Source organism: Muscardinus avellanarius (assembly GCF_963383645.1).
Source record: "Muscardinus avellanarius genome assembly, chromosome: 1".
Lineage (NCBI taxonomy): Eukaryota > Metazoa > Chordata > Mammalia > Rodentia > Gliridae > Muscardinus > Muscardinus avellanarius.
This window is the reverse complement of record NC_137786.1, coordinates 238,445,870-238,507,156: the sequence shown is the minus strand read 5'-3', so window position 1 is coordinate 238,507,156 and position 61,287 is coordinate 238,445,870. Positions and strand designations below refer to the sequence as shown.

At 45.2% G+C, this 61,287-nt stretch overlaps 3 protein-coding genes across 5 annotated transcripts; 1 reads left to right on the top strand and 2 right to left on the bottom strand.

Annotated features, from left to right (window-relative positions):
• Window positions 1-856: 856 nt before the first annotated feature.
• LOC308269098 (uncharacterized protein) lies at window positions 857-41,261 on the top strand (the record flags this gene model as incomplete). Of its 3 annotated transcripts, none has more annotated exons than XM_080704254.1 (2): window positions 857-1,145; window positions 40,717-41,261. In XM_080704254.1, the coding sequence occupies 2 exons, from the start codon at window positions 857-859 to the stop codon at window positions 41,259-41,261; spliced, it is 834 nt and encodes a 277-aa protein (XP_080560380.1). The 3 variants fall into 3 exon arrangements, with proteins under 3 accessions (XP_080560380.1, XP_080560381.1, XP_080560382.1); XM_080704255.1 differs by lacking the exon at window positions 857-1,145 and adding an exon at window positions 7,368-7,437 and having other exon boundaries at window positions 40,564-41,261; XM_080704256.1 differs by lacking the exon at window positions 857-1,145 and having other exon boundaries at window positions 40,539-40,882; window positions 41,027-41,261.
• Window positions 12,444-15,823, bottom strand: LOC308272589 (uncharacterized protein; the record flags this gene model as incomplete). The annotated part of the gene is given in 5 exon segments (XM_080709452.1): window positions 12,444-12,485; window positions 12,559-12,731; window positions 14,438-14,546; window positions 15,179-15,253; window positions 15,257-15,823. Coding segments are annotated over 5 exon segments (966 nt in total).
• LOC308269149 (uncharacterized protein) lies at window positions 38,255-38,968 on the bottom strand (the record flags this gene model as incomplete). Its single annotated transcript, XM_080704354.1, has 1 exon — window positions 38,255-38,968. One exon carries the CDS (start codon window positions 38,966-38,968, stop codon window positions 38,255-38,257), a length of 714 nt encoding a protein of 237 aa, XP_080560480.1.
• Window positions 41,262-61,287: the final 20,026 nt, after the last annotated feature.

Genomic DNA, 61,287 nt, shown 5'->3' with positions numbered 1-61,287 from the left:
CAGGAGGACTCCCGGAAGGCTAAAGCCCGAGGACCAGCTCAGGACCAAGGACCGTCCTGCACCTGCCACCCCGCTTGCTCCTGCCTCCCTTCTGGGCTGGGCTTCCTGCCCCTTCTCTGCACTGTGTGCCTCTCAGGTCCTACCACTGTCCACCAGGTTCCTCTCCTAGAGATGGGCATGGATTTCAAAGTGGGAGGCAGAGCTGCCCACATTCCCCAGGGCCTTCAGGGACGCCCCCTCTGCCATCAGAGGGACATCAGCACAGGAGGGTTCAGGAACGGAGAGAAGGGGCCCAGGCTCCCTGGTGCCTGTGCTGAGCATCTGGCTGCCACTGCCCTTGTTGAGGCAGGAAGACAGCACACCTGGGAGCAGCAGAGCCAGGCAGAGGTGGCGCTGTCCTGGGCAAGGAGAGCTTCAGAACAGGCCAGGACCACCTGCCAGGGCACCCAGCACACGGTGGGGGGGATCCCCACGCCAGGAGCCCAGGGCATCGCACATGAATTAACTCAGGTACTCCTCATGCATCCTGTCAGGCTGGTGCTGTGAGTTTTCATTCTGCAAAGGCCAGGAGACCAAGGCAAGGAAGCTGTTTTTCCTTCCAATATGAATATCACAAGGAAATGATTTCATGAGGAAAGCCCACACACTCACTACCAAAAACATCAACACAACCAAAGAAAAGCAATCACACATGTCTGCCGAGGACAGTGTAAACAGGAACTGGGAAGCAGGCATGTGCCCAGCCTCTCACAGCCTGGGCAGGTATAAAAAGGCCCCATCCCAGAAGGCTGCACACCGCACACCTCCCTCTCTACCTGCTCCGCTATCTGACCCACCCACCTCGACCGCCAGAACCATGGGCTGCTGTGGCTGCTCTGGAGGCTGTGGCTCCAGCTGTGGGGGCTGCGGCTCCAGCTGTGGGGGCTGTGGCTCCAGCTGTGGGGGCTGCGGCTCGAGCTGTGGGGGCTGTGGCTCCAGCTGCTGTGTGCCTGTGTGCTGCTGCAAGCCCGTGTGCTGCTGTGTGCCGGCCTGTTGCTGCTCCAGCTGTGGCTCCTGTGGGGGCTCCAAGGGGGGCTGTGGCTCCTGTGGGGGCTGCAAGGGGGGCTGTGGCTCCTGTGGGGGCTCCAAGGGGGGCTGTGGCTCCTGTGGGAGCTGCAAGGGGGGCTGTGGCTCCTGTGGGGGCTGCAAGGGGGGCTGTGGCTCCTGTGGGGGCTCCAAGGGGGGCTGTGGCTCCTGTGGAGGCTGTAAGTCCAGCTGCTGCCAGTCCAGCTGTTGCAAGCCCTGCTGCGGCCAGTCCAGCTGCTGCAAGCCCTGCTGCTGCCAGTCCAGCTGCTGCAAGCCCTGCTGCTCCTCAGGCTGTGGGTCATCCTGCTGCCAGTCCAGCTGCTGCAAGCCCTGCTGCTGCCAGTCCAGCTGCTGCAAGCCCTGCTGCTGCCAGTCCAGCTGCTGCAAGCCCTGCTGCGGCCAGTCCAGCTGCTGTGCCCCCGTGTGCTGCCAGTGCAAGATCTGAGGCTGTGCCGCACTCTCAGGTAACCCTGCCCTTTGGGGTTTCTGAGGCTGCACCTAGTGTCCTGGGCTGCATCGCATCTCCATGAAGCTCTAATCTCATCTGTCTCCAGAACACTCTTTCCTCAGCCTCCTGAGCTGGGTGTCCATCAGGTGGCTGCGGAGGAGGGCACGATCTTCTCTCCCAGCACCCCTAATGAGAAGCTGCGCCCCAGCCCCACTCTGAAGACTGTGGTCCTCAGTCTTTCTGTGTAGACCCGCAGCCCCTGTAGAGCCCCAGCTCCTGAGCCCTGGATCCCTTCTGCCATGGCCTCCCAGGCGCCTCCAGGTCTTCGGGGACCCATTAACCCTTCACACCAGCTTTCTTTTCTCTCTGCATACTTTGCCCAAATGGGGCCCTGTGTGATCTTTAAATAAACGCCTTCCCTCCGCACACAATTTAGTTCTCGTGGTGAAAATTTTTCCGCTCCTAGTGGCCGCCATCTCTGTCTGTACCTGGTTTGCTGAGACAGATGGGGATCCACACTGCAGGACGGCAATACGAAGACATACCATATTCATGGATTGGAATATTCAATGTAGTAAAAATGTCAATTCTCAGATGAATGTGGTGGTACATGCCTGTAATTCCCGTACTTGAGAGACTGAGACAGGAGGATTGCAGGTTTGGCCAGCCTCAGCTACTTAGTGAGACCATATTTAAAAATAAATAATAAAAACCTAGGCCTGGGGGTGTATTTTGCAGGTGGAATGCTTCTGGGTTCAATCTCTAGTACTGAAAAAATTCAATTCTCTGAAATTATGAATCTATAAATATTTTTTATCAAAATATCAGCAGGATTCACTGTAGTTATAGAGCCTGATTCTAAAATTTACAGAGAAAGATAAGTGAACTAGACGAGCCAATGCAATTTTGCAAAAGAAGGTAATAAGAGGAGAAACACTGTCTATTTACGATGTACAAAAGCAAGACAGTGTGGTATTGGCAGAGGAAAGACACAGGTCAATGAACAGAACAGGGAGCCCACAAGCACACCCACACAAGTACAGCTCACTGGATTTTGTCAAAGGCACAAAATCAGTTTAATTGTAGAAGGACATCTCTTCAACAAGTAGTTGGAACAACTGGACATTTTAGGGGAGAAAAAAGATCTTGACCAAACTTCATATTGGTTATAAGTCAGAACAGATCATGAAACATATAACTTTAAACATTTAGAAGAAAACACACAATAAAAATATTAAGATTAAGGGTACATGAGGAGTTCTTATACATGGCACAAGTGACATATAAGAAAAAAACATCAATAGGACTTCATAAAAATTAAAGAGTATTGCTCTGAGAGCAATCTTATTAAATGGGTGGTGGAATATGCATGTATTAGGGGAAAATTACCCACATATGGGACAGATAACGTGAATCCCAAATAGAGAGAACTCACTAACAGTAAGAAAATGTTCCAAAAAGAACATGGACAAAAGACATAGAAAGCCAATTCACAGGGGACGACAGTGAACAGCAAGTGAGCCCAAGGATGGCATTCAGCACCAAAGACCAACTGGAAACAGAAAAACAAGTGATCAGTGAGGTACCACAGCACATCTTCTAGATTGTCTAACATGAAAAACCTGAAAACACCACGTGCTGGCAGGGATGGGCCGCACACCAGACAGGCCACCAACCAACGGGTCTGTCCACATGGCCCAGCCTCTGGGAAAAGTGTGGCTGTGTCCTGTGAAGCCGAACAAACACTTTGTAGAGGACCCAGCAATCATTCTGACTATCCTAGCAAGTAACCTTGTGTGGACCTGGAAATAGGCTCACTAAGGTTCCACCTGCTTTGCTCAGCTCACCCAAAGTTGGAGCTGGTCTCCATGTGCCCCACAGAGCAGGGGACCAGGAGCCACGAGGAGTCTGGCTTCCTCTGGATGTTTATGCACTCAGCTTTGAGGATCACCTCTCACTTTTCCTCTGCACCCAAGTCTGATCAATCTCAAAAAAGCCTGACTGCTCCCTCCTAGGGTGCGAGCAAGAGCTTCAACCACCTTTGGGACCTTGTGCCGCCCCAAAGCCCCGGCCCCAGCAGGCTCCTCTGCAGGCTCTGTCCATCCATTACGTGAGCCACACGGCTCCCTCCAGGAGGCAGCACTGGGAGCAGGCAAACCGCCCACTCTTGGTGCCTGTGGCCTCGTCGGCCTGACGTCAGCTGTCTGAGATGGTGCACGTGTGACCCCAAGACTCATGTACTGGGGGCTCAGTCCACAGCTGTGGGGACAAAGGCTTAGGAGGCGGGTCCAGAAGAAGGAAGAGATCTCACACTAGTCTCAGGAACTGATCAGCTCCTGAAAGACTGGGTTCTCATCAGGAGCTTGACTCCTCCTCTGGGTCCTTCTTCCTCACACACCCTCATTCCTAACACACATTCCAGCCATAGTGGTACAATCCATCACGCAGCCCTCCCCGAGTCAAGCAGATGCCAGCTCCATGCTCTTGGATACCCCAGGACTGTGAAATAAACACATCTCTCTTCTTTGTAAAGTTAACCAGTCTTGGATGTTTTGTTACACAATAGAAAACAGATCGATACAGCATCCAGATTAAACCTCCAGTGGTCGTCCATCCTGTCTCTGTGGTGGGGGATGAACACAATGTGCCATGTGTCCATACTGGACACCATTCAGCAATGAAAGTGGGTGATCTGTGGATGCACATTGTTACCTAGACAGAGGAAGGGCTCATGTGCTGGAAGCTTTATCCTCAGTCAAGAGCTGGAGGAATGTTAAGAATTAGGGTCTAAGCTGGGCATGGTAGTGCAGTCCTATGATCTCAGTACTTGGGAGCCTGAGACAGGAGACAAGGTATCCTTTTCAATGAATGGTGCTGGAGGAACTGGCCATCCACCTGGAGAAAAATGGAACTAAATTCTTCTCTCTCACCCTGCACAGAAATCAACAGGAGTTGGTCAAAGACCCGGAAGTTACCCCAGAGTCTATGAAGCTTTTGGAGGAGGGCATAGGTTCAACACTCCAACATATAGGCACAGGTAGAAGCCACTTTAATAAGACCCCTAAAGCTCATGTAATTAAAACAAGAATCGATAAGTGAGATGGCATCAAAATAAAACATTTCCTCTCATCAAAGGAAACCATCCAGAGTCTGAAGAGAGCTGGGTGTGGTGGTGCATGCTTGCAATCTGAGCATGTGGGAGGCTGAGAAGGAGGATCGTGGTTCACAGACATCCTCAACTACTTAGCAAAGCTCTTTGCAACTCAGTGAAACCCTGTTTATAAGTAAAGAATAGAAAATAGGGTTGAGGATGTAGCTCAGAGGTTGAATGCCCCTGGGTTCCAGCCCCAGTAACACACACACACACACACACACACACACACACACACACACACACACGATTCTAAAGAGAAAGCCTGTGGAATGGGAGAAGTTCTTTACCCGCTATCCCTCTAACAGATCTGATATCTAGAATATACAAAGAACTTAAAAACTTTACAGTAGAAAAGCAAAGAACTCAATCAAGAAATGGGCAACTGAATTGAACAGGCTTTTCACAGAAGAGGAGATACAAATGGCCAAGAAAAGCATAGAAGATGTTCAGCATCATTAGCCATCAGGGAGATGCTAATCAAACTACACTGAGATTCCATGACCCCCAAGCAGAGTGGCAATCATAACAAGGTCATGTAACAATGAGTGCTGGCAAGACTGCAGGGAAATAGGCACTCTTCTACATTGTTGGTGGGATTGCAAACTAGTAACATAGTCCAGTCACTGTGGACATGAGTGTGGAGAGTCCTTGGAAAACTGGAATTGGATCCACCATTAGAACCCGCCACACCACTCTTGGGTGTCTTTCCAAAGGGGTAGAAGCCAGAGAACTACAGTAAGATATACACACCCGTGGTCATAGCAGCACAATTCACAATAGCCAAACTATGGAACACAATGGAATTCTACTCAGCAATAAAGGAAAATAAAATTACATCATTTGCAATACAATGGAAGGACATGGAGAACATTATGTTAGGTGCGATTAGAAAATTACTAAGAGTGGAGCCGGGCGTGGTGTCTCACGCTTGTCATCCCAGCATTCTGGAGGCTGAGAGCAAAGGATCACAGTTCGTGGACAGCCTCAGCTACTTAGTGAGGCTCTTTGCAACTCAGTGACACCCAGTTTCAAAATAAAGAATAAAAAAATAGGGCTGAGGGTGTAGCACAAAGGTAGAATGCCCTTGGATTCCATCCCCAGTACTGCAAAAGCAACAACAAAAAAATTACAAAGAGTGAATGGTTGTATGTTTTCTTTAATATGTGCAGGACAGGGAGTAATCAAGATACAAGAGAGATTCCAGACAATGAGGAGAAACCTCAGGGGAGCCAGGGAGGAACATAAGGGCAGGGGTGGAGGAGGACTTGGTTCATAAATACAAACACTACCACAGACTGTGTGTACACGTGAATATATACCACCCTCAATTTGGGTACTCCATGAGGAGGTGGGGCACCAGGAGCGTGTGCATGTGTCACTGTCAACATGATTTACATCATGATGTGAGACTATAATGCACTAAAAAAGCACACAAAATAAAAGAAAAAGAAAAAGAAAGAGGCCCAGCCTAGTAGGAGATCGTAGGGGCATGCCCCTCAGAGCAGACAAGGGTCATTCTCTTGGACACCTCTTAGTTCCCAGAAGACGGTTGTTATAATAGGGCAGGTCCAGCCCCTCTGGTCTCTGGTTTGCTGTGTCCTCATGTACTCCCTCCCACCATGATTGGGCATCTGGGGCCTCAGCAGAGCCAGACACTGTGCTGTTTAAACCTTAGTCACCCAATGGGAGCTGAAACAACCTTTCTCTTTATATTCTTACAACCTCATGTATTTGATTGAGGTCACAGAAAACTAACTGACTACATGGGCAGCAAAAAGAATCCGGTTTTCAATGTCTGGATGTTCCTATCCTAAAGGGAGAGACCAGGGTGGAGAGCTCTTAGAAAACTGGGAATAGATCCAACATACGGATCCTCTAAGATGGCAAACTGTGGGTGTACCTGTTCTTCTGAGTTTAGGGGCAGTCCTTGATATAGTTCTGTATGAAATGTGTCATCTGTGCAACTTAGAAATAGATCGTGGTATCTCTGAATGAGCACTAGGTCGTGCAGAGCTGTGGTATGTGAGCCCCAGATGAGAACCCGTGTGTTAAACATACCTAAAACCAATGTCACTGCTTTGAGGGGGAGGTTGTAAACGGTGAGATAATTGTGGGTCTGGTGGAGAGGACTACTAAGCAATTCAGGTAATTTCTTTGGCTGGGCATTATGAAGGTCAAAGAGGAAGATCTGGGAGAAGGGCCAGGACAGAGGGCAGGACTGGTCTTCTTACCATGTGGACCATCAGTGGATGCTTCAACTGCAGAGAACATTCAGCCATGACGCCCAAATGCACACCTGCCATCCATGCCAGGATATGGACTTGTCAGGCTTTTGGACAAACAAAAACATTGGTCCTCCCTTGACACCTCCAGGAAGGAGTGAGAGTTTGGACAGGGAAGAATATAGAAAGATGCCCTCATTCCCAGGGTGCCCAGGGCCAAGGGCAGGCAGGTACAGGAGGTTTCAGAGGAAGCAGTGCTTGAGAAGGAAGTGTGTCACAACGTGGAGGGATGTTTGTGTTATTTTAAATGACATGGAGCTTCCTTGGGGAAAGCACAGAAATAGACAGGAGGAAGGGGCCTCATGCCCATCAGCACCCCTGGACAGATATATAAAGGGTCCTAGCACCAAAGGCTTCACACACGCACACCTCCCTCTCCACCTCATCCTCAGACCCATCCAACTCAAACACCAGAACCATGGGCTGCTGTGGCTGCTCTGGAGGCTGTGGCTCTAGCTGTGCGGGCTGTGGCTCCAGCTGTGGGGGCTGTGGCACCAGCTGTGGGAGCTGTGGCTCCAGCTGCTGTGTGCCTGTGTGCTGCTGCAAGCCCGTGTGCTGCTGTGTGCCAGCCTGCTGCTGCTCCAGCGGTGGCTCCTGTGGGGGCTCCTGTGGGGTCTGTAAGCAAACCTGCTGTCAGTCCAGCTGCCTCAAACCTTGTTGCTGCCAGTACAGCTGCTGTGTCCCTGTGTGCTGCCAGTCCAGCTGCTGCAAGCCCTGCTGCTCCTCAGGCTGTGGGTCATCCTGCTGCCAGTCCAGCTGCTGCAAGCCCTGCTGCTCCTCAGGTTGTGGGTCATCCTGCTGCCAGTCCAGCTGCTGCAAGCCCTGCTGCTCCTCAGGCTGTGGGTCATCCTGCTGCCAGTCCAGCTGCTGCAAGCCCTGCTGCTGCCAGTCCAGCTGCTGTGTCCCTGTGTGTTGCCAGTCCAGCTGCTGCAAGCCCTGCTGCTCCTCAGCTTGTGGGTCGTCTAGTTGCCAGACCAGCTGCTGCAAGCCCTGCTGTTGCTAGTCCAGCTGCTGCAAGCCCTCCAGGCCAAGGAGGACCCAGGTGTCCAGTGTAGAAGAAGGACCCAGTTCACCTGTGGTGAGTCCTCTGTCCTCTGCCCAGTGAACCCCGCCTGTCTTCCCTCTGAGGCCCTGGCCTTTGGGGCTCTGGCTTCTCCTGGGCCCTCGTCAAGCTGAGGTGCAGCAGACAGTGGAGCCCCCAGAGCCGGAGAGCCCTGAGCTGCAATTGCTGTGCCCACCCAGAGCTGGCCCTGCCCAGCACAGTCCCCTTGACCTCTCTCACCCTGCTCTCCCTGGTTCTCTATTGAGGTCTCACCTGTTCCCTTCACATCCTTAAATAAACACCTTCCCTCATCCTCTGCGCTTCTCCAGGTTGCTCTTTATTCCAGTGTCTGATCACAAACCCCTTCCTTCCTGCCTCGTCCTCCTTCAGGGACTTGTGCCGGCTCCCCTCACAGTGTGTCCTTCTGCCCAGTGTCTCTACACTAAATCTATGGAGAATTCTGGGCAGTTCAAGGCCACTGCTCCTTAGCAGTCGCTACTCCTCTCATGGGTGAGGACAGAGTTGGCCTCCCTCTGTCCTGCAGGCCTGAGGATGCTCCTGGGGGAGTCAACCCTCTGGGCTTCCTGGCCCAGATCCCTGTGTAAGCTTGCCTTGAAAGACATTGGGATGCCGGCCATGGTGGCGCACGCTTGTAATCTCCGCACTTGAGAGGCAGAGACAGGAGAATCACGCAGGTTTAAAGCTAGCCATGATGGCTTAAAACACCCTGTTTCCAAAAATAAATTTAAAAAATAGGTCTGGGACTGTAGCCTGGAGGTAGAAGGGCTTCCAGGAACCCTAGTACCACCAAAACCAATAACCAAAAAAAAAAAAAACCCAACAAAACAACAACAACAACAACAACAACAAAAAGACATTGGCAGGCTCCAATACTGGCCTCGGAGGCCCCAGCAGTGGCCTTGCCTCATGGTAAGCTCTGATCCCGGTCTTGCTGGCCCCGGCACCAGCGTAACCCCTCCGCAGGCTCCGATCCTGGCCTCAAAGTCCCCAGCACTGGCCTTGCCTCACGGCAGGCTCTGATCCCGGCCTCGGAGGCTCCAGCACCGGCCCTGCCTCACAGCAGGCTCCAATCCCAGCTTTGCTCTATCCGTTTCCGGCCTCACCCCTCAGCAGGCTCCTATCCGAGCACCCTCTTCACCCAACCACATGTCCCACGTTCTCGAGGGTGCGTGGTGGTAGCATTCTGCCTCTGAGGTTATTATTTCAAAGTTTCCAGGTGTAATGCATCAGATCTCTGCCTCCCCTGAGTACTGGGCACTGCCATTGCCACTGTAAGTGAGGCCAGCATCGGAAACTGCTGTGAGACAAGGCCAGTGCTGGGGCCTCCGAGGCCAGGATAAGAGCCTGCCGAGGGGTTAGGCCGATGCCGGGGCCAGCGAGGCCAGGATCGGAGCCTGCCATGAGACAAGGCTGGTACTGGGGCCTCCGAGGCCCAAATCAGAGCCTGCGGAGGGGTTAGGCCGGTGCCGGGGCCAGCTGCCGTCATTGGAGCCTTCCGTGAGGCAAGGCCGCTACTGAGGCCTCCGAGGCTGGTATCGGAGCCTGCCTTGAGGCTAGGCCGGTGCTGGGGCCAGCAAGGCCAGGATTGGAGGCAGCTGAGGGGTTAAGCCGGTATCAGGGCCAGCGAGACCAGAATCGGGGCCTGCCATGAGGCAAGGCCGCTGCTTGAGCCAGCAAGGTCTGGATCAGTCCACCGGGTAGCCAGGCCACTACCAGGGCCATCAAGAGTGGGATCGGTACTTGCAACGCAGCATACACAGAGAAATATCGCAGAAAATAAAAATCAGATGCTTCCCCTAATCAGCAAAAACCAGAAGGAGAGGGGCAACAGGAAGAGGTCGAGCTATAGAATGGGCCCTATAGTGAAGCAATTAAGGTGACCCATCAGAGGGTATTGAATAGGGGAGGATGGAGCCTCTTTAAAAAGCAGGAGGTACATAAACAAATGTATCAAAGTTAATCACCAAACAAGTGTGGGATTGAGGAGGGGGAGGGAATGGGATGGGGGCTGGATGAGGGCTAATTGGATGATGTGTGCTTGTATATCCTCTCAAGTCTTGTATTCCAATGTGATATATGATTACAATGCAACAATAATAAATAAATAAATAAATATATAAATAAAAAGACATTGGCATATGAGGGCACTTTCTGCTTTTATATTTTTCCTGTGGCCTTCCATTGCCAACAGGTAGTTAGACCAAATTGATAAAAATCAAAGGAATACACATTTTTGTTCTCCAGTGACGCTAGCCCATTCAATATCTGAAATCTCCTGGTACTTCATGTAATGGTTTGTATTTAGAATGTCTCCCCATCCTCATGGAGACAGGTAGCCATGTTGGAAGCCATGTTGGAAGCCAGGCTTGTTTGCTAAGGAGGGCTTCTGGAGGTGTGACCTTGGGGATTCTTAAGGTTGCTTCTCCTCCCACTCTTTCCCCTATTTCCAGCCTCCACACCTTGAGAGCAGAGCCTTGCCCTCTCCCTTTCACTCTTTCCTGTTGCCACGCCCTGAGCTCTGCAGGCCTGGTCTAACAAAGAATGAAGCCCTGAAATACTCAAAACAGATAAATAAATGAGCAAGTCAGTCTTCCTTCCTCTAAGTTTTGTGGTCAGGCGTTTGGATTATAGCAGTGAGTGTGCTGACCGAGGCTCTATTTGTTGCCTTGACAGTGAGTGCATGTTTCCATCCGCAAAGGGACCGCTGATGATGGGCTGGGGGAAGGCGAAGGAAGTCCCTGTGACACGTAGCAGCAGACCAGAGCAGGTATGTCAGAGAGCGTTCCCACAGCTGTGACCCAAAGCACTTGACAACCGCATGTTAGAGGAGGAGGATTAATTTGTTCACCATCCTGGAGATTTCAGGGATTCAGTCCACGTTAGTGAAATCTGCAGAGCTCAGGACGTGGACGCAGGGAGCAAATAGAGAGAGAACGCAAGCAGAGGGACTCTGCTTTAACGTCATGGAGGCGGGAAGGAGGGAGACAGACAGACAGACAGACAGACAGACAGGGAGCCCAAAGCCGCATTCCTCCAGTCATACTGCCTATATTACCAACTAATAAACCTATGAATCCATTAATGATTGGACCCATTAATGGATTCATCCATGGAGAAGATTAGAACCCTCATAATTGAGTCATTTAAACTCTGAACATTTTTGCATTAATACATGAGCTCTTCCAAAGGACATTCTATATGCAAAACATAGCATCTTGTGTCCAGGCGTGTACCTTGTTCTTCCTCCTCTCCTCCTCCTCCTCTATCATCATCTTTAAATTTTTAGTTCTGGAGCCAGGCATGTTGGCACATGCTTGTAATCCCTGACAGAGGAGGCTGGGAGGGGAGCATCACAGGTTTGAGGACAGCCTCAGCAAGTAGTGAGCCTCTCATCAATCTAGAGAGACACTGTTTCCAAATAAAAATAAAATAGGGCTGGGGCTATAGCTCAGAGGTCGAGGATCTCTGGGTTCAATTCCCAGTACTCAAAGAAAAAGGAAAAAAATTTTTGAGTTCTAAGGATGAGGCCCCAGCCCTGTGCTTGCTGAATAAGCCCATCCCAGGCTCGACTTGTCATCTCTGCTTTGGATACTAGGTTCCAGTTGCTACTGAGAATGTGAGTGAAATAAAAGTTACAAGCAATTTTTTTCCACAGTGGGAGGCCAGAGATCTAAAGTCAGCACGCTGTCCATAGGTATGTCCTCAGGGGCTCTGTGGGGAGCTGTCCTCCACCTCTACCCTTGGACCACCAGACCCCCACGGCCCCCTTCTTTCTTTATTTTTTACTGAGATTGAGCCCGGGGGCCTTCTACACGCAGTCTATACCCCCACCCTGTGGCAGTGTTGGAGGTGGGGCTGGCCGTGACCGCAGCAGTGGATAAACCCATTCTAATGGTGTCTCTGGGTGGTGGCGGGATGGTGGGTGCAGCCTGGGGATTACACATGGCTCCTCCTCACCCGCTCTGGCCCTGCTTCAGGACTTGGTGACGTGAGCGCCAAGCCGTGCTCTCTCCCTGGCTCTGCTCCCTGCACTAGACCCACGCCCTGGCCTCACAGGGACTGAACCCCAACATCTCCATAGAAAACTGGAGCTAATAAATCTCCCTTCTCTATTTTATGTGTTCAGGCCTTTTTAGAATAACTGTGAAAATGTTAATACACGCACGTATAAACACGCTTTAGATATACATACTTATATAGGCAATACTACATATACGTACAGTATATGCACACATGTGTGGACGCTACATACAAACTATATACATGCACACATATACATGAACATTATGTGTATATACACTCAGGAACACTATGATATATATATATATATATATATATATATATATATATATGCTACATAGAACCACACAGTACACGTGTATACACATGCACTTCACACACACACCCCTCAGATGTACAAAGGTCACACACTCACACACAGAGCTGCTGTTGCTGCTGCTGCAGGGAGCTCACCTACACAGGTCTGGGGCTGGCTAAGGGTACCCCTGGGGCATCCTGTCGTCTGACGCAGGGCCCTGAGGCCCACAGACAGGCAGGCGGCAGTCAGGAGGGTGAAGGGCAGAGAGCAGAGGCTGAGCCACAGGTGGGAGGTGAAGCCCAGCAGGAGCAACTGAGCCGTGTCCACTCCTGCCACCTGGACCTCGGTGACGAGGGAGTCCTGCAGCAGCAGGCCCTGGTTGCTGGAGCTGGACGCGCACACTTGTTCAGGGGTCAGAGAAGTTGGCTGAGCCCAGCTGCTGTCTCAGAGCAGCAGGGGCACTGATACTTCTGTGGTAAAGTGTAGAGACCCCGTGAGAGCAGGCGCGGCCAGCAGAGACACACACAGGCCCTGGTGAAGATGCCTGCCCTGTGCTGCCTTCGTGCGCAGTCCAGGCTGGGTGTCCAGAGGACGTCCAACCTCGGCCTAACTGCCTGAAGCTGTGAACACCACTGTCTCTGGCCAAAGAATGCATCTTTCCTTATTTGCAAAAAGGTATTGCTAGGTGTGGCAGCACCTGTCTATAATTCTAAGATTGGGAGGCTGAGACAGGAGGGTTACATGCACGAGGCCAGCTTCAGCAACTTACAAAGGCTCTGTTTTATATTTAAAATATTAAAAGGGCTGGGAGTATATAGATTGAACATAGAATATCCCAGAGTTCAATTCTCAGTAAAAAAAAAAGGGGGGGGGCGTGGGGGTATTCACTGATATAACTAAGGATCTCGAGATGTCCTCTGGAAGAGCTCATGTACTAATAAAAAATGTGTGGTGGGAGGGGGGAAGAGAAAATGGAGGTGGGGGGAGAGGGAACCAAGTATAGTTTACATGTATACCATTTATGTTCAATAAAAAATTTGTTTAAAAAAAGGTGAAGAAGTGAAATGACTCAATTATGAAGGCTCTAAACTTCTTAATGGATAAATCCACTCATGGGACTAAGCGTCTAATGGATTAATAGATTTAATAGTTGTAAGGTAGGTAGGTAAAGTGTGACAAAAGAAATGTGGCCTTGGGTCTTTCTTTCTGTCTCTGTCTCTGTCTCTGTCTCTGTCTCTCTCTCTCTCTCTCTCTCTCTCTCTCTCTCTCTCTGCTTTCTGCCTCCATGATATGAGAGCAGATTCCCTCTGCTCACGTTCTCTCTCTGCTCCCTGCTGCCATGTCCTGATCTCTGCAGATTTCACCCAGCCTAACTTGGACTGGATCCCAGAAATCTCCAGAACTGTGAGCAAATAAATCTTCCTTCCTCCAACAGTACTTGGTTGCCAAGCACTTTGGGTCGCAGCTGTGAGGATGCTGTGAAAGACCAGCTCTCTGGTCTGGCTGACACGTGTCACATGGAACTCCTGCCCTCCCATGAGCCGCCCATCAGCGCTCCCCATGCTGACCTACGCTTGCACTCACGGACAATCAGCGAATGGCGTGTCGAGGTCAACACTCTCCTCTGGAATCCAAAACACCTGAGCACAAAACCTCGAGGAAGAGACATTTACTTGCTCACAGTTTAGGAGATTTCAGAGCTCATTCCATGTCAGGCCAGGACTGCAGAGCTCAGGCATCGTGTCGGGAAGGAGAGATGTAGAGAGCAAAGGCTCTGCCCTCACGTGGTGAGGGATAAGGGGGAGGAGCAGGGAAGAACCTTAATAATTCCCAAGGCCAACCCCAGGAGCCCTCCTCAGCCACCAAGCCTGGCTTCAACATGGCTGCCTGCTTCCATGAGGGATAGAGGGGCATTCTAATACAAACCTTTACATGAGATAGCAGGAGCCTTCAGACACTGAATGAGCTGGTATGACTGGGAAACAAAAATGTGTCTTCCTTTGACTTTTATCAACTTGATTTTAACACCACTGGTGGCAATGGCACACCACAGAGAAGAACACAGAAAGGGCCTCCCATGCCTTCTGTCTCCTCCCAGCAAGCTTACAAAGGGATCCGGGCAGGACGCAGAGGGTGGACTCCGCCTTGTGCATCCTCAGGCCTCCGGGACGGAGTGAGGCCAACTCTGTCCTCACCTTCATGAGGAGCAGCGATCCCTAAGGAACAGTGACCCAGCATTGCCCAGATTCTCCACTCCACGGCTGCCTGGCATTGATTCTGCCTTGATTCTGACTCTGAAGCTGTACACAGACCTCTGCATCTGCCTCAGATGGAGACTGTGCAAGGGCCCAACCCTGAAGCAGGTGCTACGTAGACCCTGCCTCCCTGGCCCAGCCTGCCCCACGGGGGCCTGCAGGTTAGTGCAGAGACACTGGGCAGAAGGACACACTGTGAGGGGAGCCAGCACAAGTCCCTGAAGGAGGTCAAGGCAGGAAGGAAGGGGTTTGTAATCAGACACTGGAATAAAGAGCAACCTGGAGAAGTGCAGAGGGTGGATGGAAGGTGTTTATTTAAGGATGTGAAGGGAACAGGTGAGACCTCAATAGAGAACCAGGGAGAGCAGGGTGAGAGAGGCCAAGGGGCTGTGCTGGGCAGGGCCAGCTCTGGGTGGGCACAGCAATTGCAGCTCAGGGCTCCCCGGCTCTGGGGGCTCCACTGTCTGCTGCACCTCAGCTTGACGAGGGTCCAGGAGAAGCCAGAGCCCCGAAGTCCAGGGCCTCAGAGGCCGGGGAGGGAGGAGTAAAGGGAGGACAGGCGGGGTTCACTGGGCAGAGGACAGAGGACTCACCACAGGTGAACTGGGTCCTTCTTCTACACTGGACACCTGGGTCCTCCTTGGCCTGGAGGGCTTGCAGCAGCTGGACTAGCAACAGCAGGGCTTGCAGCAGCTGGACTGGCAACTAGACGACCCACAAGCTGAGGAGCAGCAGGGCTTGCAGCAGCTGGACTGGCAGCAAACGGGGACACAGCAGCTGGTCTGGCAGCAGGATGACCCACAGCCTGAGGAACAGCAGGGCTTGCAGCTGCTGGACTGGCAACACACGGGGACACAGCAGCAGGGCTTGCAGCAGCTGGACTGGCAGCAAGATGACCCACAGCCTGAGGAACAGCAGGGCTTGCAGCAGCTGGACTGGCAGCAGGATGACCCACAGCCTGAGGAGCAGCAGGGCTTGCAGCAGCTGGACTGGCAACAGCAGGGTTTGCAGCAGCTGGACTGGCAGCAGATTGGCTTACAGCCCCCACAGCATCCCCCACAGGAGCCACCGCTGGAGCAGCAGCAGGCCGGCACACAGCAGCACACGGGCTTGCAGCAGCACACAGGCACACAGCAGCTGGAGCCACAGCCCCCACAGCTGGAGCCACAGCCCCCACAGCTGGAACCGCAGCCCCCACAGCTGGAGCCACAGCCTCCGGAGCAGCCACAGCAGCCCATGGTTCTGGTGTTTGAGGTGGATGGGTCTGAGGATCAGGTGGAGAGGGAGGTGTGCGTGGTGCAGTTTGGTGCTAGGACCCTTTATATACCTGTCCAGGGGTGCTGACGGGCACGAGGCCCCTTCCTCCTGTCTATTTCTGTGCTTTCCCCAGGGAAGCTCCATGTCATTTAAAATAACACAAATATCCCTCCACGTTGTGACACACTTCCTTCTCAAGCACTGCTTCCTCTGAAACCTCCTGTACCTGCCTGCCCTTGGCCCTGGGCACCCTGGGAATGAGGGCATCTTTCTATATTCTTCCCTGTCCAAACTCTCAGTACTTCCTGGAGGGGTCAAAGGAGGACCAATGTTTTTGTTTGTCCCGAAGCCTGACAAGTCCATATTCTGGCATGGATGGCAGGTGTGCATTTGGGCGTCATGGCTGAATGTTCTCTGCAGTTGAAGCATCCACTGATGATCCACATGGTAAGAAGACCAGTCCTGCCCTCTGTCCTGGCCCTTCTTCCAGATCTTCCTCTTTGACCTTCATAATGCCCAGCCAAAGAAATTACCTGAATTGCTTAGTAGTCCTCTCCACCAGACCCACAATTATCTCACCGTTTACAACCTCCCCCTCAAAGCAGTGACATTGGTTTTAGGATGTTTCACACACGGGTTCTCATCTGGGGCACGCAGACCACACCTCTGCACGACCTTGTGCTCATTCAGAGATACCACGATCTATTTCTAAGTTGCAAAGATGACACATTTCATACAGAACTATATCAAGGACTTCCCCTAAGCTCAGAAGAACAGGTGCACCCACAGTTTGCCATCTTAGAGGATCCGTATGTTGGATCTATTCTCAGTTTTCTAAGAACTCTCCACCCTGGTCTCTCCCTTTAGGATCAGAACATCCAGACATTGAAAACTGGATTCTTTTTGCTGCCCATGTAGTCAGTTAGTTTTCTGTGACCTCAATCAAATACGTGAGGTTGTAAGAATATAAAGAGAAGAGGTTGTTTCAGCTCCCATTGGGGGACTAAGGTTTAAACAGCACAGTGTCTGGCTCTGCTGAGGCCCCAGATGCCCAATCATGGTGGGAGGGAGTACATGAGGACACAGCAAACCAGAGACCAGAGGGGCTGGACCTGCCCTATTATAACAACCGTCTTCTGGGAACTAAGAGGTGTCCAAGAGAATGACCCTTGTCTGCTCTGAGGGGCATGCCCCTACGATCTCCTACTAGGCTGGGCCTCTTTCTTTTTCTTTTTCTTTTATTTTGTGTGCTTTTTTAGTGCATTATAGACTCACATCATGATGTAAATCATGTTGACAGTGACACATGCACACGCTCCTGGTGCCCCACCTCCTCATGGAGTACCCAAATTGAGGGTGGTATATATTCACGTGTACACACAGTCTGTGGTAGTGTTTGTATTTATGAACCTAAGTCCTCCTCCACCCCTGCCCTTATGTTCCTCCCTGGCTTCCCTGAGGGTTCTCCTCATCATCTGGAGCCTCTCCTTACCCTGATTACTCCCTCTCCTGCATATGTTAAAGAAAACATATGACCATTTACTCTCTTTAATTAGCTAATCTCAGGTAACATAATGTCCTTCAATTATCTTGCAAATGATGTAATTTCATTTTTCTTTATGGTGTGTAGAATTCCATTGTGTGTGTTCCCAATAATTTTTAAAAATTTTTCTTATTAGTGCATTGTATTCAGACATCATAAGGGGTAAAAAAAAAAAAACTTGTGTGTATGTCCATGTACACATCACCAATTTAGCTCCTACCCAATTCCCACCCCATTCCCTCCCCATCCCTCCTCTCATTGCTTTGCTTAGTGGTTGACTTCGAAATGATTAAGTACATTGTGTGCTTTAGAGAGTTTCCTTCTTCCCCCTCCCATCCCCTCATTGAGGTTGTCTTGTTTGCTCCTCTATAACATTTCCTTTTTCACCTAGAGTTCCTCCTATGACCCCTTTCTCATTAGCTGTCACATATTAGGGAAAGAATTTGATTTCTTATTTTTTGACTGACAAATCTCACTTAGCATAATGTCCCACAGTTTCATCCATTTCCCTGAAAATGATGTAATTGAGTTTTTTTGACGGCTGAGTAAAATTCTGTTGTGTACATATCCCACAGTTTTGTAATCCATTCATCTCTTGATGGACATCTTGGCTGGTTTCATAGTTTGGCTATGGTGAATTGTGCAGCTATGAACATAGATACACATGCATTAGTTTGGTAGTTTGGTTTCCTACCTTTTGGGTAGATACCAACAGTGGTATTGCTGGATCAAATGGTAGATTTGTTCCCATTCTTCTGAGGATTCTCCACACTGTTTTCCAAAGTGGTTGCACTAATTTGCAATCCCACCAACAATGTCTTAGAGTTCCCACTTCTCCACATCCTCGCCAGCATCTGTTGTTGTTTGTGTTTTGAATGATTGCCATTCTAGTTGGAGTTAGGTAGAATCTCAGGATAGTTTTGATTCTCATCTCTCTGATTGCCAATGATGTTGAGCATTTCTTCATGCATTTATTGGCCATTTGAATTTCTTCTTTTGTGAAGTGTCTATTTAGTTCACTTGCCCATTTTTATTGGATTATTTGTTTTCTTAGTGTTGAGTTTCTTGAATTCTCTGTATATTCTAGATATGATTCCTCTATCAGATGAGTAGGTGGCAAAAATCTTCTCCCATTCTCGATTGAAGAACTTGACAGTTTCCTTTGCTGAACAGAAGCTCTTCAGTTTCATGCAATCCCACATATTGATTTGCCTTTCAGTTTGTTGTGCCTTCGGGGTCTTGTTGAGAAAGTGTTTATTTGTGCCCGTGTGTTGCAGTGTTAAACCTATGACCTCTTCAACAAGCCTAAAAGGGCTCTGGTCTAATTTCCAAGTCTTTGATCCATCTTGAATTGACTCTTGTGCAGGGTGAAAAAGTGGGATCAATTTCCTATTTTCTGCATATGGTTAACCAGTTGTGCCAACACCATTTGTTGAACAGGCTATCTTTTTTCCAGTGTACATTTTTGGCCCCTTTGTCAAAAGTCAATTGGCTGTAAGTTTGTGGGTTTGTTTCTGGGTCTTCTATTCTGCTCCATTGGTCTATGTATCTGTTTTTGTGCCAGTTACATGATGTTTTTATTACAGTGGCTTTGTAGTATAGTTTAAAGTCGGGTATTGTGATTCTTCCTGCATGGTTTTTGTTTCTGAGAACTACTTTGGCAATTCTGGTTTTTTGTTGTTGTTGTCGTTGTTATTCCAAATGCATTTAAGGGCTGATTTTTTTCTATGTCTGTGAGGAATGATCTTGGTAATTTAATGGGCATTGCGTTGAATCTGTAGATTACTTTTGGAAGGATGGCCATTTTAATGATATTTATTCTGCCTATCCATGAACATGGGAGATCTTTCCATCTTCTAAGATCTTCTTCAATTTCTTTTTTCAATGTTTTGTAATTTTCTTTGTAGAGGTCTTTTGCCTCCTTGGTTAAGTTTATTCTTAAGTGCTTTTGGGTTTTTTTGTGTTTGTGAGATCCTGAGTGAATGTGTTTTCTGAATTTCTTTTTCAGTAGATTTATGGTTGGTGTACAGAAAAGCTTCTGCTTTTTAAAGATTTTTTAAGATTTTTTAAGATTCTGATCTGTTTTGAGATGGTCCATGAGCAGCTGAGAAAAATGTAAACTCCCTTGTAGTTGGGTGAAATATTCTATATGTGCCCAACAGGTCCATTTGATTAATGTTGTTCTTTAGTTCTGAAGGATCTTTACTGACTTTTGCCTAGAAGATCTGTCTAATGGTGTGAGAGGGGTGTTGAAGTCTCCCAGTATTATTGTATTGGGATTTATGTGTGACTTTATGTCACAAATGTTTGATTTATGAAAGTAGCTGCACCTATATTTGGGGCATAGATGTTGATCATTGTTATTTCCTCTTGCTGGATTGTTTTTTTTACCAGTAAAAAATGGCCTTCTTTGTCTCTTCCAATAAGCTTGGACTTGAAGTCTTACTTGTCTGATATCATAGTTGCTATTCCTGCTTGCCTTTGAATTCCATTGGCATGGATTACCTTGCTCCAGCCCTTTACCTTGAGCTTCTTACTATCTTTATTTGTAAGGTGGGTTTCTTGCAAACAACAGTTAGATGGGTTCTGACTTTTAAACTATTTTGCCAATTTATGGCTTTTATTGGGGAGTTGAGGCCATTTACATTCAGTGTGATTATTAATAAATGATTTTTAATTCCTACATGATAAGATTTTATTTCTGTTTGTAATATTGTTCTTTACTTAGTTGTCTGCTGGATGAAAATTCTTGTTTCTCTGGTTCTGGTGTGTATTACTTATTGATTCTTTGTCGTTAATCTCTTTGAGTATTTTCTCTAGCACTGATTTTGAAGACATAAATTCCTTCAGCTTCTGTTTGTTATGAAAGCTTCACCCCATCTAATTTGACAGATACTTTTGATGGGTAGGAAATTTTTGGCTGGAAGTTATTTTCTCTCAGAGTTTGGAATATGTTACTTCAGGCCCTTCTGGCTTTCATGACTTGGTTTGGGAAATCTGGAGTGATTCTAATCGGTTTGCCTCTGAATGACACTTGGCTCTTTGTTTGTGTTGCCTTTAAGTTTCTCTCCTTGGCTTGTACCTTGTTCATTTTGATTATTAAGTGGCATGGGGAACCTTTTCTCTGATCTTGTCTAAAGGGAGTGCTATCAGTGGCCTGAACCTTTGTATCGACCTCCTGCTCTATGTTTGGAATTTTTTCTGGTATTACTTCTTTGAAGAGAGTGTTGATCCCTTTGGTTTCACCTTCTTTTCCCTCCTCTATGCCAATAATTCTTATGTTAGCACTCAAAAGATGGGCCCATATTTCTTCAATGTCCAATTCCTGCTCTTGACTTGTTTTTACTAAGTTATAAACTATGCATTTGTTTTTGGAGTGATCATCTTCTAGGAGCAAGACTCTATTCTCCATGTAGTCTAATCGATTGTTTATAGTTTGAATTGATGCCTTTACTTCAATGATTGCATCCTTTATTTCTTTCAGACTCTCTCTAAATTATTTTCAAAAATTCTGTATTATTTCTATAGTTCCATTCCTGATTTGATTTTCTGGAGATCTCTGCATTTCTGTGTTATCAGGTTCTGTTATTGTGGGGTTGTGGGAGCTCAGTGCTCCATTGTTGTTTCTCCTTCCCATGATTTCAAAAGTTTGTGCCTATTGCTTTTGATAGATTTCTCTCAGTCTCTAGGTGTCAGGTGGTATATCCAAGAGTAAGTTGTACTATATTCAACAGTGAAGGCAGAGTAAGGAGGAAAATAAAGGAGGAAATGGAAGAATAGGGTAAGGTCTCAGGGTCAAATAGTATTAGAATATGAGTTTGGTAAGGTAGTATATACTAGAGATTAGAGAAAATAGAAATAGACTTCTGGGAAGATGGCAACAGAGAAAAGCAGAGCTTATGAGTCCTGCTAACAATTGATCTCTTTTATCACAAAATCAATGCCTTTCATAGCCATAAAACACCATCCTCTGAGAAACAAACACTGTAAATAAAAGGGACAGAAAAAAGAGGGCAAGAAAAACGAGACACCAGAAAGTAACCAGCCTGCAGTACTGCAGCCGGAGCCACGGCGTGGAGAGGCATGGATGCCATCTTCCCTCACAGCACCAGGCTCCAGAGAGGAGGGGGACTCAGAACGAACCTCAGAACCAGAGACAAGATATGCCGGCCTCATGGCTGAGGACGCGGCAGCAGCACCTTACTTCTGGTGGCAGCGGCGAGTTCACCACATGGCTCCAGAACAATGCACTCAACAAGCCACCAGGCTTCAGAGAGGAGGGGTGGACAGCGAGCAGAGGTGAGCGGCTGCATAACAGCCAGGCAGAATTTGGCAGTTGTTTCGGCGCAGGGAGCGTCTAAAGCTCCCAGGAGCCGGGCTCATCACACCCTGCAGGGACTCAGAGTGGAGCTCAAAACCAGAGAAGAAATACACCAGCATGATGGCTGAGGGTGTGACAATGGAGTTATATTGCCAGCGACAGCAGTAGCGAATTCACCGAGTCCACTACAGCTCCATCAGCACTCTCAACAAACGTGACTTAAATTGGGGTCCCTAGAGGAGAAATCCCAGTACTGCACTCCCAGGGACTTGTGCAGATAGTCTCCCTGGATCGGACATTTTTGCAGTTTAAACCAGTGGGGGAGTGGTGGTGGCAGAGATATCACACCATAGTCACAACCCCCCACAGGAGAACTCCCAATCTGGCACCCCCGCCCATGGTCTAAAGTAGCCAGATTGACTCCCTGGCATGAGACTTCGCGATACAATACAGCAAAGGAGTAGTGGTGACTGAGATACCACAGACTCAAGATCCAGAGCACCCTAAGTAAAGTTGTAGTGACCCAGGGAAGAACTTAGAAAAGGCACAAACTACCGAAATCATGGGAAAGAGGAATAATAATGGAACAATGAATGCCCACAACCCCACAATATCAGAACCTGATAAAACAGAAATTCAGAGATCTCTAGAAGATCAAATCAGAAAAATAACTTTAGAAATAATAGAGGACTTTTGAAAAGAATTCAGAGAGAGTCAAAAAGAGATAAAGGATGCAATCAGTGAAGTAAAGGCCTCAATTCAAAGTATAAAAAACTGATTAGACCACATGGAGAATAGAATCTCACATCTAGAAGATGATCACTCCAAAAATGAACACATAGTTTCTAATTTAGAAAAAAAAATCCATCAGCTGGAATATGACATTGTAGAAATATGGGCTCGTTTTAAGAGAGCTAACCTAAGAATAATGGAATAGAGGAGGGAAAAGAAAGTGAAACCAAAGGTATCAATAATCTCTTCAAGGAAGTAATAGCAGAAAATTTTCCAAACATAGAGCAAGAGGTTGATACACAGGTCCAGGAAACTTATAGAACCCCCATTAGACTGGATCAGAGAAGAGGATCCCCATGCCACATAATTGTCAAAATGACCAATGTGGAAGCCAAGCAGAGAATCTTAAAGGCAACAGAAACAAAAGGACAAGTGACATTCAGAGGCAAACCAATTAGAATCACTCCAGACTTCCCAAACCAAGTCATGAGAGCCAGAAGGGCTTGGAGTAACATATTCCAAACTCTGAAAGAAAGCAACTTCCAACCAAAAATTTCCTACCCAGCAAAACTATCTATCAAATTAGATGGAGAAATAGGAAGCTCCCATGACAAATAGAAACTCAAGGAATTTATGCCTACAAAGCCAGTGCTAGAGAAAATACTCAAGGAGATTAACTGCAAAGAAGAGATAGGTAATACACGCCAGAACCAAAGAAATAATATTTCCCATTCAGCAGACAACTAAGCAAAGAATAATAAACAGTATCTCAAACAGAAATAAAATCTTAACTTGTTAGGAATTAAAAATTATCTCTCTATAATCACACTGAATGTAAACGGCCTCAACTCCCCAAAAAAGACAAAGTGGCAAAATGGATTAAAAACCAGAATCCATCTGTCTGCTGCTTACAAGAAACACACCTTACAAGTAAAGATAGAAACAAACTCAAGGAAAAGGGCTGGAGCAAGGTAACCCATGCTAATGGTACTTGAAGACAAGCAGGAGTAGCAACTATGATATCAGACAAGTTAGACTTCAAACCCAAACTTATTAGAATGGACAAAAAATGTCATATTTTACTGGTAAAAGGAATAATCCAACAAGAGGAAATAACAATAATCAACATCTATGCCCCCAAACATAAGTGCAGCTACTTTCATAAATCAAACTCTTTGTGACATGAAGTCACACATAAATCCCAACACAATAATACTGGCAGACTTCAACACACCTCTCACAACACTAGACCGATCTTCCAGACAAATAGTCAGTAAAGATGCTTCAGATCTAAAGAACACCATTAACCAAATGGACCTGTTGGACACATATAGAATATTTCACCCAACTACAGCAGAGTTTACATTTTTCTCAGCTGCTCACGGAACCTTCTTCAAAATAGATCACATCCTGGAACACAAAATGAGCACTAGCAAATTTTTAAAATGTTACATACTTCCCTGTGTCATTTCAGACCATAATGAAGTGAAACTAGAAATCAACTATAAGAAGACCCCGCGAAACAACATAAACATGTGGAGACTGAACACCACACTTCTGAATGAAGAATGGGTCATAGAAGATGTAAGAGGTGAAATCATGAAATTTCTAGAAACAAATGAAAATAAAGATACAATATATCAAAACCTCTGGGACACTTTGAAGGCAGTATTAAGAGGAAAATTTATAGCACTGAGTGCTCACATAAGAAAAACAGAAATTCTTCAAATAAATAATCTAATGACACACCTCAAAGACCTTGAAAAGCAGGAACAATTGAACCCCAAAGCCAGCAGAAGACAGGAAATTATTAAAATTAGAGCAGAAATTAACAAAATAGAGAATAAAAAAAATACAGAAAATCAACAAAACCAAAAGCTGGTTTCTTGAAAAAATTAACATAATAGATAAACCACTAGCCAACTTAACTAAAGAAAAGAGAGAATCAACCCAAATTATGAAGATAAGGGATGAAGAAGGAGAAATTACCACTGACAGTGTAGAAATCCAGATAATTATCAGAAACTACTTTGAAAAACTATACTCCAACAAAATGGAAAATCTGGAGAAAATCGACAACTTCCTACATAAATACAACCTTCCTAAACTGAGTCAAGCAGATATCGAACACTTAAACCAACCAATAACAGTCAAAGAGATTGAAACAGCAATAAAGAGCTTACCATCAAAGAAAAGCCCAGGACCAGATGGTTTCCTAAGTGAATTCTATAAAACCTTTATGGAAGAGCTAATCCCAATATTCCTCAAACTATTTCATGAAATAGAAAAAACTGGGACTCTCCCAAATACATTCTATGAAGCCAACATCACACTAATACCCAAACTGCATAAAGACAATTCAAGGAAGGAAAACTACAGGCCTATATCTCTGATGAACTTGGATGCAAAACTATTAAACAAAATGCTAGCAACATGCATTCAAAACCACATCAACAAAAACATACACCATGACCAGATAGGGTTCATCCCAGGGATGCAAGGCTGGTTCAATATATAAAAATCAATCCATGTAATTCATCATATAAACAGAATCAAAGACAAAAATCACATGATCATTTCAATAAACACAGAAAAAGCATTTGAAAAATACAACATCCATTTATGATAAAAACACTGCAGAGAAATTAGAATAGAAGGCACATATCTCAACATTATTAAGGCAATCTACAATAAGCCCAACGCCAACATCATATTAAATGGGGAAAAACTTCAAGAATCCCCCCTAAAAACAGAAACGAGACAAGGATGTCCATTATCACCACTTCTCTTCAATATAGTACTAGAGACTCTGACCAGAGCAATAAGGGAAGAAAAGGAAATCAGAGGAGCACAAATAGGAAAAGAAGAACTCAAACTTTCACTATTTGCAGATGACATGATACTATATTTAGAAAACTCAACAAACTAAACCAAAGGCTTAGAGAACTGATCAACAAATTCAGCAAAGTATCTGGATACAAAATCAATCTTAAAAAATCAGAAGCTTTCCTGTATACCAACCATAAATCCCCTGAAAAAGAAATTCAGAAGACACTTCCACTCAGGATCTCCCACAAAAAAATAAAATACTTAGGAATAAACTTGACCAAGGAGGTAAAAGATCTATACAAAGAAAATTATAAAACACTGAAAAGAGAAATCAAAGATCTTAGAAGATGGAAGGATCTTGCATGTTCATGGATTGGCAGAATAAATATCATTAAAATGGCCATCCTCCCAAAAGTGATCTACAGATTTAACGCAATGCCCATTAAAATACCAAGATCATTCCTCACAGACATAGAAAAATCAGTCCTTAAATTTATCTGGAATAACAAAAATCCCAGAATAGCCAAAGTAGTTCTCAGCAACAAAAACCATGCAGGAGGAATCACAATACCTGATTTTAAACTATACTACAAAGCCATTGTTATAAAAAAAAAAAAACAACAGTATGGTACCGGCAAAAAAAAAAAAAAAAAAACAGATATATAGACCAATGGAGCAGAATAGAAGACCCAGAAACAAGTTCACACACTTTCAGCCAATTGATTTTTGACAAAGGGGCTAAAAACATACACTGGAAAAAAGAAAAAGATAGCCTCTTCAACAAATGGTGTTGGCAAAACTGGTTAACCATATGCAGAAAATTGGAAATTAATCCCACTTTCTCACCCTGTACAAGAGTCAATTCAAGATGGATTAAAGACTTGGAAATCAAACCAGAGACATTGAAGCTCCTTGAAGAGGGCAGAGGTCCAACACTGCAACACATAGGCACAGATAAACACTTTCTCAACAAGACCAAAAAGGCACAACAAATTAAAAGGTGACTCAATACATGGGATTGCATGAAACTGAAGAGCTTCTGTTCAGCAAAGGAAACTGTGAAGAACCTCAATCGAGAGCCAACAGATGGGAGAAGATTTTTGCCACCTACACCTCCGATAGAGGACTAATATCTAGAATATACAGAGAACTCAAGAAACTCAACACTAAGAAAACAAAGCATCCAATAACAAAATGGGCAAGTGAACTAAATAGACACTTCACAAAAGAAGAAATTCAAATGGCCAATAAATGCATGAAAAAATGCTCAACATCACTGGCCATCAGAGAGATGCAAATCAAAACTACCCTGAGAATTCACCTAACTCCAACTAGAATGGCAATCCTTCAAAATACAAACAACAACAGATGCTGGCGAGGATGTGAAGAAGTGGGAACTCTAAGACATTGTTGGTGGGATTGCAAATTAGTGCAAGCACTTTGGAAAACAGTATGGAGAATCCTCAGAAGAATGGGAACAAATCTACCATTTGACCCAGCAATACCACTTCTGGGTATCTACCCAAAAGATAGGAAACCAAACTACCAAACTAATGCATGTGTATCTATGTTCATAGCTGCACAATTCACCATAGCCAAACTATGGAACCAGCCAAGATGTCCATCAACAGATGAATGGATCACAAAACTGTGGGGTATGTACACAATTGAATTTTATTCAGGCATTTAAAAAACCTCAATTACATCATTTTCAGGGAAATGGATGGAACTGGAGGACGTTATGTTAAGTGAGATTGGTCACAAAAATAAGAAATCAGATGCTTTTCCTAATATGGGAGAGTTAGGGAGAAACAGGTCTAAGGAGGAACTCTAGGTGAAAAAGGAAATGTTATAGAGGAGCAAACAAGGCAACCTAAAGGAGGAGAAAGGAGGGGGGAAGAGGAAAATCTCTAAAACACACAATGTACTTAAACATATCGAAGTCAACCACTAAGCCAAGCAAGGGAAGGAGGGATGGGGAGGGAATAGGGTGGGAACTGGGTACAGGTTAAATCAGTGATGTGTACATATATGTAAACACAAGTTTTTTTACCCCAATATGATGTATGAATATAATGCATCAATAAAAATTTTTAAAAAAAGAGATAGTAGAAATATAGTAGTACTCTAGTAACCAATGTAGAGTTTCTGATATAGTGTAAGAAGTGCATTTAATACAAGTCAAGGGAGAGATTAAAAAAAAAAGAAAAAAGAGAAGGCATACAAAGGGGAGAGTGGGTATATACAATGGAAAAAGCTTGGGAGAAATTTTGGGAAGAGAGTTAAAACAAACAAAAGAGAACAAAAGAAAACCTCACAAAAATAAAAAACAAACAAACAAAAAAAACCCAGCCAGGCATACACTGTCATACACACAAAAAAAGAACAAAAAAACCCAAACAACACCAGCAAGGAATTAATGCAACCCTATATATCAATGACTTCTCAGGGGTAGATCCTCTGCAGTCGCTCTGTGTAGATACCAGGTGCCATCATCACTTTCCCTCTGTGAGTCTGGTTCTCTGAACCTTCTCAGTCTATGCAGATGGTCGGCATCAATGGGGCTGGTCGGTATCAATATTGAGCAAAGGTCACTCTCCACACTTTGCAATATTTGGGGTCTAGGTCTCTCCCTGCCTCTGTTGATAGCATATCCCTCTGAGACCAAACTCAATGTAGGAGTCTCTGCTCTCCACAGCTAGGGCTGGGCTGGTCTGACTTCTCCCTGGTCACCACGATCGGGAGGTCTGTGGTGTTCCTAGAGAGCCTACTCATTAGGTTTAATGTTGAACATAGTACTTCCCCCCCCACTTTCCACTGATCAGAGCCTGAGTCTGTGAGCTTCTGATAAGATCAACAGCAGAACCTACTCCCACCTCCTATGGGTGGAAGTTTCAGCTGGTCTTTGCACAGGAAGAACTGATGAATCACAACCAACTGATCTGCACTTGCTCACTTCAGCTCCTTGTTTTCCTTTCCTGGTGCCGTGAGGCAAGATGGCGCCAGCATAGCACCCACCCCTGCAATGTGGACAGGTTTCTTTTCTGCTCTCTGGTAGTTTTTCTAGTCTTCTTTTTCTCTGTCCCTTTTATTTATAATTCTTATTCCTCTACTGATAGTGATACTGATACTGGCTCTGTAAAGATTTTTTTTGAGGCAGTGGAGATCAAGTGTCAGCAAGGCTTGTAAACGCTGCTTTCCTCAGCCTCCATCTTCCCAGAAGTCTCCCAAAATTTTATAATCCATTCATCTGTTGATGGACTCCTAGGTTGGTTCCATAGTTTGGCTATTGTGAATTGTGCTGCTATGACCATGGGTGTGTATATCTTACTGTAGTTCTCTGGCTTCTACCCCTTTGGAAAGACACCCAAGAGTGGTGTGGCGGGTTCTAATGGTGGATCCATTTCCAGTTTTCCAAGGACTCTCCACACTCATGTCCACAGTGACTGGACTATGTTACTAGTTTGCAATCCCACCAACAATGTAGAAGAGTGCCTATTTCCCTGCAGTCTTGCCAGCACTCATTGTTACATGACCTTGTTATGATTGCCACTCTGCTTGGGGGTCATGGAATCTCAGTGTAGTTTGATTAGCATCTCCCTGATGGCTAATGATGCTGAACATCTTCTATGCTTTTCTTGGCCATTTGTATCTCCTCTTCTGTGAAAAGCCTGTTCAATTCAGTAGCCTATTTCTTGATTGAGTTCTTTGCTTTTCTACTGTAAAGTTTTTAAGTTCTTTGTATATTCTAGATATCAGATCTGTTAGAGGGATAGCGGGTAAAGAACTTCTCCCATTCCACAGGCTTTCTCTTTAGAATCGTGTGTGTGTGTGTGTGTGTGTGTGTGTGTGTGTGTGTGTGTGTGTGTGTTACTGGGGCTGGAACCAGGGGCATTCAACCTCTGAGCTCCATTCTCAGCCCTATTTTTTATTTTTTATTTATAAACAGGGTCTCACTGAATTGCGAAGAGCCTAGCTAAGTAGCTGAGGCTGTCTGTGAACCAAATCCTCCTTCTCAGCCTCCCACAAGCATGTGCCACCACACTCAGGTCTCTTCAGACTCTTGATGGTTTCCTTTGATCAGCAGAAATGTTTTATTTTGATGCCATTTCATGATCGATTCTTGTTTTAATTACATGAGCTTTGGGGGTCTTGTTGAAGTGGTTTCTACCTGTGCCTATATGTTGGAGTGTTGAACCTATGCCCTCCTCCAAAAGCTTCATAGACTCTGGGCTAACTTCTGGGTCTTTGAACCAATGCCAGTTGATTTCTGTCCAGGGTGAGAGAAAAGAATTAATTTCCATTTTTCTCCAGGTGGATAGCCAGATCCTCCAGCACCATTCATTGAAAAGGATACCTTGTCTCCTGTCTCAGGCTCCCAAGTACTGAGATCATAGGACTGCACTACCATGCCCAGCTTAGACCCTGATTCTTAAATTTCTCCAGCTCTTAACTGAGGATAAAGCTTCCAGCACATGAGCCCTTCCTCTGTCTAGGTAACAATGTGCATCCACAGATCACCCACTTTCATTGCTGAATGGTGTCCAGTATGGACACATGGCACATTGTGTTCATCCCCCACCACAGAGACAGGATGGACGACCACTGGAGGTTTAATCTGGATGCTGTATCGATCTGTTTTCTATTGTGTAACAAAACATCCAAGACTGGTTAACTTTACAAAGAAGAGAGATGTGTTTATTTCACAGTCCTGGGGTATCCAAGAGCATGGAGCTGGCATCTGCTTGACTCGGGGAGGGCTGCGTGATGGATTGTACCACTATGGCTGGAATGTGTGTTAGGAATGAGTGTGTGTGAGGAAGAAGGACCCAGGGGAGAAGCCAAGCTCCTGATGAGAACCCAGTCTTTCAGGAGCTGATCAGTTCCTGAGAGTAGTGTGAGATCTCTTCCTTCTTCTGGACCCTCCTCCTAAGCCTTTGTCCCCACAGCTGTGGACTGAGCCCCCAGTACATGAGTCTTGGGGTCACACGTGCACCATCTCAGACAGCTGACATCAGGCCGACGAGGCCACAGGCACCAAGAGTGGGCGGTTTGCCTGCTCCCAGTGTTGCCTCCTGGAGGGAGCCGTGTGGCTCACGTAATGGATGGACAGAGCCTGCAGAGGAGCCTGCTGGGGCCGGGGCTTTGGGGCGGCACAAGGCCCCAAAGGTGGTTGAAGCTCTTGCTCGTACCCTAGGAGGGAGCAGTCAGGCTTTTTTGAGACTGATCAGACGGGTGCAGAGGAAAAGTGAGAGGTGATCCTCAAAGCTGTGTGCATAAACATCCAAAGGAAGCCAGACTCCTCGTGCTCCTGGTCCCCTGCTCTGTGGGGCACATGGAGATCAGCTCCAACTTTGGGTGAGCTGAGCAAAGCAGGTGGAACCTTAGTGAGCCTATTTCCAGGTCCACACAAGGTTACTTGCTAGGATAGTCAGAATGAATGCTGGGTCCTCTACAAAGTGTTTGTTCAGCTTCACCGGACTCAGCCACACTTTCCCCAGAGGCTGTGCCATGTGGACAAACTCACTGGTTGGTGGCCTGTCTGGTTTGCTGCCCATCCCTGCCAGCACGTGGTGTTATCAGTGTTTAATTTTTAAGTTAGACATTCTAAAAGATGCGTTGTGGTCTCTTGTTATGCATTTATTCATGTTTTCTCTGGGTGGTCGTAAGCTGAACGCCATCCTTGGGCTCACTTGCTGTTCACTGTCCTCTTCTGTGAAATGTCTTTCCGTGTCATTGGTCTACGCTCCATTTGGAGCATTTTCTCACTGTTTAGAGAGTCTTTGTATTTTGGATCCCAGCCCTTTGCCCCATATGTGGGTAATTTTTCCCTACTATATGTTTATTCCCCCGCTCACTTCATAAGACCTCTCTCAGAGCAATACTTTACTTTTATGAAGTCCTATTCATCAGTTTTTTTCTTTTTTTTAATTTTTTTAAATTTATTTTTTTATTTTTTTATTTTTATTGGTGCACTGTATTCATACATCATAGTGGGATACAAACTTTTGTAGACATACATGCACACATCGCCCAGTCAGCCCCCACCCGATCCCCACCCCATTCTCTCCCCATCCCTCCCTCCCATGCTTGGCTTAGTGGTTGACATCTAGTATTATAGCAATTTATTTAAAATTAAAAATGATAATTTCACATAACAGTTTCATTTGTCTGATACCAAGCTTTTGATGACTTAAAGATAAAATTTCAATATTTCTTTTTACTTTCTTTCTTACCAGAGAATATTTTTTTCTATTTTTTTAGGTAAAACTATCATATATTTATATATTTATTTTTCAGAAAAAAACTCTATCCTAATATGGAATATGGACTCTAGATACCAAAAAAGATCTTGAAAAAGAACAAAGCTAGAAGATATATATTTTCTGATTTCAAACCATATAAAGCTACAATAATTGAAACAGTGTACTACTATTGTAAAGGCAGATATATAAACCATTGGAGTTAAATAAAAGCCTAGAGCTAAAGTCTTCCCTATATTGTCAAGTTATTTTTGACAAGGTTTCCATGAACATTTGGTGGGGGAAATAATAATCTTTTAACTAAATATTGTTGAAACATAATAATTACATGGAAAAGAATAAAATTGGACCCTCACCTAATCCCATATACAAGTATTAACTCAAAATAGATAAAAGACCTAAATATAAATCTTAAGACTATAAACTTTTAGGAGAAAATCTGGGTCATAAAACCTCACAACATTGAAATTGGCAGTGATTTCTTGGTTATGATTTCAATGGCACAGGCAACAGAAGAGTATACAAACTCCCTAAAAAATAAAAAACATATTGTATATCCAAAGACAATGTAAACAGAGTTAACAGTTACTAATAGAATGGGATAAAATATTTCCAAATGCTATATCTGAAGGTATATTAATATTCCAACTAGAAATCCTAAAAATTAACAACAATAAAGGCAAACAATACCATTTAGAGATAGGTAAAAGACTAACATAAATAATGAATCTCCACAGATAACCAATCTTAGTTGTCTGTTGGATGGAAAATCTTGTTTCTCTAGTTCTGATGTGTGTTACCTATTTCTTCTTTGTAGTTAATCTCTTTGAGTATTTTCTCTAGTGCTGGTTTTGAAGACATAAATTCCTTCAGTTTCTGTTTGTCATGGGAGCTTCTTATTTCTCCATCTAATTTGATAGAAAGTTTTGCTGGGTAGGAAATTTTTGGCTGGAAGTTGTTTTCTTTCAAAATTGGGAATATGTTATTCCAAGCCCTTCTGGCTCTCATAACTTGGTTTGGGAAGTCTGGAGTGATTCTAATTGGTTTGCCTCTGAATGTCACTTGGCCCTTTGCTTTTGTTGCCTTTAAGATTCTCTGCTTGGCTTCCACATTGGTCATTTTGACAACTATGTGGTGTGGGGATTCTCTTCTTCGATCCTGTCTAAAGGGAGTTCTATACGTTTCCTGGACCTGCATATCGACCTCTTGCTCTATGTTTGGAAAATTTTCTGCTATTACTTCCTTGAAGAGATTGTTGATCCCTTTGGTTTCACTTTCTTTTCCCTCCTCTATTCCAATTATTCTTAGGTTAGCTCTCTTAAAATGGGCCCACATTTCTTCAATATCAGATTCCTGCTGTCGGATAATTTTTCCTAGATTAGAAACTATGCGTTCATTTTTGGAATGATCATCTTCTAAGAGTGAGATTCTGTTCTCCATGTGTTCTAATCGGTTGTTTGTGCTTTGAATTGAGGCCTTTACTTCATTAATTGCATCCTTTATCTCTTTTTGGCTCTCTCTGAGTTCTTTTCGAAGCACCTCTATTATTTCTACAGTTATTTTCCTGATTTGATCTTCTAGAAATCTCTGATTTTCTGTTTTACCAGGTTCTGATGTTGTGGGGTTGTGAGCATTCATTGCTCCAGTATTATTCCTCTTTCCCATGATTTCGGAAGTTTGTGCCTTCTCTGGGTTCTTCCCTTGGGTCACTATGACTTCACTTAAGGTGCTCTGGATCTCGAGTCAGTAGTATCTCAGACCCCACTACTCCTTTATTGGATTGTATCACAGAGTCTCCGACCCAGAGAGTCGATAGAGGCTGCTTTAGACTGTGGGGGGTGCCAGGTTGCACGTTCTCCTATGCTGTGAAATCACTGCCACCGCCCCTCCCCCACTGGGTCAAGTCCCAGTGAGTACAGTACTGGGATTTCTCCACTGTGGCCCGCAATTTGACTCACTGTTCTTGAGTACGCAGATGTAGCTGTACTGAATTCGGTGAATTCGGTGCTGTTGCCGCCGGTGGCAATATGGCGCCGCTGCTACACCCTCGGCTATGGGGCTGGCGTTTTTTTTTTTTCCTTGGTTTTGATTTCCACTCTGAATCCCTGCAGCGTGTGCTGAGCTCAGCCACTGGAAGCTTTAGATGCCCTCTGTGCCGAGAAATCCCACCTGGCTGTTCCTCAGCGGCTCCCCTCGGCTTGCTGTGGCCGTCCCGTGAATTCGCGGGTGCCGCCAGCAGTATGGCGCTGCTGCCGCGTCCTCGGGCGTGAAGCCGCGTCCTCGGGCGTGAGGATCTCCTCTGTGGCTCTGTTCTCAGTCCGCTTTCTCTCTGGAGCCTGGTGATTTTTTTTGTTTCTCTGGTGATGTTGTTTTCTGGCTTTGAAAGGCGCTGATTTTGTGGTAATGGATATTTGTTGTTAGCGGGCTCTTAAGCCCTGCTTTTCTCGGTCGCCATCTTCCCGGCTCCATCTAATTTGATAGAAAGTTTTGCTGGGTAGCAAATTTTTGGCTGGAAGTTGTTTTCTTTCAGATTTTGGAATATGTTACTCCAAGCCCTTCTGGCTCTCATGACTTGGTTTGGGAAGTCTGGAGTGATTCTAATTGGCTTGCCTCTGAATGTCACTTGGCCCTTTGTTTTTGTTGCCTTTAACATTCTCTGCTTGGCTTCCACATTGGTCATTTTGACAATTATGTGGCGTGGGGATCCTCTTCTCCGATCCTGTCTAAAGGGAGTTCTATAAGTTTCGTGCACCTGTGTATCAACCTCTTGCTCTATGTTTGGAAAATTTTCTGCTATTACTTCCTTGAAGAGATTGTTGATCCCTTTGGTTTCACTTTCTTTTCCCTCCTCTATTCCAATTATTCTTAGGTAGCTCTCTTAAAATGGGCCCATATTTCTTCAATATCAGATTCCTGCTGTCGGATAATTTTTCCTAGATTAGAAACTATGCGTTCATTTTTGGAATGATCATCTTCTAAGAGTGAGATTCTGTTCTCCATGTGGTCTAATCGGTTGCTTGTGCTTTGAATTGAGGCCTTTACTTCATTGATTGCATCCTTTATCTCTTTTTGGCTCTCTCTGAGTTCTTTTCGAAGCACCTCTATTATTTCTACAGTTATTTTCCTGATTTGATCTTCTAGAAATCTCTGATTTTCTGTTTTATCAGGTTCTGATGTTGTGGGGTTGTGGGCATTTATTGCTCCAGTATTATTCCTCTTTCCCATGATTTCGGAAGTTTGTGCCTTCTCTGGGTTCTTCCCTTGGGTCACTATGACTTCACTTAAGGTGTTCTGGATCTCGAGTCAGTAGTATCTCAGACCCCACTACTCCTTTACTGGGTTGTATCACAGAGTCTCTGACCCAGAGAGTCGATAGAGGCTGCTTTAGACTGTGGGGGGTGCCAGGTTGCACGTTCTCCTATGGTGTGATATCTCTGCCACCGCCCCTCCCCCACTGGGTCAAGTCCCAGGGAGTACAGTACTGGGATTTCTTCTCTGTGGCCTGCAATTTGACTCACTGTTCTTGAGTACGCAGATGTCACTGTACTAGATTCGGTGAATTCGCTGCTGCTGCCGCCGGTGGCAATATGGCGCCGCTGCCACGCCCTCGGCTGTGAGGCTGGTGTATTTCTTCTTGGTTTTGATTTCCACTCTGAATTCCTGCGGCAAGTGCTGAGCTCAGCCACTGGGAGCTTTAGATTTTACCTGCAGCGAGAAATCCCGCCTGGCTGTTCCGCAGCGGCTCACCTCGTCTTGCTGTAGCCGTCCGGTGAATTTGCCGCTGCCACCAGCAGTATGGCGCTGCTGCCGCATCCTCGGGCAGAAGGCCGGTTATCTCTTCTGTGGCTCTGAGCTCGGTTCTCAGTCCGCTTTCTCTCTGGAGCCTGGTGACTTTTTTGTTTCTGGTGATGGTGTTTTCTGGCTATGAAAGGCGCGGATTTTGTGGTAATGGAGATTGGTTGTTAGCAGGGCTCTTAATCCCCGCTTTTCTCGGTCGCCATCTTCCCGGAAGTCCAGTTTTTTTCTTAGAAGAACCACCTCACTTGAGCCATGTCAACGAATGTCTCACTTGCCCTAAAGTCTTAAAATTTTCTCCTTTATGTTTTGTTCTAAAAGATTTGTAGTTTTATGTTTCATGATCTGTTTTGAGTTATAACAAACATGAAGCTTGAGTCAAGATTCTTTTTCTCCCCCCAAAATGTCTAGTTCTTCCAAGTAGTTTTGAAGAAATGTCCTTCCACAGTTGTATTGATTTTGTGCCTTCAGCAAAGAGATAAAAGCTGTGCTCGTGTGAGTTGCTTGTGCACTCACTGTCCTGCTCACTGCTCTGTGTCTTTCCTCTGTCACTACCACACTGTCCTGCAACTTTCAAATAGTATTGCTTCCCTCGTTACCTTCTCTTTGGAGATTGTTTTGGGTACTCTAGTCCTCTTATCTTTCTATATAAATTGTAGAATCAGGTCAACGGCTACCATGAATCCTGCAGAGATTTAGGTAGGGAAGATTTTTTAGAGTTATAATTTCAGAAAATTGACTTTTTTCCTATTCTGTACTAGAGATTGACCCACAGGCATTCTATGTCTAAGCCATACCCCCAGGGCTATTTTTTAAATTTATTTTGAAATAGGGTCTCACCAAGTAGCAGAACCTGACCCTGAACCTGTAATCCTCCTAGGTGAGCCTCTCGAGTAGTAGAATTATAAGCATCCAGCACCAAACCCAAATGAGAACTGATATTTTTACTATATAAATCTTCCCATCCATGAATATGGTATGTCTCCCTATTGCTATATGTCTTTAATTTATCTCATTAGCAATTTTGTATTTTTCAGCATACAGATTCTGTCTTTTTGTAAAATTATGCTTATATATTTTGGGATTGATTATACAAGATACTGTGCTTTAAATTTTAGTTTCTAATTATTTGCTGCTATCATATAGATATGTGATGTGTTTTGCGTATTGTCCTTTGTTGATCTTGCATTAGTGACTTTGCTAAGAATTCATTTATTCACTCCAAGAGTGTTTTTTGTTTGTTTGATTGGTTGTTTGATTGGTTTGCATTCAAAGGGCCTCACTAAGTAGTTCAGGCTGTTTGCAAACTGTGATCCTCTGGTCTCAGCCTCCCAAATCCTGGGGTTACAACCGTGTGCCACCACCTGGAAAAAAGTATGTGGTTTGAATTTGGAGGGCTGTTTTTTTTTTTTTTTTTTTTTTTTTTTGGTGGTACTGGGGTTCCTGGAAGCCCTTCTACCTCAGCGCTACACTCCCAGACCTATTTTATACTTTTTTATTTTTGGAAACAGGGTCGTTTAGCCAGCACGGCTGGACTCGAACTGGTGCGATCCTCCTGTCTTCGCCTCCCAAGCCCAAGGATTACAAGCGTGCGCCACCACGCCTGGCTGGTTTTTTTTGGTTCTTGTTACACTGCACAGAAATTTAACCCACATGTCCTCATCCCTCCTGCCATGAGCAGCAGGCTCCACTCAATCAGAATGGATCCTGGGAGCTTCCTGGTCCTCAGCTCTGATCGCCTCCACCCACACCTGAGCCCGAGCCGGTCCTGTGGAGTCACCAGCCACACGGTCTGCAGTGCAGTGCTACTCCAATACAAGGCCACCGCATCCACGAGGACGTCCATCAATCCCCACCTACCAAATGAGCTTCCAGAACTTTCAGCCACCTCCCAGCCCTGCTTAGACTCACCCAGTGGCTTCCTAGCATTCAGCAGGAGACGGAGCACCTTTGCCTTCAGTGCCCGGCACACCCGCGGTACAGCTTCTCCTGGTCTCACACTTCTGTGAGCTGTAGGTGTACCGATGCCGACTCTCCTGTGTGCTTTGGGTGTGCAGGACCGTGTGCTAGGTCCTTGGCATGGCCAGACCTCTAACATTCACCACGCAGGGTGAATGGATGCTCACGTACCCTGTTCTGCAGAAGAAACAGAGGTGTCAAGAGGACCAATGATTGGCCGAGGTCTGGTGCAGTATCTGTCCCCGAGTCCTGAGTCAGAGCCCAGTCCACCCCCAGTGAGCCCACGGGGCCAGCCTCTGTGTCCTGGACATCTCTGCGCCCCTGAGCCCTGCAGGCCTTTCCAGGACTCTCTAATGGAGGTCACCTTCTGCCCTCCCTCCTGTCCCCTGAGTCTCCTGTCTCCTCTCAGACTCTGCGGTCTGCTCCTGTCCCCTCCTGCCGTCCTGCAGTGTGGATCCCCAACTGTCTTGGAATACCAGGTACAGACAGAGATGGCGGCCACTAGGAGTGGAAAAATGTTCACCACGAGAACTGAATTGTGTGCAGAGGGAAGGCGTTTATTTAAAGATCACACAGGGCCCCATCTGGGCAAAGTATGCAGGGAGAAAAGAAAGTCGGTGTGAAGGTTTAATGGGTCCCCAAAGACCTGGAGGCGCCTGGGAGGCCATGGCAGGAGGGATCCAGGGCTCAGGAGCTGGGGCTCTACAGGGGCTGCGGGTCTACACAGAAAGACTGAGGACCACAGTCTTCAGAGTGGGGCTGGGGCGCAGCTTCTCATTAGGGGTGCTGGTAGAGAAGATCGTGCCCTCCTCCGCAGCCACCCGATGGACGCCCAGCTCAGGAGGCTGAGGAAAGAGTGTTCTGGAGACAGATGAGATTAGAGCTTCATGGAGAGGCGATGCAGCCCAGGACACTAGGTGCAGCCTCAGAAACCCCAAAGGGCAGGGTTACCTGAGAGTGCGGCACAGCCTCAGATCTTGCACTGGCAGCACACGGGGGCACAGCAGCTGGACTGGCCGCAGCAGGGCTTGCAGCAGCTGGACTGGCCGCAGCAGGGCTTGCAGCAGCTGGACTGGCAGCAGGATGACCCACAGCCTGAGGAACAGCAGGGCTTGCAGCAGCTGGACTGGCAGCAGCAGGGCTTACAGCAGCTGGACTGGCAGCAGGATGACCCACAGCCTGAGGAACAGCAGGGCTTGCAGCAGCTGGACTGGCAGCAGCAGGGCTTACAGCAGCTGGACTGGCAGCAGCAGGGCTTACAGCAGCTGGACTGGCAGCAGGATGACCCACAGCCTGAGGAACAGCAGGGCTTGCAGCAGCTGGACTGGCAGCAGCAGGGCTTACAGCAGCTGGACTGACAGCAGCTGGACTTACAGCCTCCACAGGAGCCACAGCCCCCCTTGGAGCCCCCACAGGAGCCACAGCCCCCCTTGCAGCCCCCACAGGAGCCACAGCTGGAGCAGCAGCAGGCCGGCACACAGCAGCACACGGGCTTGCAGCAGCACACAGGCACACAGCAGCTGGAGCCACAGCCCCCACAGCTGGAGCCGCAGCCCCCACAGCTGGAGCCGCAGCCCCCACAGCTGGAGCCACAGCCCCCACAGCTGGAGCCGCAGCCCCCACAGCTGGAGCCGCAGCCCCCACAGCTGGAGCCACAGCCTCCGGAGCAGCCACAGCAGCCCATGGTTCTGGTGGTCGAGGTGGTGGTGGGAGGTGTAGGTTGATAGAGGTGTGCGGTGTGGAGCCTCCTGAACTGAACCTTTATATACCTGCCCGGGTGCTGCAGGCCCCTGGGCACTTCCTGATTACCTCGGTGTGTTTCCCAGAGAAGTCATGTGCCCTGTAAGTCACACAACCTTGCTTCCCTGTGACACGCCCTCGTCTCATGCGCTTGCCGCTCCTGAGCTGGGTCCCGCTGCCACTGTTCTGATCCTTTCTGCCCTCTCTTGTTCAGTGCTGACCTGGTGAACACACCCAGCTTGCCTCCCTCGGCCTCCTGTCCCCGGGCTGCTGCCCTGGCCCTCTGCCTGAGGCCCACCTGCCTCGGCTTCCAGGGACAAGGTCCCCACGTCCAGGACCTGGGCTGTTGGGGACGTCCCTTTCTCTCCCTCCTTTGCGACCCCGCTTCCTGCAGCCCCGGGTCTTTCTTCAGTCCTCCTCAAGGCCCCGATGCTCCTGGCCTCTCCGCTCTCCTGCTGCGCACATTCAGAGGCCGCACAGGCAGAGGCCTCACGGGGAGCTTGCCTGGGTCCCCAACCAGCACAGGCCTCGAGACGACAGGGCGGGTCCACAGGTGGTCCCAGCTTCTGGGTCGGGAACCTCGGGTCTGGTCTGTCACCCCAGGCCTTGAGCAGTGCGTAAGATATTCTGGAACATTTGGCTCTCTCTCTCTCTCTCTCTCTCTCTCTCTCTCTCTCTCTCTCTCTCTCTCTCTCTCTCCCCCCTCCCCACCCCTACCTCCTCTGGGCTCAATCTTGGCCTCTGCACCGCAGAGTGCCTGATTGGCAGTCATGGCCCTTCTCTCCTGCCGAGAGAGAGAGAGAGAGAGAGAGAGAGAGAGAGAGAGAGAGAATATCTTACGCACTGCTCAAGGCCTGAGGTGACACACCAGACCCGAGGTTCCCGACCCAGAGGCTGCGGCCACCTGTGGACCCGCCCTGTCGTCTCGAGGCCTGTGCAGGTTGGGGACCCAGGCAAGCTCCCCGTGAGGCCTCTGCCTGTGCGGCCTCTGAATGTGCGCAGCAGGAGAGCGGAGAGGCCAGGAGCATCAGGGCCTTCAGGAGGACTGAAGAAAGACCCGGGGCTGCAGGAAGCGGGGTCGTAAAGGAGGGAGAGAAAGGGACGTCCCCAACAGCCCGAGGTCCTGGACATGGGGACCTTGTCCCTGGAAGCCGAGGCAGGTGGGCCTCAGGCAGAGGGCCAGGGCAGCAGCCCGGGGACAGGAGGCCGAGGGAGGCAAGCTGGGTGTGTTCACCAGGTCAGCACTGAACAAGAGAGGGCAGAAAGGATCAGAACAGTGGCAGCGGGACCCAGCTCAGGAGCGGCAAGCGCATGAGACGAGGGCGTGTCACAGGGAAGCAAGGTTGTGTGACTTACAGGGCACATGACTTCTCTGGGAAACACACCGAGGTAATCAGGAAGTGCCCAGGGGCCTGCAGCACCCGGGCAGGTATATAAAGGTTCAGTTCAGGAGGCTCCACACCGCACACCTCTATCAACCTACACCTCCTACCACCACCTAAACCACCAGAACCATGGGCTGCTGTGGCTGCTCCGGAGGCTGTGGCTCCAGCTGTGGGGGCTGTGGCTCCAGCTGTGGGGGCTGTGGCTCCAGCTGTGGGGGCTGCGGCTCCAGCTGTGGGGGCTGCGGCTCCAGCTGTGGGGGCTGTGGCTCCAGCTGCTGTGTGCCTGTGTGCTGCTGCAAGCCCGTGTGCTGCTGTGTGCCGGCCTGCTGCTGCTCCAGCTGTGGCTCCTGTGGGGGCTGCAAGGGGGGCTGTGGCTCCTGTGGGGGCTCCAAGGGGGGCTGTGGCTCCTGTGGAGGCTGTAAGTCCAGCTGCTGTCAGTCCAGCTGCTGTAAGCCCTGCTGCTGCCAGTCCAGGTGCTGCAAGCCCTGCTGTTCCTCAGGCTGTGGGTCATCCTGCTGCCAGTCCAGCTGCTGTAAGCCCTGCTGCTGCCAGTCCAGCTGCTGCAAGCCCTGCTGCTGCCAGTCCAGCTGCTGCAAGCCCTGCTGCTGCCAGTCCAGCTGCTGCAAGCCCTGCTGTTCCTCAGGCTGTGGGTCATCCTGCTGCCAGTCCAGCTGCTGTAAGCCCTGCTGCTGCCAGTCCAGCTGCTGCAAGCCCTGCTGTTCCTCAGGCTGTGGGTCATCCTGCTGCCAGTCCAGCTGCTGCAAGCCCTGCTGCGGCCAGTCCAGCTGCTGCAAGCCCTGCTGCGGCCAGTCCAGCTGCTGTGCCCCCGTGTGCTGCCAGTGCAAGATCTGAGGCTGTGCCGCACTCTCAGGTAACCCTGCCCTTTGGGGTTTCTGAGGCTGCACCTAGTGTCCTGGGCTGCATCGCCTCTCCATGAAGCTCTAATCTCATCTGTCTCCAGAACACTCTTTCCTCAGCCTCCTGAGCTAGGCGTCCATCGGGTGGCTGCGGAGGAGGGCACGATCTTCTCTACCAGCACCCCTAATGAGAAGCTGCGCCCCAGCCCCACTCTGAAGACTGTGGTCCTCAGTCTTTCTGTGTAGACCCGCAGCCCCTGTAGAGCCCCAGCTCCTGAGCCCTGGATCCCTCCTGCCATGGCCTCCCAGGAGCCTCCAGGTCTTTGGGGACCCATTAAACCTTCACACCGACTTTCTTTTCTCCCTGCATACTTTGCCCAGATGGGGCCCTGTGTGATCTTTAAATAAACGCCTTCCCTCTGCACACAATTCAGTTCTCGTGGTGAACATTTTTCCACTCCTAGTGGCCGCCATCTCTGTCTGTACCTGGTATTCCAAGACAGTTGGGGATCCACACTGCAGGACGGCAGGAGGGGACAGGAGCAGACCACAGAGTCTGAGAGGAGACAGGAGACTCAGGGGACAGGAGGGAGGGCAGAAGGTGACCTCCATTAGAGAGTCCTGGAAAGGCCTGCAGGGCTCAGGGGCGCAGAGATGTCCAGGACACAGAGGCTGGCCCCGTGGGCTCACTGGGGGTGGACTGGGCTCTGACTCAGGGCTTGGGGACAGATACTGCACCAGACCTCGGCCAATCATTGGTCCTCTTGACACCTCTGTTTCTTCTGCAGAACAGGGTACGTGAGCATCCATTCACCCTGCGTGGTGAATGTTAGAGGTCTGGCCATGCCAAGGACCTAGCACACGGTCCTGCACACCCAAAGCACACAGGAGAGTCGGCATCGATACACCTACAGCTCACAGAAGTGTGAGACCAGGAGGAGCTGTACCACGGGTGTGCCGGGCACTGAAGGCAAAGGTGCTCCGTCTCCTGCTGAACGCTAGGAAGCCACTGGGTGAGTCTAAGCAGGGCTGGGAGGTGGCTGAAAGTTCTGGAAGCTCATTTGGTAGGTGGGGATTGATGGACGTCCTCGTGGATGCGGTGGCCTTGTATTGGAGTAGCACTGCACTGCAGACCGTGTGGCTGGTGACTCCACAGGACCGGCTCGGGCTCAGGTGTGGGTGGAGGCGATCAGAGCTGAGGACCAGGAAGCTCCCAGGATCCATTCTGATTGAGTGGAGCCTGCTGCTCATGGCAGGAGGGATGAGGACATGTGGGTTAAATTTCTGTGCAGTGTAACAAGAACCAAAAAAAACCAGCCAGGCGTGGTGGCGCACGCTTGTAATCCTTGGGCTTGGGAGGCGAAGACAGGAGGATCGCACCAGTTCGAGGCCAGCCGTGCTGGCTAAACGACCCTGTTTCCAAAAATAAAAAAGTATAAAATAGGTCTGGGAGTGTAGCGCTGAGGTAGAAGGGCTTCCAGGAACCCCAGTACCACCAAAAAAAAAAAAAAAAAAAAAAAACAGCCCTCCAAATTCAAACCACATACTTTTTTCCAGGTGGTGGCACACGGTTGTAACCCCAGGATTTGGGAGGCTGAGACCAGAGGATCACAGTTTGCAAACAGCCTGAACTACTTAGTGAGGCCCTTTGAATGCAAACCAATCAAACAACCAATCAAACAAACAAAAAACACTCTTGGAGTGAATAAATGAATTCTTAGCAAAGTCACTAATGCAAGATCAACAAAGGACAATACGCAAAACACATCACATATCTATATGATAGCAGCAAATAATTAGAAACTAAAACTTAAAGCACAGTATCTTGTATAATCAATCCCAAAATATATAAGCATAATTTTACAAAAAGACAGAATCTGTATGCTGAAAAATACAAAATTGCTAATGAGATAAATTAAAGACATATAGCAATAGGGAGACATACCATATTCATGGATGGGAAGATTTATATAGTAAAAATATCAGTTCTCAGTTGGGTTTGGTGCTGGATGCTTATAATTCTACTACTCGAGAGGCTCACCTAGGAGGATTACAGGTTCAGGGTCAGGCTCTGCTACTTAGTGAGACCCTATTTCAAAATAAATTTAAAAAATAGCCCTGGGGGTATGGCTTAGACATAGAATGCCTGTGGGTCAATCTCTAGTACAGAATAGGAAAAAAGTCAATTTTCTGAAATTATAACTCTAAAAAATCTTCCCTACCTAAATCTCTGCAGGATTCATGGTAGCCGTTGACCTGATTCTACAATTTATATAGAAAGATAAGAGGACTAGAGTACCCAAAACAATCTCCAAAGAGAAGGTAACGAGAGAAGCAATACTATTTGAAAGTTGCAGGACAGTGTGGTAGTGACAGAGTAAAGACACAGAGCAGTGAGCAGGACAGTGAGTGCACAAGCAACTCACACGAGCACAGCTTTTATCTCTTTGCTGAAGGCACAAAATCAATACAACTGTGGAAGGACATTTCTTCAAAACTACTTGGAAGAACTAGACATTTTGGGGAGAGAAAAAGAATCTTGACTCAAGCTTCACGTTTGTTATAACTCAAAACAGATCATGAAACATAAAACTACAAATCTTTTAGAACAAAACATAAAGGAGAAAATTTTAAGACTTTAGGGCAAGTGAGACATTCGTTGACATGGCTCAAGTGAGGTGGTTCTTCTAAGAAAAAAACTGGACTTCCGGGAAGATGGCGACCACGAAAAGCGGGGATTAAGAGCACTGCTAACAACCAATCTCCAATACCACAAAATCAGCGCCTTTCATAGCCAGAAAACACCATCACCAGAAACAAAAAAGTCACCAGGCTCCAGAGAGAAAGCGGACTGAGAACAGAGCTCAGAGCCACAGAGGAGATAACCGGCCTTCTGCCCGAGGATGCGGCAGCAGCGCCATACTGCTGGTGGCAGCGGCAAATTCACCGGACGGCTACAGCAAGACGAGGTGAGCCGCTACGGAACAGCCAGGCGGGATTTCTCGCTGCAGGTAAAATCTAAAGCTCCCAGTGGCTGAGCTCAGCACATGCCGCAGGAATTCAGAGTGGAAATCAAAACCAAGAAGAAATACACCAGCCTCACAGCCGAGGGCGTGGCAGCGACGCCATATTGCCACCGGCGGCAGCAGCAGCGAATTCACCGAATCTAGTACAGTGACATCTGCGTACTCAAGAACAGTGAGTCAAATTGCAGGCCACAGAGAAGAAATCCCAGTACTGTACTCCCTGGGACTTGACCCAGTGGGGGAGGGGCCGTGGCAAAGATATCACACCATAGGAGATTGTGCAACCTGGCACCCCCCACAGTCTAAAGCAGCCTCTATCAACTCTCTGGGTCGGAGACTCTGTGATACAACCCAGTAAAGGAGTAGTGGGGTCTGAGATACTACTGACTCGAGATCCAGAGCACCTTAAGTGAAGTCATAGTGACCCAAGGGAAGAACCCAGAGAAGGCACAAACTTCCGAAATCATGGGAAAGAGGAATAATACTGGAGCAATAAATGCCCACAACATCAGAACCTGATAAAACAAAAATCAGAGATTTCTAGAAGATCAAATCAGGAAAATAACTGTAGAAATAATAGAGGTGCTTCGAAAAGAACTCAGAGAGAGCCAAAAAGAGATAAAGGATGCAATCAATGAAGTAAAGGCCTCAATTCAAAGCACAAGCAACCGATTAGACCACATGGAGAACAGAATCTCGCTCTTAGAAGATGATCATTCCAAAAATGAACGCATAGTTTCTAATCTAGAAAAAAATATCCGACAGCAGGAATCTGATATTGAAGAAATATGGGCCCATTTTAAGAGAGCTAACCTAAGAATAATTGGAATAGAGGAGGGAAAAGAAAGTGAAACCAAAGGGATCAACAATCTCTTCAAGGAAGTAATAGCAGAAAATTTTCCAAACATAGAGCAAGAGGTTGATACACAGGTGCAGAAAACTTATAGAACTCCCTTTAGACAGGATCGGAGAAGAGGATCCCCACGCCACATAATTGTCAAAATGACCAATGTGGAAGCCAAGCAGAGAATCTTAAAGGCAACAAAAACAAAGGGTCAAGTGACATTCAGAGGCAAGCCAATTAGAATCACTCCAGACTTCCCAAACCAAGTCATGAGAGCCAGAAGGGCTTGGAGTAACATATTCCAAACTGAAAGAAAACAACTTCCAACCCAAAATTTCCTACCCAGCAAAACTTTCTATCAAATTAGATGGAGCCGGGAAGATGGCGACCGAGAAAAGCAGGGCTTAAGAGCCCGCTAACAACAAATATCCATTACCACAAAATCAGCGCCTTTCAAAGCCAGAAAACAACATCACCAGAGAAACAAAAAAAATCACCAGGCTCCAGAGAGAAAGCGGACTGAGAACAGAGCCACAGAGGAGATCCTCACGCCTGAAGACGCGGCTTCACGCCCGAGGACGTGGCAGCAGCGCCATACTGCTGGCGGCACCAGCGAATTCACGGGACGGCCACAGCAAGCCGAGGGGAGCCGCTGCGGAACAGCCAGGCGGGATTTCTCGGCGCAGAGGGCATCTAAAGCTTCCAGTGGCTGAGCTCAGCACACGCTGCAGGGATTCAGAGTGGAAATCAAAACCAAGAAAAAAAAAAAAAACGCCAGCCCCATAGCCGAGGGCGTAGCAGCGGCGCCATATTGCCACCGGTGGCAACAGCACTGAATTCACCGAATTCAGTACAGCTACATCTGCATACGCAAGAACAGTGAGTCAAATTGCGGGCCACAGCGGAGAAATCCCAGTACTGTACTCACTGGGACTTGACCCAGTGGGGGAGGGGAGGTGGCAGTGATTTCACACCATAGGAGAACGTGCAACCTGGCACCCCCCACAGTCTAAAGCAGCCTCTATCGACTCTCTGGGTAGGAGACTCTGTGATACAACCCAATAAAGGAGTAGTGGGGTCTGAGATACTACTGACTCGAGATCCAGAGCACCTTAAGTGAAGTCATAGTGACCCAAGGGAAGAACCCAGAGAAGGCACAAACTTCCAAAATCATGGGAAAGAGGAATAATACTGGAGCAATGAATGCTCACAACCCCACAACATCAGAACCCGGTAAAACAGAAAATCAGAGATTTCTAGAAGATCAAATCAGGAAAATAACTGTAGAAATAATAGAGGTGCTTCGAAAAGAACTCAGAGAGAGCCAAAAAGAGATAAAGGATGCAATTAATGAAGTAAAGGCCTCAATTCAAAGCACAAACAACCGATTAGAACACATGGAGAACAGAATCTCACTCTTAGAAGATGATCATTCCAAAAACGAACACATAGTTTCTAATCTAGGAAAAAATATCTGACAGCAGGAATCTGATATTGAAGAAATATGGGCCCATTTTAAGAGAGCTAACCTAAGAATAATTGGAATAGAGGAGGGAAAAGAAGGTGAAACCAAAGGGATCAACAATCTCTTCAAGGAAGTAATAGCAGAAAATTTTCCAGACATAGAGCAAGAGGTCGATACGCAGGTCCAGGAAACGTATAGAACTCCCTTTAGACAGGATCGGAGAAGAGGATCCCCACGCCACATAATTGTCAAAATGACCAATGTGGAAGCCAAGCAGAGAATCTTAAAGGCAACAAAAGCAAAGGGCCAAGTGACATTCAGAGGCAAACCAATTAGAATCACTCCAGACTTCCCAAACCAAGTTATGAGAGCCAGAAGGGCTTGGAGTAACATATTCCCAATTTTGAAAGAAAACAACTTCCAGCCAAAAATTTCCTACCCAGAAAAACTTTCTATCAAATTAGATGGAGAAATAAGAAGCTTCCATGACAAACAGAAACTGAAGGAATTTATGTCTTCAAAACCAGCACTAGAGAAAATACTCAAAGAGATTAACTACAAAGAAGAAATAGGTAACACACATCAGAACTAGAGAAACAAGATTTTCCATCCAACAGACAACTAAGATTGGTTATCTGTGGAGATTCATTATTTATGTTAGTCTTATACCTATCTCTAAATGGTATTGTTTGCCTTTATTGTTAATTTTTAGGATTTCTAGTTGGAATATTAATATACCTTCAGATATAGCATTTGGAAATATTTTATCCCATTCTATTAGTAACTGTTAACTCTGTTTACATTGTCTTTGGATATACAATATGTTTTTTATTTTTTAGGGAGTTTGTATACTCTTCTGTTGCCTGTGCCATTGAAATCATAACCAAGAAATCACTGCCAATTTCAATGTTGTGAGGTTTTATGACCCAGATTTTCTCCTAAAAGTTTATAGTCTTAAGATTTATATTTAGGTCTTTTATCTATTTTGAGTTAATATTTGTATATGGGATTAGGTAAGGGTCCAATTTTATTCTTTTCCATGTAATTATTATGTTTCAACAATATTTAGTTAAAAGATTATTATTTCCCCCACCAAATGTTCATGGAAACCTTGTCAAAAATAACTTGACAATATAGGGAAGAATTTAGCTCTAGGCTTTTATTTAACTCCAATGGTTTATATATCTGCCTTTAGAATAGTACTACACTGTTTCAATTATTGTAGCTTTATATGGTTTGAAATCAGAAAATATACACCTTCTAGCTTTGTTCTTTTTCAAGATCGTTGTGGGTACCTAGAGTCCATATTCCATATTAGGATAGATTTTTTTTCTGAAAAATAAATATATAAATATATGATAGTTTCACTTAAAAATAGAAAAAATAGATTCTCTGGTAAGAAAGAAAGCAAAAAGCAATATTTAAATGTTATCTTTAAGTCATCAAAAGCTTGGTATCAGACAAATGAAACTGTTATGTGAGATTATCATTTTTAATTTTTGATAAATTGCTATAATACTAGATTTCAATCACTAAGCCAAGCATGGGAGGGAGGGATAGGGAGAGAATGGGGTGGGGATCGAGTGGGGACTGACTGGGCAATGTGTGCATGTATGTCTACAAAAGTATGTATCCCACTATGATGTATGAATACAGTGCACCAATTAAAAATAAAAATTAAAAAAAAAGAAAAAAAATTAGATGGAGAAATAAGAAGCTTCCATGACAAACAGAAACTGAAGGAATTTTTGTCTTCAAAACCAGCACTAGAGAAAATACTCAAAGAGATTAACTACAAAAAAGAAATAGGTAACACACACCAAAACCAGAGAAACAAGAGTTTCCATCCAACAGTCAACTAAGATTGGTTATCTGTGGAGATTCATTACTTATGTTAGTCTTTTACCTATCTCCAAATGCTATTGTTTGCCTTTATTGTTGTTAATTTTTAGGATTTCTAGTTGGAATATTAATATACCTTCAGATAAAGCATTTGGAAATATTTTATCCCATTCTATTAGTAACTGTTAACTCTGTTTACATTGTCTTTGGATATACAATATTTTTTTATTTTTTAGGGAGTTTGTATACTCTTCTGTTGCCTGTGCCATTGAAATCATATCCAAGAAATCACTGCCAATTTCAGTGTTGTGAAGTTTTATGACCCAGATTTTCTCCTAAAAGTTTATAGTCTTAAGATTTATATTTAGGTCTTTTATCTATTTTGAGTTAATATTTGTATATGGGGTTAGGTAAGGGTCCAACTTTATTCTTTTCCATGTAATTATGTTTCAACAATATTTAGTTAAAAGATTATTATTTCCACCACCAAATGTTCATGGAAACCTTGTCAAAAATAACTTGACAATATAGGGAAGACTTTAGCTCTAGGCTTTTATTTAACTCCAATGGTTTATATATCTGCCTTTACAATAGTAGTACACTGTTTCAATTATTGTAGCTTTATATGGTTTGAAATCAGAAAATATATATCTTCTAGCTTTGTTCTTTTTCAAGATCTTTTTTGGTATCTAGAGTCCATATTCCATATTAGGATAGAGTTTTTTTCTGAAAAATAAATATATAAATATATGATAGTTTTACCTAAAAAAATAGAAAAAAATATTCTCTGGTAAGAAGAAAGTAAAAAGAAATATTGAAATGTTATCTTTAAGTCATCAAAAGCTTGGTATCAGACAAATGAAACTGTTATGTGAAATTATCATTTTTAATTTTGGATAAATTGCTATAATACTAGATGTCAACCACTAAGCCAAGCATGGGAGGGAGGGATGGGGAGAGAATGGGGTGGGGATCGGGTGGGGGCTGACTGGGCGATGTGTGCATGTATGTCTACAAAAGTTTGTATCCCACTATGATGTATAAATACAGTGCACCAATAAAAATAAAAAAATAAAAAAATAATTTTAAAAAAATGAAAAAAAAGAAAAAAACTGATGAATAGGACTTCATAAAAGTAAAGTATTGCTCTGAGAGAGGTCTTATGAAGTGAGCAGGGGAATAAACATATAGTAGGGAAAAATTACCCACATATGGGGCAAAGGGCTGGGATCCAAAATACAAAGACTCTCTAAACAGTGAGAAAATGCTCCAAATGGAGCGTAGACCAATGACACGGAAAGACATTTCACAGAAGAGGACAGTGAACAGCAAGTGAGCCCAAGGATGGCGTTCAGCTTACGACCACCCAGAGAAAACATGAATAAATGCATTACAAGAGACCACAACGCATCTTTTAGAATGTCTAACTTAAAAATTAAACACTGAAAACACCACGTGCTGGCAGGGATGGGCAGCACACCAGACAGGCCACCAACCAGTGGGTCTGTCCACATGGCACAGCCTCTGGGAAAGTGTGGCTGTGTCCTGTGAAGCTGAACAAACACTTTGTAGAGGACCCAGCAATCATTCTGACTATCCTAGCAAGTAACCTTGTGTGGACCTGGAAATAGGTTCACTAAGGTTCCACCTGCTTTGCTCAGCTCACCCAAAGTTGGAGCTGGTCTCCATGTGCCCCACAGAGCAGGGGACCAGGAGCCACGAGGAGTCTGGCTTCCTCTGGATGTTTATGCACTCAGCTTTGAGGATCACCTCTCACTTTTCCTCTGCACCCAAGTCTGATCAATCTCAAAAAAGCCTGACTGCTCCCTCCTAGGGTGCGAGCAAGAGCTTCAACCACCTTTGGACCTTGTGCCGCCCCAAAGCCCCAGCCCCAGCAGGCTCCTCTGCAGGCTCTGTCCATCCATTACGTGAGCCACACGGCTCCCTCCAGGAGGCAGCACTGGGAGCAGGCAAATCGCCCACTCTTGGTGCCTGTGGCCTCGTCGGCCTAACGTCAGCTGTCTGAGATGGTGCATGTGTGACCCCAAGACTCATGTACTGGGGGCTCAGTCCACAGCTGTGGGGACAAAGGCTTAGGAGGCGGGTCCAGCAGAAGGAAGAGATCTCACACTACTCTCAGGAACTGATCAGCTCCTGAAAGACTGGGTTCTCATCAGGAGCTTGACTCCTCCTCTGGGTCCTTCTTCCTCACACACACTCATTCCTAACACACATTCCAGCCATAGTGGTACAATCCATCACGCAGCCCTCCCCGAGTCAAGCAGATGCCAGCTCCATGCTCTTGGATACCCCAGGACTGTGAAATAAACACATCTCTCTTCTTTGTAAAGTTAACCAGTCTTGGATGTTTTGTTACACAATAGAAAACAGATCGATACAGCATCCAGATTAAACCTCCAGTGGTCGTCCATCCTGTCTCTGTGGTGGGAGATGAACACAATGTGCCATGTGTCCATACTGGACACCATTCAGCAATGAAAGTGGGTGATCTGTGGGTGCACATTGTTACCTAGACAGAGGAAGGGCTCATGTGCTGGAAGCTTTATCCTCAGTTAAGAGCTGGAGAAATTTAAGAATCAGGGTCTAAGCTGGGCATGGTAGTGCAGTCCTATGATCTCAGTACTTGGGAGCCTGAGACAGGAGACAAGGTATCCTTTTCAATGAATGGTGCTGGAGGATCTGGCTATCCACCTGGAGAAAAATGGAAATTAATTCTTTTCTCTCACCCTGGACAGAAATCAACTGGCGTTGGTTCGAAGACCCAGAAGTTAGCCCAGAGTCTATGAAGCTTTTGGAGGAGGGCATAGGTTCAACACTCCAACATATAGGCACAGGTAGAAACCACTTCAACAAGACCCCCAAAGCTCATGTAATTAAAACAAGAATCGATCATGAAATGGCATCAAAATAAAACATTTCTGCTGATCAAAGGAAACCAACAAGAGTCTGAAGAGACCTGAGTGTGGTGGCACATGCTTGTGGGAGGCTGAGAAGGAGGATTTGGTTCACAGACAGCCTCAGCTACCTAGCTAGGCTCTTCGCAATTCAGTGAGACCCTGTTTATAAATAAAAAATAAAAAATAGGCCTGAGAATGGAGCTCAGAGGTTGAATGCCCCTGGTTCCAGCCCCAGTAACACACACACACACACACACACACACACACACACACACACACAACACACACACACGATTCTAAAGAGAAAGCCTATGGAATGGGAGAAGTTCTTTACCAGCTATCCCTCTAACAGATCTGATATCTAGAATATACAAAGAACTTAAAAACTTTACAGTAGAAAAGCAAAGAACTCAATCAAGAAATGGGCAACTGAATTGAACAGGCATTTCACAGAAGAGGAGATACAAATGGCCAAGAAAAGCATAGAAGATGTTCAGCATCATTAGCCATCAGGGAGATGCTAATCAAACTACACTGAGATTCCATGACCCCCAAGCAGAGTGGCAATCATAACAAGGTCATGTAACAATGAGTGCTGGCAAGACGGCAGGGAAATAGGCACTCTTCTACATTGTTGGTGGGATTGCAAACTAGTAACATAGTCCAGTCACTGTGGACATGAGTGTGGAGAGTCCTTGGAAAACTGGAAATGGATCCACCATTAGAACCCGCCACACCACTCTTGGGTGTCTTTCCAAAGGGGTAGAAGCCAGAGAACTACAGTAAGATATACACACCCATGGTCATAGCAGCACAATTCACAATAGCCAAACTATGGAACCAACCTAGGAGTCCATCAACAGATGAATGGATTATAAAATTTTGGGAGACTTCTGGGAAGATGGAGGCTGAGGAAAGCAGCGTTTACAAGCCTTGCTGACACTTGATCTCCACTGCCTCAAAAAAAATCTTTACAGAGCCAGTATCAGTATCACTATCAGTAGAGGAATAAGAATTATAAATAAAAGGGACAGAGAAAAAGAAGACTAGAAAAACTACCAGAGAGCAGAAAAGAAACCTGTCCACATTGCAGGGGCGGGTGCTATGCTGGCGCCATCTTGCCTCACGGCACCAGGAAAGGAAAACAAGGAGCTGAAGTGAGCAAGTGCAGATCAGTTGGTTGTGATTCATCAGTTCTTCCTGTGCAAAGATCAGCTGAAACTTCCACCCATAGGAGGTGGGAGTAGGTTCTGCTGTTGATCTTATCAGAAGCTCAGACAGACTCAGGCTCTGATCAGTGGAAAGTGGGGGGGAAGTACTATGTTCAACATTAAACCTAATGAGTAGGCTCTCTAGGAACACCACAGACCTCCCGATCGTGGTGACCAGGGAGAAGTCAGACCAGCCCAGCCCTAGCTGTGGAGAGCAGAGACTCCTACATTGAGTTTGGTCTCAGAGGGATATGCTATCAACAGAGGCAGGGAGAGACCTAGACCCCAAATATTGCAAAGTGTGGAGAGTGACCTTTGCTCAATATTGATACCGACCAGCCCCATTGATGCTGACCATCTGCATAGACTGAGAAGGTTCAGAGAACCAGACTCACAGAGGGAAAGTGATGATGGCACCTGGTATCTACACAGAGCGACTGCAGAGGATCTACCCCTGAGAAGTCATTGATATATAGGGTTGCATTAATTCCTTGCTGGTGTTTGGGTTTTTTTGTTCTTTTTTTGTGTGTATGACAGTGTATGCCTGGCTGGGTTTTTTTTGTTTGTTTGTTTTTTATTTTTGTGAGGTTTTCTTTTGTTCTCTTTTGTTTGTTTTAACTCTCTTCCCAAAATTTCTCCCAAGCTATTTCCTTTGTATATACCCACTCTCCCCTTTGTATGCCTTCTCTTTTTTCTTTTTTTTTTAATCTCTCCCTTGACTTGTATTAAATGCACTTCTTACACTATACCAGAAACTCTACATTGGTTACTAGAGTACTACTATATTTCTACTATCTCTTTTTTTAAAAATTTTTATTGATGCATTATATTCATACATCATATTGGGGTAAAAAACTTGTGTGTACATATATGTACACATCACTGATTTAACCTGTACCCAGTTCCCACCCTATTCCCTCCCCATCCCTCCTTCCCTTGCTTGGCTTAGTGGTTGACTTCGATATGTTTAAGTACATTGTGTGTTTTAGAGATTTTCCTCTTCCCCCCTCCTTTCTCCTCCTATAGGTGGCCTTGTTTGCTCCTCTATAACATTTCCTTTTTCACCTAGAGTTCCTCCTTAGACCTGTTTCTCCCTAACTCTCCCATATTAGGAAAAGCATCTGATTTCTTATTTTTGTGACCAATCTCACTTAACATAACGTCCTCCAGTTCCATCCATTTCCCTGAAAATGATGTAATTGAGGTTTTTTAAATGGCTGAATAAAATTCCATTGTGTACATACCCCACAGTTTTGTAATCCATTCGTCTGTTGATGAACATCTTGGCTGGTTCCATAGTTTGGCTATGGTGAATTGTGCAGCTATGAACATAGATACACATGCATTAGTTTGGTAGTTTGGTTTCCTATCTTTTGGGTAGATACCCAGAAGTGGTATTGCTGGGTCAAATGGTAGATTTGTTCCCATTCTTCTGAGGATTCTCCACACTGTTTTCCAAAGTGCTTGCACTAATTTGCAATCCCACCAACAATGTCTTAGAGTTCCCACTTCTTCACATCCTCGCCAGCATCTGTTGTTGTTTGTATTTTGAAGGATTGCCATTCTAGTTGGAGTTAGGTGAATTCTCAGGGTAGTTTTGATTTGCATCTCTCTGATGGCCAGTGATGTTGAGCATTTTTTCATGCATTTATTGGCCATTTGAATTTCTTCTTTTGTGAAGTGTCTATTTAGTTCACTTGCCCATTTTGTTATTGGATGCTTTGTTTTCTTAGTGTTGAGTTTCTTGAGTTCTCTGTATATTCTAGATATTAGTCCTCTATCGGAGGTGTAGGTGGCAAAAATCTTCTCCCATCTGTTGGCTCTCGATTGAGGTTCTTCACAGTTTCCTTTGCTGAACAGAAGCTCTTCAGTTTCATGCAATCCCATGTATTGAGTCACCTTTTAATTTGTTGTGCCTTTTTGGCCTTGTTGAGAAAGTGTTTATCTGTGCCTATGTGTTGCAGTGTTGGACCTCTGCCCTCTTCAAGGAGCTTCAGTGTCTCTGGTTTGATTTCCAAGTCTTTAATCCATCTTGAATTGACTCTTGTACAGGGTGAGAAAGTGGGATTAATTTCCAATTTTCTGCATATGGTTAACCAGTTTTGCCAACACCATTTGTTGAAGAGGCTATCTTTTTCTTTTTTCCAGTGTATGTTTTTAGCCCCTTTGTCAAAAATCAATTGGCTGAAAGTGTGTGAACTTGTTTCTGGGTCTTCTATTCTGCTCCATTGGTCTATATATCTATTTTTTTTTTGCCAGTACCATACTGTTTTTTTTTTATAACAATGGCTTTGTAGTATAGTTTAAAGTCAGGTATTGTGATTCCTCCTGCATGGTTTTTGTTGCTGAGAACTACTTTGGCTATTCTGGGATTTTTGTTATTCCAGATAAATTTAAGGACTGATTTTTCTATGTCTGTGAGGAATGATCTTGGTATTTTAATGGGCATTGCGTTAAATCTGTAGATCACTTTTGGGAGGATGGCCATTTTAATGATATTTATTCTGCCAATCCATGAACATGCAAGATCCTTCCATCTTCTAAGATCTTTGATTTCTCTTTTCAGTGTTTTATAATTTTCTTTGTATAGATCTTTTACCTCCTTGGTCAAGTTTATTCCTAAGTATTTTATTTTTTTGTGGGAGATCCTGAGTGGAAGTGTCTTCTGAATTTCTTTTTCAGGGGATTTATGGTTGGTATACAGGAAAGCTTCTGATTTTTTAAGATTGATTTTGTATCCAGATACTTTGCTGAATTTGTTGATCAGTTCTCTAAGCCTTTGGTTTAGTTTGTTGAGTTTTCTAAATATAGTATCATGTCATCTGCAAATAGTGAAAGTTTGAGTTCTTCTTTTCCTATTTGTGCTCCTCTGATTTCCTTTTCTTCCCTTATTGCTCTGGTCAGAGTCTCTAGTACTATATTGAAGAGAAGTGGTGATAATGGACATCCTTGTCTCATTTCTGTTTTTAGGGGGGATTCTTGAAGTTTTTCCCCATTTAATATGATGTTGGCGTTGGGCTTATTGTAGATTGCCTTAATAATGTTGAGATATGTGCCTTCTATTCTAATTTCTCTGCAGTGTTTTTATCATAAATGGATGTTGTATTTTTCAAATGCTTTTTCTGTGTTTATTGAAATGATCATGTGATTTTTGTCTTTGATTCTGTTTATATGATGAATTACATGGATTGATTTTTATATATTGAACCAGCCTTGCATCCCTGGGATGAACCCTACCTGGTCATGGTGTATGTTTTTGTTGATGTGGTTTTGAATGCATGTTGCTAGCATTTTGTTTAATAGTTTTGCATCCAAGTTCATCAGAGATATAGGCCTGTAGTTTTCCTTCCTTGAATTGTCTTTATGCAGTTTGGGTATTAGTGTGATGTTGGCTTCATAGAATGTATTTGGGAGAGTCCCAGTTTTTTCTATTTCATGAAATAGTTTGAGGAATATTGGGATTAGCTCTTCTATAAAGGTTTTATAGAATTCACTTGGGAAACCATCTGGTCCTGGGCTTTTCTTTGATGGTAAGCTCTTTATTGCTGTTTCAATCTCTTTGACTGTTATTGGTTGGTTTAAGTGTTCGATATCTGCTTGACTCAGTTTAGGAAGGTTGTATTTATCTAGGAAGTTGTCGATTTTCTCCAGATTTTCCATTTTGTTGGAGTATAGTTTTTCAAAGTAGTTTCTGATAATTATCTGGATTTCTACACTGTCAGTGGTAATTTCTCCTTCTTCATCCCTTATCTTCATAATTTGGGTTGATTCTCTCTTTTCTTTAGTTAAGTTGGCTAGTGGTTTATCTATCTTGTTAATTTTTTCAAGAAACCGGCTTTTGGTTTTGTTGATTTTCTGTATTTTTTTTATTCTCTATTTTGTTAATTTCTGCTCTAATTTTAATAATTTCCTGTCTTCTGCTGGCTTTGGGGTTCAATTGTTCCTGCTTTTCAAGGTCTTTGAGGTGTGTCATTAGATTATTTATTTGAAGAATTTCTGTTTTTCTTATGTGAGCACTCAGTGCTATAAATTTTCCTCTTAATACTGCCTTCAAAGTGTCCCAGAGGTTTTGATATATTGTATCTTTATTTTCATTTGTTTCTAGAAATTTCATGATTTCACCTCTTACATCTTCTATGACCCATTCTTCATTCAGAAGTGTGGTGTTCAGTCTCCACATGTTTATGTTGTTTCGCGGGGTCTTCTTATAGTTGATTTCTAGTTTCATTTCATTATGGTCTGAAATGACACAGGGAAGTATGTAACATTTTAAAAATTTGCTAGTGCTCATTTTGTGTTCCAGGATGTGATCTATTTTGAAGAAGGTTCCGTGAGCAGCTGAGAAAAATGTAAACTCTGCTGTAGTTGGGTGAAATATTCTATATGTGTCCAACAGGTCCATTTGGTTAATGGTGTTCTTTAGATCTGAAGCATCTTTACTGACTATTTGTCTGGAAGATCGGTCTAGTGTTGTGAGAGGTGTGTTGAAGTCTGCCAGTATTATTGTGTTGGGATTTATGTGTGACTTCATGTCACAAAGAGTTTGATTTATGAAAGTAGCTGCACTTATGTTTGGGGGCATAGATGTTGATTATTGTTATTTCCTCTTGTTGGATTATTCCTTTTACCAGTAAAATATGACATTTTTTGTCCATTCTAATAAGTTTGGGTTTGAAGTCTAACTTGTCTGATATCATAGTTGCTACTCCTGCTTGTCTTCAAGTACCATTAGCATGGGTTACCTTGCTCCAGCCCTTTTCCTTGAGTTTGTTTCTATCTTTACTTGTAAGGTGTGTTTCTTGTAAGCAGCAGACAGATGGATTCTGGTTTTTAATCCATTTTGCCACTTTGTCTTTTTTTGGGGAGTTGAGGCCGTTTACATTCAGTGTGATTATAGAGAGATAATTTTTAATTCCTAACAAGTTAAGATTTTATTTCTGTTTGAGATATTGTTTATTATTCTTTGCTTAGTTGTCTGCTGAATGGGAAATATAGTTTCTTTGGTTCTGGCGTGTATTACCTATCTCTTCTTTGCAGTTAATCTCCTTGAGTATTTTCTCTAGCACTGGTTTTGTAGGCATAAATTCCTTGAGTTTCTATTTGTCATGGGAGCTTCCTATTTCTCCATCTAATTTGATAGATAGTTTTGCTGGGTAGGAAATTTTTGGTTGGAAGTTGCTTTCTTTCAGAGTTTGGAATATGTTACTCCAAGCCCTTCTGGCTCTCATGACTTGGTTTGGGAAGTCTGGAGTGATTCTAATTGGTTTGCCTCTGAATGTCACTTGTCCTTTTGTTTCTGTTGCCTTTAAGATTCTCTGCTTGGCTTCCACATTGGTCATTTTGACAATTATGTGGCATGGGGATCCTCTTCTCTGATCCAGTCTAATGGGGGTTCTATAAGTTTCCTGGACCTGTGTATCAACCTCTTGCTCTATGTTTGGAAAATTTTCTGCTATTACTTCCTTGAAGAGATTATTGATACCTTTGGTTTCACTTTCTTTTCCCTCCTCTATTCCATTATTCTTAGGTTAGCTCTCTTAAAACGAGCCCATATTTCTACAATGTCATATTCCAGCTGATGGATTTTTTTTTCTAAATTAGAATCTATGTGTTCATTTTTGGAGTGATCATCTTCTAGATGTGAGATTCTATTCTCCATGTGGTCTAATCAGTTTTTTATACTTTGAATTGAGGCCTTTACTTCACTGATTGCATCCTTTATCTCTTTTTGACTCTCTCTGAATTCTTTTCAAAAGTCCTCTATTATTTCTAAAGTTATTTTTCTGATTTGATCTTCTAGAGATCTCTGAATTTCTGTTTTATCAGGTTCTGATATTGTGGGGTTGTGGGCATTCATTGTTCCATTATTATTCCTCTTTCCCATGATTTCGGTAGTTTGTGCCTTTTCTAAGTTCTTCCCTGGGTCACTACAACTTTACTTAGGGTGTTCTGGACCTTGAGTCTGTGGTATCTCAGTCACCACTACTCCTTTGCTGTATTGTATCGTGAAGTCTCATGCCAGGGAGTCAATCGAGGCTACTTTAGACCATGGGCGGGGGTGCCAGATTGGGAGTTCTCCTGTGGGGGTTGTGAATATGGTATGATATCTCTGCCACCACCACTCCCCCACTGGTTTAAACTGCAAAAATGTCCGATCCAGGGAGACTATCTGCACAAGTCCCTGGGAGTGCAGTACTGGGATTTCTCCTCTAGGGACCCCAATTTAAGTCACGTTTGTTGAGAGTGCTGATGGAGCTGTAGTGGACTCGGTGAATTCGCTGCTGCTGTCGCTGGCAATATAACTCCATTGCCACACCCTCAGCCATCATGCTGGTGTATTTCTTCTCTGGTTTTGAGCTCCACTCTGAGTCCCTGCAGGGTGTGATGAGCCCGGCTCCTGGGAGCTTTAGACGCTCCCTGCGCTGAAACAACTGCCAAATTCTGCCTGGCTGTTATGCAGCCGCTCACCTCTGCTCGCTGTCCACCCCTCCTCTCTGAAGCCTGGTGGCTTGTTGAGTGCATTGTTCTGGAGCCATGTGGTGAACTCGCTTCTGCCACCAGAAGTAAGGTGCTGCTGCCGCGTCCTCAGCCATGAGGCCGGCATATCTTGTCTCTGGTTCTGAGGTTCGTTCTGAGTCCCCCTCCTCTCTGGAGCCTGGTGCTGTGAGGGAAGATGGCATCCATGCCTCTCCACGCCGTGGCTCCGGCTGCAGTACTGCAGGCTGGTTACTTTCTGGTGTCTCGTTTTTCTTGCCCTCTTTTTTCTGTCCCTTTTATTTACAGTGTTTGTTTCTCAGAGGATGGTGTTTTATGGCTATGAAAGGCATTGATTTTTTGATAAAAGAGATCAATTGTTAGCGGGACTCATAAGCTCTGCTTTTCTCTGTTGCCATCTTCCCAGAAGTCTATTTCTATTTTCTCTAATCTCTAGTATATACTACCTTACCAAACTCATATTCTAATACTATTTGACCCTGAGACCTTACCCTATTCTTCTATTTCCTCCTTTATTTCCCTCCTTACTCAACCTTCACTGTTGAATATAGTACAACTTACTCTGGGATATACCACCTGACACCTAGAGACTGAGAGAAATCTATCAAAAGCAACAGGTACAAACTTTTGAAATCATGGGAAGGAGAAACAACAATGGAGCACTGAGCTCCCACAACCCCACAATAACAGAACCTGATAACACAGAAATGCAGAGATCTCCAGAAAATCAAATCAGGAATGGAACTATAGAAATAATACAGAATTTTTGAAAATAATTTAGAGAGAGTCTGAAAGAAATAAAGGATGCAATCATTGAAGTAAAGGCATCAATTCAAACTATAAACAATCGATTAGACTACATGGAGAATAGAGTCTTGCTCCTAGAAGATGATCACTCCAAAAACAAATGCATAGTTTATAACTTAGTAAAAACAAGTCAAGAGCAGGAATTGGACATTGAAGAAATATGGGCCCATCTTTTGAGTGCTAACATAAGAATTATTGGCATAGAGGAGGGAAAAGAAGGTGAAACCAAAGGGATCAACACTCTCTTCAAAGAAGTAATACCAGAAAAAATTCCAAACATAGAGCAGGAGGTCGATACACAGGTTCAGGCCACTGATAGCACTCCCTTTAGACAAGATCAGAGAAAAGGTTCCCCATGCCACTTAATAATCAAAATGAACAAGGTAGAAGCCAAGGAGAGAAACTTAAAGGCAACACAAACAAAGAGCCAAGTGTCATTCAGAGGCAAACCGATTAGAATCACTCCAGACTTCCCAAACCAAGTCATGAAAGCCAGAAGGGCCTGAAGTAACATATTCCAAACTCTGAGAGAAAATAACTTCCAGCCAAAAATTTCCTACCCATCAAAAGTATCTGTCAAATTAGATGGGGTGAAGCTTTCATAACAAACAGAAGCTGAAGGAATTTATGTCTTCAAAATCAGGGCTAGAGAAAATACTCAAAGAGATTAACGACAAAGAATCAATAAGTAATACACGCCAGAACCAGAGAAACAAGAATTTTCATCCAGCAGACAACTAAGTAAAGAACAATATTACAAACAGAAATAAAATCTTATCATGTAGGAATTAAAAATCATTTATTAATAATCACACTGAATGTAAATGGCCTCAACTCCCCAATAAAAGCCATAAATTGGCAAAATGGTTTAAAAGTCAGAACCCATCTAACTGTTGTTTGCAAGAAACCCACCTTACAAATAAAGATAGTAAGAAGCTCAAGGTAAAGGGCTGGAGCAAGGTAATCCATGCCAATGGAATTCAAAGGCAAGCAGGAATAGCAACTATGATATCAGACAAGTAAGACTTCAAGTCCAAGCTTATTGGAAGAGACAAAGAAGGCCATTTTTTACTGGTAAAAAAAACAATCCAGCAAGAGGAAATAACAATGATCAACATCTATGCCCCAAATATAGGTGCAGCTACTTTCATAAATCAAACATTTGTGACATAAAGTCACACATAAATCCCAATACAATAATACTGGGAGACTTCAACACCCCTCTCACACCATTAGACAGATCTTCTAGGCAAAAGTCAGTAAAGATCCTTCAGAACTAAAGAACAACATTAATCAAATGGACCTGTTGGGCACATATAGAATATTTCACCCAACTACAAGGGAGTTTACATTTTTCTCAGCTGCTCATGGACCATCTCAAAACAGATCAGAATCTTAAAAAATCTTAAAAAA